Raw genomic sequence first — 59572 nt, 5'->3', positions numbered from 1 at the left:
CAAAATTTATACGCTTTTAATTTTTAGAACTCATTTATTTAAGCTCAATATCGAAATGCCGATTCTCCAGAAAGGGGAATATGACGTTGAGATACCCCTACTTTATCAAGATTTAACACTCCGACGCTAAGATTTGTGTTTGTTCCGTCCACGTTTCAATTATTTGAGGGAGAAATACATAATATGGTTATGCACCACGTACAACCAAAATCGGTCTAGATTGTCGATGGGTACTTAGCGTATGATATCATGATAGTATATATGTATTTGGAGGGGGGCTCAGCGGGCCTCATTATTGGTAAAGTGTTGATGCCCGAGACATTTTTTCTACAAGAGACGGAAGAAATACTGGTGACGAAATATATTGTCATGAATCCGGACCGTAATGTAAAGTAATGGGACACATAAGAAGCGTCGTACATGGCAATTGAAGAGTCCCCTCCATGTTGATTATGGTAATGTACTATAGGGTAGATAATGTCTAAGGTGCCAATAATTTCTTGGAGTAGCTGGTCGTTCTTTTCCATCTGGATCCCAAAGATTTCCCCCCAACTGTTAAATCGTGTGATTACACTGCGCAGTACATCTTTCGCCAAATCTGCCATACGCATTCATCACAATATTTCTTTCCTAATGCGAACCAGCTGCTGTAAAGTGTTTTAATTTCAGATTTATTTCACGTGTGAAATATTGAAGCCATTGTTAACAAAAAAGATTCTAGCTTTCGGGAATTCCCATGAAGAAGTCAATGCGCTTGTTTGTACTATAGTTTGATTATTTACTGAATTGTCTCAGTGACATTTCGTGATCGAAATACTACCGGTGACACCTGAGCGGAGCGAGATGACTAAGCGGCGTAGTCGACAATGGCGGTTACAGTGAGTGTAAACGAATAATACTATGATTGTTTTTTTCAGATAGGCACAGCGTGATGTTTACAATATAACAACAATGTTTGTATTTATATTTTGAGTTTATTGTTATTTTTATTACAGAAGAGATTAACCAACGTCATCAATTTACGTCATGAGATAAACGCGTTACATCCATGGTTCAGCGAATGGACCACGTCACGTTGGGCATAGAGGACGTGCTATCACCATGACGTCTTTGCATAGGCGACACCGATACCGAAATAACTCGGTCTACTGACTTGAAAGTTGGTTCTGCCGTCCGCTACAAAGGACGAAGTGTGAGAATGTAATATATTCGGTGTATTGTCTGGCACGGCTGTGGGTGGGGCAGTAACGACGCTTTCAAAGCGTGTCTATATTTTAAATCGCAATTAACTACTAAATTTTTTTCTCTGTTACTCACAAAAGCTACAATTTTCACAGACAAATGGTTGGTTTTTCAGCAAGCTAACACTATAATTTGCCTTCTTGCAACATGATAAAAGGCACATAACGCTATTAGGACAACTTTTCCATAAGGCGCTCAGTGATTAGTCAACAATACTAGTCGAAATATACACTCGTTGTTGAGATTTCCTATTGCATTGGGTAGAAAATATAAAATTAATTATAAATTCCTTAATATTTTAAAAGTTATATGTTTTCGATCGAATTAGGCTTATTTCCTGCAAAACGAAATTGTTGAAAAAAGGGTGACTAAAGTTGACTTTTGCGTTTCAAGTTATTCAATTTTTTAAAATTTTTTCATTTTTATTTCTTAGCAGCCTTAACGTCATAACAGACTTAACGACGCAAACTTATACTGTACATGACGTCAACATATGTAACGTATTGTGAGTGCGATAGTGCACCATCAACGGCGCGCAGTAAATGTCACTCCTTGATGCGCGCGGTGTGAGGTCACTCCTCCTCAAGGCAGACACCACAGAAATAAATGTGGTTTTTCTTAGTGTGGTAAATTGTTGGAATAATACTAATTGTTTATTTATCTCCGCTTCTGGTATATTTTTTATTACATTCATGATTTAAATGACAGTTATTTTGTGTGGTATATCATTTGAATTTCATTCCTAGACACCCGGCCTAGACACGAAGGCGGCGGCACGAAATGTTGTATAGGGTGGGGGTCTGTTGAATGGTCGCGCCGTGGGAGCTCCCGGGCAAAACATAAAATCTAGACCTCTGAAACGCTGTTTCTTTCATTTTGAAGGCAAATTTTGCTGACACAAAAGTTTTCAGCTTTATGGGGTTGGCTACGTCATCAACGTAATTTCAAGGGGTGCTCGCGGTGTCTGCCGCGGACTCATTTGTTTAATTGGTGATAGATGTGCGCGGCCAAAAAAACAACAACAACAACGGTTACTATTTTGAGAGAGACCTAGCTCGAGCCATTCTATTAGAGCGCGTTCGTTGCATTAGAGAGCGTTCCATCAGAGAGCGGTCTTACCGATCAGGTGACAATGACATATGAATAATTCAGCGTAGACGTGTGATCACCTGGCCATTGCTGGATACACGATATAACAGCAAATACCGTTAGGTTTAGCGACTTCACGAACCGTTACGAAAGGATTTGCTCCTTCGAAGGCCGTTTTTGTAAAAGCGACAGCCTTGATCAACACGTTATTTTCATTTACACAATCTTCCCTGACACCATACGCACTCACACTGTTAGCGGGTGGAGTAAAACGCCCCCATATCATGACATGAACAGACTACTGACGTCTCTGTATTTCATGTATTTTACATGAAAGATATAAAATATATAGAACTCATTTTTTCATATTTTCTAGCTCCCATGTCAAATCAAGTAAATAGAGTGACGTTAGAGGGTGATTTGGATCATACCGTCCTGTAAGAGAATGGAGAGCGACTAATTGTCTCTAATGGAATGACAAGATCGCTTGGCAAATTAAATAATCGGAATGTTCAAAACTGTTCGAATATTGTATTAAACATATTTTATAGCTCCCATGTCAAATCAAGTAAATAGAGTGAGGGTAGTGGGTGGTTTGGGTCACACCGCCCTGTAAAGGAATGAAGAGCAACTTGTCTCAAATGGAATGACAAGATCGCTTGGCCAATTAAATAATTGAAACGTAACTGTTTGAATATATTGTATTAAACATATTTTGTACACAAAATAATTTTTTAACATAATTTTTGGAACTCTTTCCCATTGTACTGGCAATTGAGGTCTGGGGTGAGCACATGTCTAACCAGGCAATTTTGTTTCTGTCAGACAATGCTGCAGTGGTGCATATAATAAACAAGCAATCATGTAAAGATAAGGACATTATGAGTCTTGTTAGAAATATTGTATTATTTTGTCTCGTTGCAACATCAGGTTTAAGGCAAAACACATTGCGGGGAAAAATAATGAATTGGCAGATTCTCTTATTCTCGACTTCAGGTCAAGAAATTTCAACAGCTGGCACCATGGGCAGATCAGTGGCCAACCCCTATTCCAAAAGATACATGGGAGAAGTTCAGTAGTATATGAATTACTGGCGTCAGCATTTGCCCCATCAACACGATGTTTTTACAAACAACCTTGGCAGGCGTTACAAAGTTTATACCTCAAGCAAGCAAGCCGCTCAGTGGGTCCTTGAGTTTTTAACAGACATGCACATGCACGGGTTCTCAGCAAATATAATCACCACAACTGCGTCAGGAATTAGTTATTTTCATAAGATACAGGGGTGTAGGAATATGACAGATTCTTTTGTTGTCAACAAATTATTAACAGCCATGCGTGAACAAACGCCGGATATAGATATGTTTACCAATATCACGCTCCATTATGCATGCCCTTGTTGACTCTTTGTCATGCATTGTTGGATCAAGCTATAACCACCTGTTGTTTAAAGCACTCTTCCTGTTCATGTTCTATGCATTGGGGGGGGGGGCTAACTTTTACTACCAGCGTGCTCTGTAGATAGTAACTTTCACCAAATACAAGCATGGCTATGCTCCTCAGTTCGTTATTATTAGTTGTCAACAGGTCTCATACTGTCCAATTGCAGCAGTCTCAAATGTTGTTGCCGTTAGGAGAGCAAAAACCTGTTCTTTATACCTGATCAACAGTCTATAAAACTTGATTATTTTATGCTTAAATTCAATGCTACTTTTTTTTGTGGCTTAAGCCCCCAAGTTCTGGCTTGTCTGATGTACAAATCATAAGCCTGGGGAGCCTGTATTTAAAGCGGGGTAGTCGTCATTTGCGCATGCGTCAGATGGTCACAGCGTGTCACTGTTTACAAACAAGCGTCTACCATAAGCCTTTGCGTTTTTAGCGTGTGTTTATCGTCGCTTGGGACTCAATTCCAGCGCGTGCGCAGGTGACGACCCTCCCACTTAAAACTGTACACCCGGTAATATGCACTATTTTAGTCTAGCAAGGACAGTAGTTGTTTTCCTATATCATGGTTGGACCAGCATGGGCAGCCCTTACAATTACCCCTGGGTGTTCGGTATCTCCTCATTTTTGCAGAAAATTTGTTCTACATAGTTTTGGTGTTGGACAGACACAAGCTGTGTCTGGTGGCATGATTTGGCTCCACACTCAGTGACGCTAACTTTGTCATTTGTTCAACAAACTTGATTTGCTACTTTTAGTCAAAACTTTAGTATTTATTCAATTAACTGGATATGTTACATTGTATTCAAGATTTGTCGTTTATTCAAGTAATTTGTTCACTTTACCCAAATAGTTAGGGCTTTTGAATAAACCGGTCACAACTGGTGTATCCAAGTTGCGGTAATCCAGGTTTCATTGTGTACATGGGTTCCAGACACCAACAATACATATGCACAATCCGAGCGAGGTTGAATCGTCGATAATGACAAGTTATAGTTTTTTTAGTTTTCGTAATGTTTTATTTTTTAATTGTAACGAGAAAAGTACATCACATTAAAGTGTCACAATAACAAAAGATACAGCCTACAAACGCAATAAACAAATAATATATAATGTACAAGAAAGTTTTTTTCAATATTAATCAAAATAGTGTTGTAGCGTGCCCAATTTCTGAATAAAATTAATTTCACTTAAAATATGTTGTTCTCATTTTCTTCTTTACATTTCTGATAAATTGGGTTAAAGACGGGGTTGCATTTGTATAACGAATTGTATATAGAAAATATTCACCTAACAAAACAAGATGGTTAAGCAGAACACAATGCTCTGGCATTCCAAAGACTACATTCATACAAGTAAATGCATGATCATCACTTTGCGTTATCTTTTTCCACCAATCTAGAAAGGATAGTTAAAATAAATTAGCAGTATTGCATTCCCATAAAAGGTGTGGTATAGTTTCTTTTTGTTTACAATATTTACAGAGATAATCAACTCTAAACTTATTCTGGTAAAGGTAGTTATTTGTAGCAACAATTCGGTGCAAAATTTTAAACTAAAAAACTCTCAATTTTCCTTCTATCGTGGTCGCATATGGAAGTTCCCAAACATATTTCCAGCCTACCTCACCTGGGCTCTCACAATCATTCTCTTCCCATTTCAAGATCGACGTTGGCTTTTCAAAACCTTTTGTTGCCATGGCATTATAACAATCTCGAGTTTTACTGTTTAAAAGTGTTGGGTCAGATGTCATACCCTGAACAGTTGTACCGATATTGTAAGCAGACTTTACCTTCCATTTTGGGGAATTGCATGTTTCACACCATAGTAAGTCAGAAAATCTGTGTTGGTTTTACACTTGTCAATTAATTGGTCATATGACATTAAAACACCATCAGAATTACAAAGGTCTCCTATACACTCTACTCCCCGACTTAACCATTCTCTATAGAATAATGATTTACCTTCTACTAAAATGTCTTTGTTATTCCACACAATTTCTGATTTTACCCATTCTCCATCAACAGGTGGACAGTGACATTATAAATCCCCCCAAAAATGTATAATATCAGAATAAAATGGTGGTCAAAAAAACTTACAAGGGTCATAATTAAATTTACATTTAATTTTGGCCCCCACATTTCTCAAAATAACTCTTTGGAATAATTCCCCAAGGTGCACCAGTTTATATTATACGCATTGCATATGCAAGTTTATTAGCCTTATTTTGTAACTAAGTCGATCATGCGCAACCCACCGTTATTTCTCCCCCTATCACGTATTACTTTTAATGTGGCGCCTCTTTCCATTGCAAAGGAAACTAAACAATGAAGGAACTGAAATAGAGTTCATCACAAGAGGTAAATTGGTAGCCCCAAATATCTTGCTCAAAATTAACCTTGCCAATTAATGACAGGTCACGCGACTTCCAATTTTTAACTCATCGTTTTAGTTTTCTCATGAATATTTAGATTTAAGTTTTTGATGGAATCATGGCCAATAATGGGCAGCCTTGTCTTATACCCCTGGATAGCTTAAATCGTCCTGATACCATTATATACGCGAACGAACAGCTGAACCTTGCATTTTATGATCCATAATTTTATTGAGCTCCTCATTTAAAGCTTAATATAATTGTATTAAACTATCCCCATCCAAAATTTCATCATTTTTTTGCTCCAGCTTGTGCAACTCAATTGACAGTTCAGTTTCCCTGTCTCGCTGTTCCCTCGCCCGTTATTTTGGAAATCCAACCATAGCATCCCGAATTTTATATTTCAGAAATTCACAACGAACCTGATCGTCAAGTAGAGCAGTGTCGCGAAGGATTTTGGAAGTTAATTGTTTCATTTCCTCGATGTAAAGCTTCAAAAATCGGGTCCTTTCTGTGCCCGTTTATCAACAGCAAAAGCCAGAATAATGGCGTCATGATCTGATTTGACGCATGGTCTGATGTCACAAATATTCACCTGTTTTTTTAGTTGACTAGGTACTAAGAAATGATCCAAGCGTGTTGCATAGTTTCCCCTTCTCGTAAATCTAAATTTACTAGGATTGAGTTCTATTTATTTATTTATTTATTTATTTATTTATTTATTTATTATTGTGTTGTCTTCTATAGAGTAGGCTACTAGTGACATTGGTTGCGTATTTCTGAAATTTTAACAATTTAAATGTTTAAAAAAGTTACTTTGACTTTGACAACAAAAATGGTTACCACTTTTTAGACAGATAAGACTGATATGTATAAACCCTGGGTATTGTTGTAAATATTCCGTTACGATACGTGTGCTACACATAAATTTCACATGCTACAAACGACATATACAAAAACATGAACAAAAAAAAATGATCTTGCTATTTCGGCAATCGCTTCGATACTGCAATGCACTGCACTGCAGACAGACGCGCAACCCACTCAAAACACAGTTCAGAACATACTAAACATTATCTTTGCTAAACTTTATTCATTCGCCATATTTTCAAACCAAAATAAAATAATTTTCTATCTGTGTGTGATGTTGCTGATTCAAAAATAAGTTGCAGCAAATTCACATATGTAAAAGATCTTACCGAAATCCATGAAATATTGTTATTATTGTGCGTCTCGTCAGACTCAACTTTGAAAAATTTTTACCATAAAAGAATGACCAGAGATCAAAACTCAACTTGCAAATTCAACCCCAAGAACAATAAACAATTGTTTGCAGACAGTGACACAGATAGGCACCCAAATCTCAAAGTGGCCGTTCCGCCAAATAAAGTTTGAGCCACGCAGTAAGTAACGTTTAAACCCATCAAATAGCTGTCAATATATTTCATTTGAATACATGAATAGGCCACTCAGTTACGATGATTTTCGTAATATTGTCCGCTGCGTCAAAAACAAACCAGAAATGAAAAAAGTTGATCTCAACTGTAGAGGGCCAATTTTAAGATGAAGGGATGACATTAGACATGCATATGATGTATCATTTCAATTAGTATGGCACTAATTTATATAAATTCAATTATATGTCAAGATTGAATTTCCAATCTGAGATTTAACTATTTTTTGTCAGATGTCATCACGGATATTGTCAGTTTCATGTATGTTTTTGTCATAAGACGGCTCGCGTACGGAAGGTATGTTAATATTTCGAAGCAACCCGTTTGCTAATCGAATATTTTCTTTGATTACTGTATGCATATCTGCTGTGTAAGGGTCAAAGTCAAATGTCTCTTCTTTGTGGCGGTGAAAGTTGCCTTCAATGTCCATTTCCAAACATTGAAGTCGTTCAGGTGTCAGTGTCATATTGAGGAAGGACAGCATTCTTTTCACTTCGTAGACCGTGTCATGTTTTAAATCTTCGTAATGAACAACCAATAGCGGTTTCTTTGATGAGATCCACTCGGCCATCATATTGATCCATTTCTTGAAGTGTTCCATAGCAAAGTCTTCCCACTCAACATCTGTAAGATACAGCGGATATTAAGTATTTTTTTTTATAAATAATATGGGCATTGACTGAACATTTGGCTTTCGGCTAGTGGTTACGAGTGATGAAGCTATTTTAGTATGAGGCAATGCTTTTACAATGTCGAATTGAACAAATTGTATAATTGTATAATTCAACGTTAAATTATAATTAAAAGTACTATGGTTGCCAAAATGTTAATCAAAATGAACTTTTCATACTTATCATACAAATTCATATCCAGGTATATCGAATTATTCCATGGAATATTCATAGCCTTATTACAAATCATTACATCATAATCCTGTATTAACCTCGCTAACTAAATTTGTACATTGCGTGTATTTTAAATACTTAATAAATCACACAGTCAAGTACTACATTATTTTAAACCTGTTTAGAGTCTTGCCAATCATCTACATTTTACTGGACGCCCAAACATTGATCATGAAAGATTTTACGACCATTTAAATAATCAATGTTGTTAAAAACCAGACTCTTTTGATGCTGCTTAATACTTTGAGCATCATAATGTATATCTTTGTTCTAATTTTGGCATCAAAATAATTTAAATTCACATTTTCCGGGGACTGTATATAACGGTCACACACAATTTTGTTAAATTTACGTATTCTGAAGATTTGGTGAAAAAAAATTCAGCAGAATTTCTGTGACTGTTAAGCTTCTCGAGTTTTATTCTACATTTTTCAAAAGTTAATTGATAAGTTATTGAAACATTCTCGATATGATGAACTCTAGGTAGAATGCATTTAACGGTGCAGTCTTATCTGGAATAAGATATTCAAATTCAAAGCCGCCAACCAATTTGCGAGTTACTACTTATGAGACTAGTTGTAAAGCAGGTATATCATATTTTTTACGTAACTTTGATATCACATGTTTTACCTTACAGTGCACTTACTGTTTTTAAATTCACGTAGAGGAATTTTCCCAGTGTGTTTCTTTTTGTGATAATGGTATAATGTTATGACCGCGTCATATGGATTTCGTATCAGTAATATTGCAGATTTGTACTCATCACGAAAACGGTGATCTTTTATTACTAGCGTCCGTCCACGTTTATAGTATTCGGTTTCGCCAGTGAAACCTACATATGAACGCAATCGTAAAACATAGTTACGCAAGCTATAATTGAGATCTTTGGAGTGTACTAGTACATTATTACAAAAATTGCGACATACACAATGCTATTATTAAGTATATTATTTAAAGAGGTGTTATTACGTGCATGTTTCGTAAATGTAATAATATGCTACGGACTAATGATCATTGGTATACATCGCGCCCTCTGGCGACTGTGTGTATTTATGTAGTTCGTCATCGTCTCTAGACAAGGTGGTCAACCAGGATGAGTCTATGAAAAAATGCTAAATTGCATAAATACAAAATTGTTACCATAGTAATATGGAACAGTATATATCGAATTAATATTTTCTTAAGTAATTTAAAAAAGCAGTATTCTTATTTACAAGCAACAGAATGGTATTCAAACCAATCACGTACGCTTTGGAAGATTCCATATCAAATTTGCATAAATTAGTGTAGATTGTTTTTTTTTTCTCGATGAATAATTTACTAATAATGTTCTATGAACTAATGATCATTGGTATACATCGCGCCCTCTGGTGACTGTGTGTACATTATTGTGGTAATATATTCATAAATGAAAGTACATGAAATAGTCTTGAACTGCTTAAAGAATATGAAATGTGACTATACCTCCAAGATACAGGTCATTATCATAGGAATAGGCACCAGTGTACACCCCCGATGCAAGTTCCAAGAGATGTCGTGTCCAGGTATTTCCTGATCCCGGGAAACTCGACAGCGCCACCAAAGGTCTTGTTGTGTTTGACCAGTTACCAAATGCAATGGAACAATCAGGCTCTATATACAATGAAAGAATAAACAATGTGATACCATGGTTACGGCACGAGTTGAACTCAAGAATTATAATAAACGAATAACATACCGAAAGTAAATAATCTGGTCTATGAACGACTGACAACCATTGTCAAAACAAACTAACGAAGTATATAGAATCCAACCCCTTATGTATTTGTAACAACTAGAATATTTGTTTATGAAACAGTACTCAGTGTATAAAATCCTTAACGCACAGCATTAATTTATGTAATATATTGAGTAGCCAAATCTAAATTTACATTTGAAAGCGATCTTGATTTCAATTGTTTCCAAATATTCTATAGAATCTGTCAATATCCACGTTTCATTTTTATCACTGTAGTTTTGGGGCTTCTTATGTCGCTGTTTATAATGTTGTTTTAAAGATTGGATGTTTAATTTAGTCTGGACAGTGATTTCTCTATTTCTTGATAGTTTGTATATGTTATGATTGACTTGTCATCTTAACAAAATGTCAGTCAGTCAATTTTTTAATGAGCGGTTATAGTAAAACACATATTTTTAAGACAGCATGGGGCAAATTTTATTTATTTATTTATTTATTGTTAGAAGTTCCGATATAAATACAGACGGGAATCGGAGCGAATCACCACTTGAAGAAATCAACAACGATGCGGAGTTCGATCGCTATTAACACAGTAAGCGCAGTATTAATTTCATGAAAAACTAGGGGTATTTCTGTCTCGTACTTTTTATATTTACGAATACGATTTACGTTGTTCGTAGAATCCGCTTTTGTAATAATGAGAAACGCACGTGAAACTGTATATATGTTTGTTTCAGTGATTCATCGTCACGTGACATTGATTGACAGCAGTTAATTATTCAAGCTAAGCAGTGTGTGTTATAACCGGTTCGTGTTTTTATCTTTTATTCGTCGATATCGCAACTACTATTTATTGTCATAAATACAACATATGATTTTGACATCAAAATGATCATTCAAATTAGTACAACTAAGTAGTATTTTCTTTTCATACGAAAATGGAGAGCTTCGGCCACGGAAGTTTCCTACGTTACAATCACGGCGTAGATATGTCTATTCAGCGTGCATGTAAGTTATTATAATATAAATATGTCGTGATCATTAGAGTTGTTTTGAAATACAATTAATACATTAATACTGTGTTTTTTGTTACGTGTGTTTGTGACGATATAGAACGTTTTTTTTTTTGAATAACGGCGTGCGACAATTATCGGAACGAAAATTTGACTCAATCCGGGGATCGATCACACTCGTACTAGTACGTCCATGATCACACGATCCCGAGAAATTCCCTAGTTCAACTGAGTTACATCATTGTCGTCACAGTGTACGTTCACGGACGTGCCATTTTTCATCACTGTTAGTACGCCCATGGTACGTTTGAACTCACATCATCTTTTACTAGGAGTGGTCTGATGTTCAACTTCATGTTGTTATTCATGCACTCAGTTCCGCAGATTAAAAAAAAATCAATTAGAGATCACTCAACTTAGTTATGACAAGGTGTTGAATGATCAGGAAAATTATTCGATGGTCTGGCATGTTAGAGTCGACTTCTCTAAATTAGAAATCGCAATACACAAGTTATTAGTTAATAAATATAATCGATAAGATAAATATATATATATATATATATATATATATATATATATATATATATATATATATATATATATATATATATATATTATATATATATGTGGCCAAAAAACGTGCGGTTGGCAAATGGTGACCGAAACTTCTGTCAACCATAAAAGTATTATCGCCGGCAGAACAGCGGTCAACAAATTATTAAAACGACAGATTTTTTTTTTGTTTTAGCTTGACACCACAGCGATATAACTAGAGCTGTTAATATTATATCATAATTGAACAAACATGCAAATCAAGCAGAACCTGGCTCGAACAAATTACTCCCAAAAAAGGTCAAATTTAAGACGTCATCATAACAAGGTGTACAACTAACAGACTAACATGTAGAACGCTCGGACCGTCGACAACCAACAGACTGAAAGCAAACCTGTGACATCATCACAGCAGCTGATACTCGAAACACGGGACTAACACTAATCTTCGGATAGTTCACACCCGTTGCGCAATCCCATGCCGCGTTAGACAGTCTAAGACATGGGGATGTCTAGGCTGGGACTGTATTTTGAGCATTGGGTTACCGGCCCAAACGATCTGAATAAAATACATCCGATATCGATCAGAGCCGGACCAAATGACCAATCAGGGTTATGTGTGGAGAGAGGGACAAGAATGATTGTTGTGTTATAATAGTTGTGTGCGAGTGTATACATTTTTATAAAAAAAATGAATGACAAAATATTGAAAGACCACGTATATGGATTCCGTTACTATTTTCCAATACTGTCAGCCTCCCAATGCACTGTAAATGTATTTCAATGAGTGTCTGAGTACATGTAGATCACACTCCCTCCACATTCAGTTCGTAATAACCTTTGTTCTAGATGTTAATCCGTCTGCCCATAACAGCAGTGCGTATTACACAGAACTATGGATAAGAACTGAGGGTAGATGCAGTTATTTAGGTTTTTAGGTGAAAATGGTTCATAAAACTCGAAGCGCATAGACACCTCTCCTGTACAATTATCTAATTGTTTAACAAGAAAACATCGGCGGTGATACCAAGCCATAAAATATTCTGGTATTTGAAGACCAGGATGAATCGTAACTTGATAGACTCGTTCTAGTTCTATATATAAAATGATATCTGAAATCCAAATCTATATACTGATTAATTATAAATCTGCCCAAATCGACATACGTTATTATATAGTGTATTTTAAAGGACAATAATTTTTCACTAAGGACACTTTAAGCACGAAATGTGCACGTGAAATGTTGTACGACGCGATATGAACAACAGAAGTGCTACGTTTTTTTTTCATTTACATTTCCCGAATTGCTTTCAAAACCGGACAAATGTACACCGTCACGAGAGAGAAACATAAATAAACAATTTGTGCTAAAAGTTGAATATCACAAAAGAAAAAAAAAATGAAACAGCATGGGCGCTGCATTAATTCAGGACTGGGGATATCCTGGATTTGTTTAACCCTGAACATGCGGTAATTCAGAAATAAAGCACGACCGTAAAGTACAAATAAATACATGCATCTTAAAATCTGCATTGTATTAGTTACATATAATATGTATATCAAATTCATTTAATAGAGACCCGTACATACGCGTGCCAACTACAAGTGAACTGGTGAGTAAATAAAATACTGATAACGTTTCTGGATAACGTCAAATTAAATGTAATTTATAATGAACGTACTCCGCGCACCAATCTGATTAAAATCCGATGATTTATATGCATGAACAAGTAACGTGAATAGTTTATTTGCCGGCTCCATTTTTTATTGCGATATATTAAATGCGCACATTTCCTTTTTGTTTAAAATGTGCAAGAAGAAGGAATTAACACACCTGTTTTAAAAAACAATGTCCTAGTCATCCCACAAACTTGATTTGGTTAAATCACTAATCTACCTATGTAAGACTCAGGAACTTGGTTCTGTTATCATAGTTCCTCCTTTGGTTTTATTAATGAAAGTTCAGGTAACATTTTAACTCAACATTCAAACCATAGTTAGAGATTAGTATTCTGCCACACAGCCTTTGGTATGGTAATTTTTATCAAAACAACTCATGTACTCCATTTAGACCCCTCTTTCGATATTGAAAATTATAGTATAGGATCGGGTTGAGTTGGCAGAGATGATGCACCATCTCAGCAGCCTTGTTTTATCATGTTAAATTAAAAAATATATATGATAAATGTAACAATATGAAAGAGGGTTAATTTATTTGAAGACTTTGCATCAAATTAAGACATCAGTGCCACGAAGAGCAATAAACCACATCACCTAATTATGTGACTTCTTGGTTAATATCATAAAACATAGCTGGTATATTAGGCCATTAATTTATTTACCAGCATAATATGATAATCTGCTTAAAAAATAATTTACAGAACAAGGTTTATTTAAGTATCAATAAATATATATCTCTCAAACAACATATGTTTGTCAATCACCAATTTACTGAAAATACTCTTATAAAAATAATTCGTCACATTTTTAGAATTTTAATTTTTGTTGTTGCTAAGTCAACAGAAATATGTGGCTATCTACTGTTACCTAATTGTAATGGTACTGTTTATCGAAATAGAACAACTATTCCAAACATGCCTGTTAAGTAACTAGATGATGGATACTAACGATACCTGGTGGATCTTTTCTTTGTGTGACCAAAGATATAACTAAGACATTTTGCATTGAAAACACTGACTAAAAAATAGATGGAATCAATTCTGGTCAGGCATAGACAAGAACAATGAAGTTATCAATAATTATAAAAAACACAGAACTGGTATGAAAAAAAAAATATAGTACAGCATCATGTCTAAGAAAATACTAATTAACATGTTGAATTAATCCATGTGCTGCATTAATCTCATAACATAAATTGTACAATATTAAAGTACACTGTGTTTGCAGCCTCTCAGCTGAGATAGCTGTTACCAATGCACATCAATGAATACAATATAGGTGATTAACAAAACTATTATGTAAATTAGCTGATATATGATATATTGAATATGCGACACGCGAATAGTTTGTTTCTAAAACTGAATCCACAAACAGCACATTCATCTGCCCTGGAAGATAAATGTTCCTGCAGTGTCACGTTCATTCTGAAAAAAATGAACATGATAAGTTGATAGCGTTGTTAGCCCTGGTCGTAAATATGCGTATTGACAGTGACCAATCTGTCAACCGGGAGCAGTAGAAAAAACATCCACATTTCAAGAATTCTTAGTTTAGAAACGATCGACTAAAAGGAATTGTCAAGTAAAGATCGTGATTGGGATAAAACGACTTGAAGTTGATACCAGATCACCGACGCCAACAACATTACTGGCACATGTATTTCATCTGCCACCATACAGAAATGAAATACAATCAAGGCCAAACTTGTTAATGCATGCCACTTACTTGTTATTTTAGACAACGATCCATCATCGAAAATACTGTGTTGTCAATAAGTTGTATTAGGTCCAGATTACGCAAAAGTGGCTGCCGTACGCCGCCATGTTTTGAGTCATGCTCAGGCACGTTTGTAACCCGTGATCTCATTGGCTGGCCCCTGGTGAGATTTTGCACGGGATTTGTATACCCATTGAGTCAAATGTAGTTAGAGGCGACCGGGACACGATTTTCTAAAAACTGATTAACGGCAATAAAAACCAAAAATCGATATATTCAAACTAAAATACGAATAATTATCACATGAAAGGTCATAAAAAAAAAAAAAAAAAAAAAAAATTGGAGCCTCATACCTACATCAGATTTTACACAATAGTACACAATAATCCGTATACAGTTGACATAATGATCAGTTATCTGGCTGTATATGGCGTTTCAGTTTTAGCATAAATCAGCATATATTTCAGCATTTACGTTTCTTTCATAAAGATGAGCTGTTGTAACACGGTAATCTTACTTTGATAGCAATCATTAGGTCTAACATCATAAATGTTTGGATAAGCCTCCTCTTCTTCTTCTAGTATTTAGATTATCAATCGCCATTGCTACGGTAGTAGTGAATATAGTGGTAGCAGTCAGTGTTTATGTTGAAGATCATTTAAGTTCTTGATAACATTCCCTGACACTGGATTCTTAGTAATAGTTTTAGCATTTCCAATCTGTATGCATCTACTTAGTCGTTTAATTGTAGGATCATTGGTTATGGATACCAAACCCGTGGTCAGACTCTACATGGATGAAGACAACCTCAGCACCCAATAATCTGACCTCAGCAAATAAAGCCATTATGGCATTGCGAACATCATCATGCTTCTCGCCATCCTGGTATTTAAGGTTTAAATACTATTGCGTGAAGAACAAAAACGTACTGCGCTGACGACGCATAATTTCTGCTGCGATATTGTGAGACAAGTGATGCAGGCTTCAATCATCGTTCTGTGAGACTTGTGTGAACTGTTCTGCGATCTCCTGCTATCATTGGTGCTCTTTAGTATTAAAAAAGCCCGATAGATAGATAGTTTTGCATATGCATCCGTGATGACCCACAATTGGTAATTTGGCTAAGGTTCTTTAATCTTTCTACAAGTTCGAAGTGCAACTTGTGCGGGATTTGAATGAGTCTAATAAACTCCATGTCCAGTTACAAGCCAACTGTTGTGCAGCTGTTGTCTGCTCCAAGTGGTCAAAGGGATCTGCATAACCTTGAAGAACACGACTGTGTAAGCTCAAATAAATGGTTGCAGCCATAAAACAGTGTTAGGTGGGTCAATCAATGGGAGAGCAGCAATTGTGCGTGGGGTCACTTTAATTGCGCTGTTTGATCAAATCCAACTAAAGAAATTTTAGATATTATTTTTGCGCAGTGCTCTAAGTGTGCGACACCAGTCATGCGAGACACTATCAGAGGTATTATCCCCAATATCGAGACCATTAGCTATTCTTAAGCACAGCGGCCATGCATTCGATCGCCAAGAACAAGCAGTATGTATATACCCAACTCCCTTACATGTGGTCGCAGCTCTACAATATTTTGTTGACGAAATGCCAGTGCGATTTGATAATAAGCTTGATTAAAATCTGTTTCAATAATATATTCCATCCAGCAGTGTAGCGTGTTAGATTATTCACACATGGCATTACTGATGGTTGAGGCTTACTATATTAGGCAACTTCACTAAATGATGAATCTAGGCGACTTCAGCCATCCAGTTTCCATTCATACCAGAAACTACAGGTTGAGACATTTGTAACACTGAACTTTGTTCTGGCTTAGGAAATATCAAGTTCATCAAATTTAACATTGCAGTGGAATTATACTGTGGAAATCTGCTTTTTCTTTGTGGGGGTAAGACTGGGCCCATTATCGAGTGTAAGCTTAATGGGATAACTTGGATAATAAGTATTCAAAATGCTGACTTGAGTAGTAGGCCGATCATTTGGAACTTGTGTATCATATTCCAAATGTCTTTATTACAAATAGCATCTGCCTACCTACAGTCTGTCGATGTGTATAAAGAGTATCTTCCAGCTGTATTGGCAGTAGAATTATATAGAAGTACACACATCTTTAAGTGTCTGTTGCAGTAGTGGTATACAACGAAGCATGATTACAAACCGGTTTCAGATTGGGCGATTGAAAGCACATATGCAACGCATCTTCCTATTTTCAATACTGCATAACTCATCTATAACATTGCTTGTGAAATGTCGGGTTTCAACGGCCAAGAATTTAATGTTACGCTGCATTATGGAAATTTAGACAAATCAATGTTGTATTATGTGGATGTATGAGAACAATGACAACATGCAGTCAGACAGTAATAACAAACACACAAATAGAAGACCGCCTCAGGCGGTCGTGTGATGGCCCATGTATAATTTTATTCTGGGAGAAAACGCCAAGCAAAAAATGACACCAGTTGTATTGTCGATAGGTTTTTGTTCCAAAACAGTTATTTGTTGGTGATTCTTGCATTACCGTAACTGTATTGGTTTAAACGAATAGTATTTCACTGTCGACCAGTAAATAAACCCAGAAATCTGCATTCAATAGATATTGGCGTCCTCGAGTTTTGAACACAGCGTTTCAATAGGTCCTTTTAATGAAAATAAGAGTGTAGCATAATATGTTAGCACACAGAATTAACACCTCCGGTTGAAATGATAACAGATGTGTACCAAGTAAACAACTGGGCGGGAAATTACATTTCCCATGATGCATTGGTGCATCGCTGTTTAATGGTTATCGATTACGTTTATTCATGTCACGTCATCACATCACGGTAACTCATGAAACAAACACTTTAGGAAATGTTTCTAATTTAAAACATTGTTTGTTACTCCATCCATCCATTCATCTTTATTTTTTAGTATATTTTATTATGATACTTCGATACAAGTCGGAGAAAAGACACTGTTGTCTAGTACCTACGCAATAAAGCAACATTAGAATAATAATATTACTTTCCAACTGCTTGTGTATGTAACCCATATAATGGTTATTGACCATATGCTCAGATAGAAGAGCACAATATTAATCTTTGTCAGTTTCCCATATCTGATAGATTAATTTTTGTTTGTGTTGATATTTGTCGGTGAAGATTTATTGGTAATATCATGATGTTTTTGCTGAGAAAGAGAGTAGGGTGAAATACTTCTCATTCTCATCCCTTATGTTATAAATTAACGGTCAACATATTTCAAATTTATTGCATATTTTTGCATTTTCAAAATATTCCAGCAGTTCGTCTATAACTCCCGAAAAACAAAATAGATGGAGCCGTAAACTGTAAGTGAAGCACCTCTACTCGTTACAATCCCGTGAGCACATTATAGATTGGAGGCTCATCAGAAAAAAAACGAGCAAACAATAACAATCGGGCATGTGCAGCGTTAGTATCTTCCTAAATATCGTGGTCTCTGAGAATTAAAAGTAAAAGCGACAAAAAAAAAAACGATCAGCATCACTTACCCCCAGTCGTCTGTGTCATCGAATTTGAAAGAGAAGAATTGCCCGCTTGGTAGTCTGTAGATAGCTTACTAGCCCGTTCAAATGAATCAGTATTTTTAGTTGCATTCACGAGTCGTGTGACAGTATTGTTACTGAAATGTGTGGTGGTGCCATTATACATAAGTTTTGCTGCATTGCGCGTACTTTCGTGGATGTCTTCAGAGAAAACTTTTCTCATCACATACACCCCTTGAATCAAGTCGTCCCTTGAAGTGTACCAGGTCGACAACAAGTACGAACACATTGCTGTGAACATTAACATTACGGATAGAAGTTTCCAATTGAACATGGGTACCATTATGCATGAATTAAAGTACTGTAGATAGGATACGTCTACTCGTATGCCAACATGTATAACATCATCATGACACACGCAGCTGTTAGCTTTATCATAATCTGTTACTAATGTACGGTGGCCCATATATACAATCGGTCCGCTACTTGAAAATAATGGTTCGCTAAAACATGGTGCAGGTTTATGAGGTAACTTGCTGATAACACGCGATAGTGCGATTCTTGTGCATTGTTATGATTTATAATAAAACTAGCACCCTTTTGTTAAATAACGTGAAAAAACCAACCTGCCTACTTGAAATACAAACTATTTACTTTTATTTATTCGTCGTTTTTTTTGGCTAACACAATCTAGTGATGTGCTTTGACATATCAATTACAGCGACTTCCCAGGATAATCATTCTGTCACGTAATTTTCACCGTCTTCACGCTATCTATCATTATCTAATAAAACATACTAAGTAAAATTGATTCAAAGTAAAATTTAATCAGAATATAAATGGCAATATTTTAGCAATTAGAAAATACATTGTGTAAATATTTTTTTTTCCATTTCAGAACGATTACTTTGTTCTACAATTTTGAAAGATAGGTAGAGGAATCAATGAACCGCGTTTTGTGGCGTAACTCCAATCATCATATTTTACAGCAAGGTTTTTGCTATTTCGATATTTGATCATTTTCCCGGTATTATTCTGCATGTGCATCTGATAAGCAAGAACGTTCAATTCTAACACGGGATTAACTCCAGGATACCAGTAAACGTTTTTTTTCTGTTGACTCCATGATGATTCAATTACTAAGCGTCGTTGTTCATACAGCACTCCAATTGTCAAATAGCAGACCAATTGTATATATGGGACACCGTATTTAGAGGTTAATCGCCATTAATACGCAGGTAATATGTAATAACGTGGTGTATTGAGAGAAGCAGTACTTATAAAATATTATTATTTATATCAGCACGACAATCGCAAAACTGACCACTAAAAAGGGAACGAGCGTGGAAACCAGCAGCTAAAAACCACGAGAGCGTCGGAGCCCGTATTCCAGAACGCATAGTCGCTATTTTTTGTGGAATATGCAACTGTTTCATGTAAGGATTACGCTTGGTCTTAAAACTATTTCTTTTGCCAAATCATTGACTTAAATCATTTTTAAAATTAGCGAATTTATGATGGCTGGCGAAGTACGAGTAATTTTGAAAGTGCACCAAACCAGAATATCCACATCTATGGGGAAAGAATCGCTATAGAGTGTTGTTATGAAACGTTCCAATGTGAACAAGACCTCATCCTACAGGCTATGCTTTTAGCGTCGGTTCTTTTGAGAACGCGATTCGAGACATGTCATCGACAATGACCACGAACGTTACGTTACTGAAAAGGTTGCGGGAATCTCTCCATTCGGCAATCTATACTGCCTGGGGTCAAAACAATGCATATATTCTACGAACACCTTGTGTGCGAGATTTTGCTCGAGAAGAAAGAACGATGCATCATAGGCAGTGATATCGATTGCACAGCAGTGATAGTCACATTTACATTTTGTTACGCATGCTGTAATTGGTTTAAACTCTGCCACATGACATTGAATAAAAATGGATATTATTTGGTGTATAAACGCCAAGTAGATATCACATGGTACATAACGTAAGCTGCAGCTTACAGGGCATGGTGAAGGTACCAAGTGAGTATAGGCTAAATTTCTGGACTGAAACTTATTTATTCGTCAAGAAATTAGTAAATGTAAACAGGCTACCCTGTTCTGTGAGAAGCTACTGGACCGATTACTAGCACCTAGTTAATGAATATTCTTAATTGAACTACTGTGTGTTCAACAAGCCAAAGTGTACTGATTGTGGTAAAACTAACGGTGTTACAGCTGCGAAAATAGTGTACCATTGTGAAAAAAATGTGAAGGCAGTTGGACATCCAGTCCCGAGAATGGCACCACGGGAGTACCATCATTGGAGAGTGGAGGAACTTGCCATTATTAGCAGTGACATTAGTGACTCACAATCCGGACAAGAGTCGGTAGTCAATTCAATATCATTTATGAATAATAAGTTTGAAAAAATGGTTAAATGATAATAATGATATTAAGATATTAATGAAGAAAGTGAATAAGAACTTGACAGAAGAAAATTGGCAATTACGAAACCAAGTTAACAACACTGAAATAGACTTGAATAGATTCAATCAGTATTGTCGGGGAATAAACCTAGAATTATGGGCATCACAGAAAACAGCCAAGAAGAAAATACCGACAAGATAGTTCTTGGTATCCTAAAGACGATCAACGAACTAATGGAGATGACATCTACATCATTGGTAAACGCAAGATATTACCCTACAACAGCGCGCAAGACGTCCACGCTCATTATCGTTAGGCTTACTACCAGCAGAAAGAGAAACACAATATGTGAGGGAAGACGGAAACTCAAATGTATATCAACGGTTATGACGCAAACAACCTCATTTTCATTAACAGAAATCTTCATTGCAGTACTCGACTGTTATTGGGGAAAGCCAATAAAGTAAGAAAGAACGCAAATTATAAATGTCCGTGGACAAATAACTGTCAAATATTCATGAGGAAGGAATGTGGCTTTCCACCAATCGTTTTAAATAATGAAATGGACTTGCAGAAAATATGTTAATTGTAAGTACTGTGTTATCGAATATGGTGTATAAGTATAATTAGTATTCATGCAACCAGTCAATGATGATATTATATCCCCTTCTTAATTTAACGAAAAAAATTAGCCATAATTCACACATTACATTTGTTATTTCTCATATTAATATCCACTCGTTAAGCAACACCTTTGACAGCTTTAAGGTACTTTAGGAAACCTGTATGCAAAACATGAGAAATGGCAGATTAATAACCCCAATTTATTTAATAAACCGTCATATTCCTTTGTATGCAATGGTAGATATTTCGAAAGGGGAGGGGAGTCGCTGCGTATATTCAATCATTCCTTTAGTACAATATTTTAAATTATGATGTGAACCACTGTGAAAGTCTTTGGTTTGAGATTTTATCTGGTAAGAAGAATGTGACTGTTGATATTGTGTACCAAAAAACCAGCCTCTGATATTATAGCCTATTGAGTATTGTATGTCGACTTAAAATAGAAAAAGATAATTGGGTGTCAATGGCCGATTTTAATATTGATAGTTCAAAAGAAAATAATATTTCAGATACATTTCTTGCATCTATTCAAAGTCTCTCCTTACACCAACTTATTACTGTACCGACATGAGCTACCCAACCGGCAGTACATTTATTAATCACGTTCATTCTAATATCAGTGCATGTTGTTCCCTTGTCTTACTACTGATATCACTTCCAAAATTAGGAAGATTTTAGGTATCATTAGTCACATAATTTTAAACAAGATCTTTCCAATATATCGTGGGGTGATTTATATGAATCCACTGATGTCAACAATGCTTATTAAATGTTTTACGGTATATTCAATGAAGTGTGTAATAAGCATGTACTTCTAATAACTAAAAAAAGTTAAATGTACTAATACCAACACAGGCAAGCCATGGATTATGTCAGCGAACTATGGTGCAACGGAACTTACGAATTATAAAAGATGTAAGAATGTACTTACTAATGTATTGAGAAAAGCCAAGGAAAACTATTACATCTCCCAGTTTACTAAACACCATTGTGATTCAGGTAAAACGTGGTGATTAATTAATGACCTTGTTGGCAATGTCAACATAAATCACAAAACCTTACCAAGTAAATTAAAGATTGACACAGGGAAAACATTACTTAATTATTGGGATTGATTAATAATTAGTTTGTAAATATTGGCCAGAGCCTTGCATTAAATATAAAATACAATTACCTCAACGGCTTTCAAATAAATGTTGACCCTGACAAAGCGTGTGGCTAAGATGGATTGCAAGCTAGACTACTTGAGGAAGCCTCGCTGATAATTTCAAAAATTAAAAAAAGGCGCCGAAAACCACAGACCAATATCCGGTCTACAACTTGTCAGCAAGGTGCTTGAAAAAATCGTTATTAAGCAATTATTTAGAAAAACATAATATATTTCACGAGTATCAATATGGTTTTCGTACTAATTATAGTACAAAACTCTTCCTAATAAACCTGGTAAAATCTTTACTACACCAAATTGATGATAGCAACATAAGTGTTGATATATTTATTGACTTCACTAAAGCATTTAATACTATCAATCACAATATTCTTTTACAAAAATTGAATCATTATACGAGGCATACGAGGGCTCCCCAATCAGTGGTTTCAAATTTATTTACAAGATAGAACACAGTTTGTATTCTCTGATGGTATTGCTTCTCCAAATTTACCTTTTTCGTGCGGGGTACACATGGCTCAGTCCTCGGCCCGACCCTATTCCTTTTATACAAAAATGACTTCCCCAACTCTTCTGATTAAGATTATTTACCGACGATTCCAATCTCTACCACATTTTTGCTTAAAATGAAGTATTTGACCTTTGTTAATAAACACTTCGACCAAGTTCTGTGTGTTGTGATGCAAACCGTCTAACAATTAATTGTTCAAAGACCAACTATACGATTATTAGTGGTCTACGTGTGTCCCATATAGTAACCGGATCTCTATCGATAAAAAAACAAGGTTGTGAAAGAGACTGAATCAGCTATCTTTATCAGGGTTGCAACTGACAAACATTTAACACGAGGAAATCATATTGAAAAAAATAATATGCTGAGCAGAAATAAGACTGACATTCTTTCAAAAGTAAGTCATCATATTCCAAAGAATACTCTTTGGTTATTATAGTATTCATTAATCCAACCTCATATTACGTATGGCCTGGAAGTTTCGAAAAGTACATATCCATCACAAAATATATATATTCTAACTACCCAACAATATATTGCAAGAATTATAACAGTTTTTGAAGTTACTGCCCATTTTCTCCTCATTTTTAACCAGCTTGAATCCTTGATATTTATAAACTACACAGCTTTCTCCTTTATATATTTTTAGCACGATGTTATTATTGGAAACATGCCACACAACATGTCAACCTACAACCTGCATTATACTCAACACAATAATAATACAAGACAACAAAACAAAAATGATATCTCAATCCCAAAAATGAATACAACAATTGGTACATTTGCAATATCACATTGTATCCGTTGCATTAGGAATGGAAAATAAATCAATTTTCAAAATTTAAATAAAAGAAAAGCTATTATCAGAATATTTGAAATGATTATTTATATATTTTGCATAATATTAGTGTTATTGAAATTTGATATGTCTTTTTTCTTTTCTTTGTTCTACTGTTACTATAATACCTATTTATTTTTTAAAAACCTGTACAAAGAATCTGACTCGATTAGCTTTGTAGCCATTTCAGGTTTATAAATATGTATATGTGAAACAATTATGGGTTAAGAAATAAACTATTATTATTATTATTATTATCATTATTATTATAAATCCATAAACCCATGTAGTTTAGATTTTCAGCGGAAAATAAATGTTTCACTTCTCATCAAATATATGTATTGAATTTGTTTTGTGTTTGTCGGGTATGCATGCTTAATACAGTTGTATGTATATTTGAGAAAATCAATAACACATGACCAGATTCATAGGAGTGATGATACGCCGCGTTTTACGAGTGTTTTGTGATCGATAGTAGTAACTTCCTTAATTCAGACAAATATTTGGGTGTATAGTTTGTAAATGTCATAAAAATGAGTTGTAAGATAGCACAAAAATGCCACGAGTTATATTAGTAATTACATGTTCTACAATTTACGTTGAGCGGGTGATATGAGCCATATGAGTGAGAAAGTCTTCAGGCACAATCCACAAAACAGTTCCATTCATAATCTGCTCTTTTCCATATGAAATGTTGCAATTTTGTATTTTTTTATCTAAAACTAGAAGCACATTTTGCCCATTTGGTCTGAAATTAAGATCTCACTAAAAATTACAAATAATGACATTGTGAACAAATTTAAGTGAGAAAAATTGCACATTGGATAAATCTAGATGAGTGGATTTGTTGTATGGTAAAATAAATTTCATGGCATGAGTAAACAATTATATAATTGACATTGTCACATGCGCTATATTGACAACACTCATTGTAGAATTGGAGACGAGTCATAAAATATAGATGATATGTTTATCCGCTTAGCTATCGAAAATAGACTCCAGGACATGTGCTATACGATTCCTGTTCCGCCCACTTTAAATTCGTATATATCGATCATTAGCTGTTGAAAAAAACACTCAATCATGTATGACATGATGTCAGTACCAAATGACACCTACTTGAATAATTAATAAATTACATGCTCATATTTACAGCCTGGCGGGTGATTCTAACACCACATAATCTGTGTAGGCGTTTGCTGATGTATTTCGTGATGATACATTTTCGGAGTTGCAGCGAATTAATGTAAATTGCTGTAGCTGTGTTGAGACTGTAGCTGTGTTGATTGAAAGATACAACACATTGAAACACGTATCGTACGACTTTCCGCGTTGGCTGGGGTTACTTTGGAGAGAAACGAGAACATGTCGCTTGTGTCTTTGACGGGGCTGCATGAGACAACCTGAAAGTTTTGCGAAAATCATGCAAACTCTCTTGGCGTGATATGTAATAGAGAACCACCGACCCCGAGGAGTTTCTGGCTTAGAATTACCGAGGGCCGCAGGGGGAGGTGGTTCTCTATCTTAAACCAATTCTCGGACAAAAATCAGACTACTAATGTACTGCAAATATCAATGGTTTTCATGATTAAGTGTTTTGCATGAAGTATGTTTATCGGGGAGTTGGAAATGTTTTATTTTTTGGATATTGCGATAGTGTGAATTTCTTCTTATGTAATAGAATCTGCCGAAAATTCAGAGGTAAGTTCTAGAACCTACCACGCTTCGTTTAACGAAAGGCATTATTTCATAACACCAGGTGTTGTGTAATTAATGCAGATATGTTAACAGTTTTTGAATAGCGCCATTCAATACCAACTCTTTTCTGTTTTGGACGTGGCGCAGGCAAGATGTCAGACGAGACTGACACTGAGATATTTATTACACAAAACACTTAATGAAATGGAGTTCCATTCTGGCTCCTCCAATGACATGTATGGTTTCTCCCCCGAAAGCTTTTTGTCTGACTTTAATACTTGGCAATCACCAGAAGATTCTGAAGTGGTTGCAAAGAAAGAGGCTTCAGTGTCAAATATTAGCGGCGATGGAAGCTTCCGAGTAGGCAAAATGTTGGTTGACTCTGATTTATAGAAAATTTATTAGGAAAGCATTTCAAAAAATACAATGAAAAAAATTAAAATGGTCAGTTGAACTGTTCAGTTCTTGGAGGAAAGAAAAAAACACACGAATAGGGGCTGGTCGGGTGGCGAATACGAGTGTCATCGAACGAGAATTGAACATTATGACTTAACTTCTGTTTGACTCGTTTCGTGCAGGGAGTAAAACAAAAAGGATGGGTCTGATTTTTCAGGGGGTACGGTAAATTATGTGCATTAAAATGAAAGTTGACTCTCATGGAAAAAAAAATACCTCGAGTACACAGTGGATGTCAGCAAAACAAACCAGGCTGGTTTGAGGAGCAGAAGGATAATGCCTAAGGTCACCAGAGCTAATGAAAACACAGTCATGCCTAACGGATGTGTTGTTCGAACGATATATTGTACTATGGTGAGTGTTCATTGTTTTTTCATCAATTACAGTTGTGCACAACATATCTAAAAGCACTTCTTTCTCGCCAAATATAAACTGCAAAGACAAATAAAACAAATGACAAGGTTTTAACGGGTTGTCCAAAAATCCCGGAACCGGAACCGAAAAGTGAAATTAAAAGTATTTGGAAGCAACAAAGATGTCACAAGACGAGTAAAATATCGACCTAAGACGTGCGTGAAGTGCGCCCTCAAACGGAAATATCGTAAACATGCGCTTCCTGCCTATTATTTCATCCACATTATTAGAATGAGTGTACACACAACTACAAATTGCGATTATAATGAAATAAATAATATGAATAATATACAAACTAAGTCCATTATTGCAATATCACTTATATTAAAGAACCCGTACGCCCAAATATTTTTAATTTCACGTTCCGGTTCTGGTTCCGGGTTTTTTAGACAACCGTTTTAACGTTCAAGTGTCACTTTTTTAAACATCTCTTGTCGAGCACTAAAAATACCTATTTTATTTTGATTCATTTTATTCCACCCAACAGACCAGACAACTCGTACTATCTCTATCCATTGTCAAAGCCCAGTGAGACGTGTTGGTACAGCTGTCCAGCCGTGGATCACAGCAATTAGAATGGTACTGTTGCTCGGCTTTGCAATAATGCAGGAATAAATCAAACTATTCTATGAGAGCCACAGCCGCAACCCGCCTTTTTGATGCGAAAATCGACGAACAACTATGCCAAAAAACGAGCCATCGAAGTGACACTGTGAGAGCATATAAACGGACATCGGATGTTCAACAGCATGACATGAGTACAAGGTCAAGTGTATTTATTCCCATTGCTTTTTTGCGGAATAATTTTGATACTGGGTGATCGGGGTCACTTTTAAATGAAAGGCATTTATTGTTTACTTGGGATATCTGGATCTTGTAACAAACTGAGTCACTTATTGTCCACCTGGTATCAGTCATTTTCTGCATATAATAAATCGCAAATCTAGTTTTGATGTATAAACATCACATTAGAAAAATTCACTGGTAAATGAATTGTGTAGCATGTGTTACCAATTACTTTTCATAAATCATTCATTTCTTTGTTTGTTTTTGTGCACCTTTTAGGAATTTCGTCAGAAACATCCCCTGCCAAACCTGCACGGATTCGTGTGTCATCTAAACGTAACCAATCGATAAATATAACTATAAATGTTTCGAAATAGAGAACAATGACGTTGTACTTTTTTCAAACATTTTACATTTTAATTAAATTCTAAATGTTCAATGTCTTCAATTCTTTACACTAACAGCTGGTGGTTCTAGAACCACCTCAGCTGACTAATTGCACAATCAGCCTAAATCTAATTTACGCGGTTGCATATGGACGTTTTCGATTTGACTAAGTTCGCCATTTTACGAATAATTAACATAAACGAATGGCGTTGAAATGTTTGAAAATGAACTATTCAGAATCCGGACTAAATTAATTAATGTTTATGCAATAGTGGCGGCGTGTAAACTTTCGCTGATTTGCCGGGAGTCATAAACAGAAGGTCTATAATCGTTGACACGTTTTCAATTTTTGTTATTCCAATGTTAAAAATTGTTTGCGGGCAAGTGAATGGAGACGATGGAATGTCTAAATATTTGTGCGAACCGTGTTTTAGTAAGCTGACAAAACTATCGAAACTGATAATATATTGACTTGCCTGATCGGGTCTTCGTTGCAACAAATACATCATTTCCCTCAGATACACCACTAAGCGCCTTCTTTAGATGGTCAGTAAGCACACAGAGCAAAAAGAGCCAATGCGGGAAGTGCGTAAACTATGCGCAAACCATGCGTGAATTCTTCCTGCCAGTTCAGACACTGATAGGCACGCATTCGTGAACTCGTCGTCAACTCGTCATGAACTAGTCTTGAACAGTGTGGCAGCTTCCCAGTTCGTGCCCCAAAATGGCACGACTTGCCACGACAAAATCGTGGCCAAAAGTGTTAGGGTGGCTCTACAGCGCCGACACAAGTGTTTATTTTATCCAAATGGTTTATCTGTATTTCATGTGAATTTCTGACAGATCCTTACATGTAATTTCTTAATTGAATCTCATAATAAAAAGGCTATGAATTGATAACATTATGATGACACGGCGGGAGGGAATCTTTGATTGACATGTACTCAATACTGGATATTATTTCGTCGCTACGTCATATTTGAGAAGCTGTTATAATTAAAAGTAAAAGCAAAAGAAAACACTCAATATCACTTACCCCTAGTCGTCTGTGTCTTCGAACTTGAAAGAGAAGATTTGTCCTGTGGATAACTAATAACTTCATCCAATGAATTATTTGAACTTGTATTCATGTGTCGTATAACAGTATTATTACTGTGATGTCTGGTCGTACCATTGTACATATGCACCGTTGTATTGTGTACACCCGGGATGTCTTTAGAGAACAATTTTCCAGCCACATAACTACCTAGCACGATAGCGCTTCTTGAGGTGTACCACGTCGACAACAAGTATGAACAAACTGTTGTAAACACTAGTAATACTATTATGGTTAGGCGTTTCCAAATTGGCGTGGATTCCATTATGCGTGCAATAACACAATATAGCTGAAGTACAGTTTTGTGTCTACTAAATATGTCGGTACTATTATAATCATGACAAATACGGCTGTTAACAGAATTAGCATAATCTGTTCCATCAAGTGATATATACATTAGTTTTATTATTTGTGGGCATTTCAATGAAATATTTATAAGGCCGCAAAAAATTAAACTATTTCCAATTTCAAAACCTATTCTAGTCCGTACCCCGTGTTTGTTTGATGTATGCCTGTGGTGTTGCAGATTTGCGTTCGTCAAAAGTCATTGGCATATGAATACATGAATTCACAAATCGGCGTATGAATGAGATTATTTCAGTCATTCCGTGTTTGCTTGTATATTGTCCGGATAATTCACACCAAACGTGGTGATATGCGCAATAAACGACAGCAGTCTGTGCGCGAAGAAAACAAAATCGTGCAATGATACTGATTTCATAGTGCGACATACGAATTTAAGACTAGATAACAATAAATACTCGTATGGTGAAATGATAAAAAGATAATTATGACGATTGAAACAATATTTCAAAATACAACAGTGGCAGTAACTACAATTACACGTCATACCCATTTTTGTTTGGGGGTCAAACATAGATATACACAGCATAAAAATCAATTCAAGAAGTGTGAAATAAGTTTGCAATTTTCTGCCTTGCCGTGACTTGGCCCGGCCTATGTATACTAAACCAGGATCTGGGGATAATAAGAAGACATTGGTTGTCAACATAAGATCGAGGGAGGCCCTTTAATGCTCAAGCATGTGGGGAAAGGTTAAATGTTGGTACAATATCAATAGCAGGATGTTCACATATCACATATTAATGCAGTGTAACATGTGAAACATATACTCAGTACTGGTCAGGATCAGCATATAGTATCATCCAACCTGTTTCAGAATCAGCAATGGTGTTGTGGATTATTGTGATGTGCCTACACTCGTGTTGAAAGATATGATGATGTGCATAATAAGTTGGGATCTTCACTGTTGAATGAGTTGAGTAGCAGAATAGGTTCCTCCTTCATTACCATGCATCTATGCTACTGTCATTGTTTATAAAACAGAGAAAAGATTTGCTGAACTGCTTTGCCAGATTCCCTGCATTTGTGTATTCATTCGTCTAATGTGCTTCCTGCCAATCATGTGTCCAATTCATTTGTTAAAATGATGTTGTCAATGGGGAGGCACACCATTCGATGTGTTACTTAGGATGGCGAACACTGTAGGGTTCATGCTGAATACCGAACTGTACTTAATGAACAGTATCGTGCAATGATACTGATTTCATAGTGCGACATACGAATTTAAGACTAGATAACAATAAATACTCGTATGGTGAAATGATAAAAAGATAATTATGACGATTGAAACAATATTTCAAAATACAACAGTGGCAGTAACTACAATTACACGTCATACCCATTTTTGTTTGGGGGTCAAACATAGATATACACAGCATAAAAATCAATTCAAGAAGTGTGAAATAAGTTTGCAATTTTCTGCCTTGCCGTACATTACAACAGATGAAGTTTAATTATGATATCACGTCTGAATTACAAGTTTTATCTTTGGTGGTATCTACTCACTATAATGAATGTATCTGCCAAGAGCTTATTTAATTTGTATGTCACTATATATGATTATATATATTACCATACAGCAGCTCCACAAATTCAATTACAATTATTCAGTCTGTTATTCACTCATAATATCAACCACCTAGAAGCTACTAAAAAGTACATATTCAAAAAATGGGAAAATCTAACAAAGTGATCAACATCCTACTCTTTGAAAGGAAACTTGGAGACAGTTGCAAGACATATCTGAGCACTATAATGAATCAATAATTGTTTTGAGGACATGAACTCGCAATGCATCCTCTTTTGGCCACGACAGTTGTCTACTATTGCCTTAAAAGTCTCTTAAAAGGCTGCAATCTTTTAATGTGCATTGCTCTATTGTATTGAATTGAGAATTTAATATAACGATAAATAATTGTGTTTACTCAGCTGTTTAATTGGCTCCCTGTGATGTATTTTACTATGCGCCATCTATACTACTTGGTAACTATGCTATATTTAGATTATGCAAATAAATAAAAGTTCATGTCCTAGATGAGAATGTTGACAGTGATCAAAGTGATATATTGGGAACTATTCACGAAATCAAACCAGAGAGCCAGTCAATTTCGATTACTCCATAGATGGAAGTTAAATCTCTACAAATGGAATTGGATACTGGTGCATCTGTGTCATTGAAGTTGAGAAGTCCCACCACCTTGAAGGCATTCACTGGTTACGAATTAAGTTAGAGATGCAGTTTACCTGACAGGTATTTTAATTAGTTAATTAGGAAACCAAGATGACCTCCCTTGTCCACAAAACTATATATTCTCGGAAAGCTTATTGTATGAATTTTAAAATTTTGTTAGTATTTTTTTATGGACACTGTTGTTTGAAATTTGCACAAAAATGTACTTTTTTGGTCAAAAGTGATTTAAAAAAATAGCTTCTAAACCATCCTTCTCTTTCCTGTCAAAATTGGTTTACGGGTACATCTGTTTACTGTGAAGAAAGTGCCGTCTTGAAAACTGTCTACCAGTTGTCAATTTTGCAGGGCAGCAGCTCAAATTTCACTACTTCAAGTTTATGAATAAATTAACACCTAGGCTAGTTGTCTGTACGATTGTTGTAACACTGTTCAACCAAAAACAATGCCCCGACGGCGTTTTGAATATATACAATTTGTCAATCATTTGTGAAAATTTCAAAACAAAAGGTCAAAGCGTCTAGGAGTTATTTTTTTCAAAATTCTGAGAGGTGCACTAAAAAGAAGCTGAGATAATTGCTAATTTGCGTAACAATTTACTCAGTAAGAAGTTTGTTAATGCTTATAATTAAAATGGCTGTAACAGTTCCAAATTTAAATGTATTATCGTTTTGTAAAAAGTTAAATATAGTGCATAATATGGAGATCCCGTCATTTCTTTTTTTCACCATGTTTCTTATTTATTCTTTATTATTTATGTACAGCCTTGCTAAATCTTGCTAAGCATTCAAAAAAGAGAATGTTTGCACCTGTTATCTATATTTTAAAATCGTCTTTTGAGTATGTTCCACTATTCACAATTCTACAAAATCTATAGCCAAGACTGTTTGGATAATAAAAAGCAAAAAAAAAAATCACTCCCAAGTGCCCACAAACCTGCTTCTCTACCTTAAGCAGAGGGAAAACTGAAGACTATAATGGCAAGACATAATGTCTAGAATATTGTACGTAGTATAAAGACAGTATGAGAAATCAAATATTTGGACGAGAATGGCTGTAAAAAATACAACTAAACTGGCATAAACTCAATGAGAATTACATCTTGTACCAAACAAAGTAAGTATGCCACCTCAACTGAAGTAAGTTTAAAACCCGTGCTAGATAAATTTTCTGACATTTTCCAAGACGAACTAGAAATCATGAAAAAGGATAAAAGCAAAATGAGTGGTTATGGAAAATGCCCAGCCTAAATTTTGTAAACTAAGGCAATTATCATATGCAACCATAAAGGAAATTGTCTCTAAGATCAATTCATGAACGGACATTTTCAAAAGTACCAGTCGTGGAAAAGAATGGGACAGCACGTATCTGTGGTGACTACTGTATCTCCTGATTTACAACTTAATCAATACCCATTGCCCAGAATCGAAGATATATTTTCTGAGCTTGCTGGTGGTCAAAAGTTCAGGCAAATTAATTCACATCAAGCATACCATCAAATGGAATTGGATGATTAATCGGAAGAAATTTTTCACTATTAACACGTCGAAGGAACTGTACAGACGCAATCGTCTAGTATTTGGCATTGCCTCAGCACCAGCAATTTGGTAGCGTTCCATCGAACATATTCTACAAGATCGTACAAATCGTACAAAATGCATAATATTTGACATGGTCATTACAGACAAAGCTGACAATTTTGCTAATATTGAAGGTGTGCGATTATAGAAACGACTATAGAAACAATAGTCCACGAGCTTAATCTTAATGTAAATTCTTCCAAGATAACATTGAGTACTGTTCACTCATCATTGTCAAAGATGGACTCCATATGAGAAGGGAAAACCAAATCTCAGTGAACTGAAAAATGTGAGAACGTGTTCATGAGAACAAAAACGTCAATAACTTCCACAAAGTACCACTACGACCAGACCTACCAATTCAAATCACATGTGATGGAAAATGGAAGTGAAAGACCTACCTCCCATGCACCCAAGTTTCTATTAAAATCGGGGCGGAATTGAGAAGGAATCCCTTGCTATACTGTGGGATGTGAAAACGTTCAACACACATTAAACCGGACACAAATTCATTCTATTACCCGATCATCAATTGGCTTGCTTGCCGGTGATTGGAGGAAGTTAGCACTTGTGTCAAAAAATACGACATGAACTCTAAATTAGAAGTCATTTTTCACATCTCATTGAACTGTTTTTAAAGCTGATTCGCCCCTATTGCGCAACTTCCAGGTCGGTAAATATGAGCAAACCAAGCCCTCGAACGTCACGAAGTTGCACCCACAGACCAATCATGACCTCTGAACTAAACCAATCAAATACACGAAACAGTCTTGCATAAACTTTCGTTTTCGATGTTTATTATGTGAATTATCTGACATGCCTACTTTGCATTGCAGTGTTAGTTTAATGTTTTAGAACAGAAATTATCAAAACTACGAAAGGTAGACTGTATCGCAGAGGGGTCAGAGCTTCACCAGAAATAGATGACATAGTAACCCAGGAAATATTGAACAGTGGTGGTGACCCAATAATCGGACGTTTGGGGAATTTTACACTATGGTACCGTGACAACTTTAAAATGTCTGTGCCCTGACGTTCGCAAGATATGGGGACGATTCATTGAAGGAGATCAAAACGTTACAAAAAAGTTTTTATGGAAACGATGAAACGACAACAACCGTCAATTACATATCAATTTATGAAATACAAAATAGACGAATATGGCAAGGTCCTCGGCGTTGGGTCTAAAAGCGTAATTACACAAACAGTGAGAACCAAACTTACTGGAGGTGCATGGACATCCAAAGGTTAACTTCGGTAGCACTGAACAAAATTACTATAGGTAATATTTCTCATTGCACACCATTGACCATTTGAAGATACACTTTTGACGAATATGCAGTAAGAGTCAGCAATGATATAAACCCGCACTTCGGTCATGCTCTTCAAAGAGAGCTTGCAGTCAGAATACAACGCTACACAAAATCGGCGTGCGTAACTGTGCACCTTCTGTCCAACGGTACAACATATACTTACCAGTTTCTCAGAGGCCAACGAAAACATTAAACCGCTAACCGAACTACCAGTGATGGAATATAATGACATCGTTGTAACGGGTAACCACCAAACACATCTAAAAAAGGTGGTCGCCACCTCGGTCAGTGGTTGGAAAACATGGGAACCGGCATGGTGTATACTCCTTATTATTCACCTGAACTGAATCCGGCAGAGTTTGTTTCCGGAAAAATACGCATATATTGTCTTCCCAGCGAACTCATTCGACGCGACTTGCATCTTGCCTTGATGGAAGCACACAGACAAATTACACCAAAGGATGTATTTGGGTACTACCTATGTGTCAGTTCCATGGATTTGTTACTCAAGGCAAATGACAATAGATTATGTATGTAAAAACTCACTGCACATGACAATATTCATTAAAATTGTGGCCTCGAAAGAATTTTAAACTTATTTTAGTTTTGTTTTATCACATTGCGAAACGAAACGAAACGAAACCCTAACCCGCATTTTGTTTTCATTGGCCTAATAATATGAGGAAATTTCACACTGTGAAACACGAAATGAATAGCGCCATCAGTATTCAACAATTGCAAAATGGCTGTCACGTCATGTCAACACAAATGAATCGAGCTGAAAAGTAGGCGGGAAAAGGTTTGGAAACTAAATATTCTCGACAAATTTATTTCTGTGACGTGGCGATGTTTGAAGTTGTTCAACATTTAAGGTTAGGGTTAGGGTTTCGTTTCGTTTCGTGGAAAGACTAAACATGCAGTGACCCATTGTTTATGGTAGACGAGTCAATGTCAATGAACTTCAACATACAACCACAGAATCGTGTTCGTTGCAAAGAGTTTGTTTGCAAATTAAGTCCACCTTATTTTTCATTCTTCATACACCTATTAGATTTTCAGTTACAGCAAGTCCTCCATTTCCTGCCTATAGTCTTGTTCAAATTCTAAGCTATTCGTCTTGGTCTTTTTCCACAGTGACCGAATGTGTCAGTCGACATTTCGCCAACGTTTTTATTACAGTATAGTCATCCATGAATTGTGTAATACCGATACATGTATTTACCATGGATTCAGTGGCTTCTGGCAAAGTAACATTTTCAGAGGTCTATTACTTTTCTCTTGTTTTGCGCTTGAATGTGTTTTTGTTCATTTGCTCACAGATTCATTTGCTCACAAATTCACATATTGATGTAAATCAATCAGTTACCCGGAATTCTTCTTGTAACATCGTTTCTAGTTTTCTACTGTCCGTATTGACTTCCAACTATATTACCTGACCCCCAGTTGTCGGATATATCCGTGTCACTGGCAATAAGTCGTCTTATTTTTGCAGCAAATATTATCCCAATACGCTTTTTCATTTCACTGAACATTCTCGGCCAATAAAATGTCTCTCTAGTGAGGTTAATTGCTCTGTCCTGTTCTATCCACATTGGTCGTGTACTCCCCTCATTGTCTCCTTCTGAAACAATTGTGGCAACACTAAATGGTAATATTCACTTCCATCTACAGCAACACCTAGTCTACACAATACGTCATTTCCAAAACATAATCTGTCCCATTCCCTCAAGGCTATTTGTAATTTTGCACTTACCTGTGAATGCTGTCAGTGCATTAGAGAAGCACCTTTACGTTCCAAAAGCCATATATGCTGAATGTCATAATCAAGTTCTTGCATAGTCTATCCAGGCGCAGCAAGTATCAAGGGATAGCTGTCGCCACATACGCCAGTGAATAGTAGCACAGAGACACAGGGGGAGAATGGCGAGACCACTTCTGGAATTTCAAGAAAAAAGAAAAATAAGAGAAGGAAAGATACAAATAATCCTTCTTGGAGTGGGAATAAATCATCTGGGACTCCTATATCGAGCGCAAGATATTTACATACACCTAACTCACCCACCCGGTAGGTAACTCCCCCACGCCTACATGACAATTAATCAAAACAACGGACCAGGGCTTCAGATTGTCAAATATTCATCAAACAATCATGTTCTAATCATTGTTGATATTGGGCACTTTATTATTTCATGCATATATATATGCTCGTTCATTTAATACATTCTATTTTGAACGTTTCACGATAATAATAAACCTAGTTGATACAAATATTTAAAAACGCCCCTAAAATATAATGATATTACCTAATTTATCCTCGTGAGAACAGTTTAGTTTTGAATACAGTTTCCGATTTTGAACAATTATGGCTATTATGTCAAAACGTTTAGACGAAGGCACTGAGATGGATATTATTCGCCTGTTGAATATCAACGACGAAGGAAGTTGGACTAGCGACGGCAAAGAGATTGTGTGGCATTTCTGTCAGATAATGATTTGGAAAGAAATACTGGCAAAGAGAATGCAAGTGAAAATCAGAGAAAAGCCCCTGCACATGACAGTATTTCTGATGATGCTGATTCATCATACATATTATCGCCATTCCAAACATTCCTAGTGAATTCCTCATCAGGGAGTGAAATTGGTGGTTTTTCGGCTGAAGATGAAGAAATGTCACAACAATTACAGAAGATGAAAGTAGTAGGGTAGATGATGATAGACAATGCTGAAAAAACGCCATTCACATCCCTTCACTGGTAACACACCTGGTTTCCAGCATTGATTTGGGTGAAGGAGCACATCCCATTGATAGTTCCTACATTTTTCCAAGATCTCCCGTGAGAAGATTATAGAAAGGAACCAACAGCTATGCTACCTGATGCATCACTGAGAATGGAGAGGATATATTATGATCTCCTGTGCACTGATTTGTAAAATTGCCACCATGGGCGTTGATTCTAAACCAGAAATAGCAGATCACTTGTCCACCTACCAAGGAATAAGAAATTACTACTATGCCAACATCGTGAGCCACAATAAGTACCACAACCCAGAAAATGACCCAATGAATATAGTCATTGATGAATAACGCTGGATGCTGTCTTCATCCTTGGGATGTTAAAACATGCATCTTTAAATTTCCATAGATGAGTCCATTGTTGGCTACAAGGGCCATTGTGGAGGAGTGCGTACAGTTTTTTATCCAAAGTAAACCCTGTGTCAAAAGATTCAAAATGTGAAATTTTGACCTTGGATTATAGCAAAATTGTATATAACTACATGATTGACATCATGTCAATAACTGGTAGCTATGAGCAGTTTAGTAGGGATGTTTTCAGAACAAGAGACCTGATTCCATTATATCCTGTACACTGACAGTTATTATACCAGTCTATACATGGTGAATATGTGGTTAGCAGCGTGAGGTGAGTTAGAGTAGAAATCCCCAATGCCCTCTATACCAACCCCTAAAAAGGCAATAATGAAGCTGGACAGGTGACAGTTTGTAATCAAGACAAAAGGATAAATTGATTGCTATATCATGAAAGGACTCGAACTAACTGAATATTCTGACAACATACGATGAGGGCTAAAGAACCCAGAACCAAAGACGTAACCTGTGCTCACAAGATATTGACAGGAAAGTAGCATACTCTCCCTCTGCCCAAGAAGCTATTGATGACTACAATCTGCACATGGATAGAGTCAGCCAAACTCAGGTCCTTTTATACAGCCCAGCAACAGTCAAATAAATGATGGAAGTTCATCTTTTTCGACCTTCTGGATACTGCTATATGCAACAGTTGGACCTTTTACAAAGAATCAGTGGATCCAAATAAAATGACAAGGCCTTCCGAATTGAAGTTGGCAAGTCACTGGTTGGTGGGTTTTCATCCTTAAAGCAGCAGACCAGAAATTCTGAACCTGTCATCAGCTCATTTATGAACCACAGTTTAATTTAGTTTGGTGCCCCTGGCACATCCTGCAGATGGTGCATTCAGTTAGTGTCAGCATCCTTTATACTATGTTTCTGTCATATTACCTCAAACCCTGAAAATAGAAGTGTGCATGGAAACATTGGAAGAAACGATCCACACTACCATGTGATAAATGTCATAATGGTGATTGACAGGCCATACATATGCGTGCGATTTACATAACAAAGCATGTTTACAACTGTGGTAGGACAATTGGAATCTACCAGGTGTGCGTGTGATTTACAAAACAAAAGATGTATATGGTCTAGTGAGTTGCCACATTCTGATTGGCTCATGTGGAAACCCAGGTGGTGTATTGATGCTGGAATATTGCGAGACAAGTGATACAAGCTTCAATCATCATTCTATCAGCGGTGCCCTCCAGAATAACAGCGTTCTTCTATAAGCAAGCCCCTGTATTTCAGCGTTGTTGTTTTGCAGAAGTCTTTGACTGTCATCAATTTCCACATCCTGGAACTGTGAGTTATCACCAATGCACATTTCCGTAGACAATCCCCTATTTTAGTAAATAATTCATTATATTTTTCTGTGCTTTGTTTCTTGTAATTATTTTGAGGATTAAAGTATTAAAGCCAAGAGCTTTAACTTGATATTTTGGTGTATATTTATTTCATTTCCAGTACTATTGTTTTGTCTAACCTATTCTAGCAGTGACAGAACCCCCTCTTCAGTGTGAGTTCTGTGCGTGGCCGTCTCAATAGCAATAAGCATGCTTTACACTGTGACAGTTGGGGAGAAAAACAAGAAGAGGTTGCCCTTTATCCACAGTGTTAAGATGTCAGGAGTTTAGCATCAACCTATAAAAACAATGTTTCCTGCCCTACCATCATGTGGCCAAAGGATGCCCAAACAGACCCAAGAAAATACAGACTAATGACGATGATCTTGATAAGTCTGGAAAATGGGAACACGGGAACATGACAGAGGTGATAATATAGCAGCCAGAGACGGGAGAGAAGGTGGCAGAGTAGGAACAAGTAGGAAGAAGAGGAGGAAACAGGAGAGGCTAAAGAACAGACCATGGACTATTTGGGCCCTGGCTGGGGAGTCTTGATAGGGGGCTGGGAAACAAAACAACAAGACATGTACATGTAAGTTGGCCAAGATATATACTATACTTTACATTATACTATTGTAGAGGCCCTGCAGTACTGTGTTTTACTGGTAATTAGATGTCATAATGTAGATAGCCATATCTACCAAGTACTAATCCAAGCAGTGTATGCTGACCCACAATGAACTTGTGTATGTCAGTCAGTCAGCTATATTTAGTTGAGGGCCTGGCAACACTGCCTGGGCATACCTTAGTAGTTTGGAGCGGGAAAATATCATACGTTTGTAGTATCGGCTACTCCTACCTATGGTAATTAGGGCCAGTCAAGCAGCATATTTTAGTAGTGGACAAAAACTAAAAGGCGTTTTACAGCTGACCAAATTGTGTGTTTTAGCAGTGTAGGTACCCAATTGCATAGGGTCAGTCAAGTAGTTGCCAAATACTAAAGATTGCACACAGCTGGCCAAACTGTCATTTATATTAGTACAGGCTTCCCGCAACTTATACTATGGTAATTAGAATCAGCCAAGTATCGTGTTTTCATAATATCAGTTTCTACCAAGCATTAACAATCAATTGACCTTGTCATCCAATGAGTATATTTATGTCGGGCAGGAGGCTGCCAAACTACTTGGACATACATGTATCACTGGCTACATGAGAATACCACTCCGGAGGCCCAAAAGGAAATACCTAGGGAGAAATTGAATTAATAGACCTTCACGATTTGGTGAGACGCCTACAAGAAAGGACCCAAAAGAAATTAATATTCACATCAAAAAGAAGCACGCTTGCAGATGATCGCCAACCACTAAGAAGTCTACAAAATTTACAGTGTTTGCACAACCTGTCGCATGTAGTAACTATACAAGGAAGCAGAAATCAAATCTTGCATAAAAGTGTCAACTAAATACGAAGTGGTCAACACTCAGGATACCAATTTATCGAGACACAACAATGCGAACTGAAACACAATGTTCAAACACAACCCACTAAAATACCTCACAGAATACCTTCAACCAAATGCTACATAAAATCGAAATTGTCAAATTTTGAATACTCAAAAGGCTCAGTTTTTTCCACGAAACGAAACTCTAAACCTAACCTTAAATTTTGAACGACTTCAAACATCGCCACGTCACAGAAATAAATCGAGAATATTTAGTTTCCACCTCTTTTCCGCCTACTCTGCAGCTTGATTCATTTGTGCTGACATGACGTGACAGCTATTTTGGAATTGTTGAACACTGATGGCGCTATTCTGTACGTGTTTCACAGTGTGAAATTTTCTCAGATATTATTAGGCCAATGAAAAAATGCGGGTTAGGGTTTCGTTTCGTGGAAAAGACTAAGCCTACTCAAAACCTTCACGTTGGGTGTCAATTATATTACCTTTCAATCTGAAGACAATGTCCCAGGGATAGCGAAAAAGAAGACTGAAAATAGACAAAATAATCATATTATATGGTATGAATTCATAGGGCAAGACACTCAAAGGCAGGCAAATAATCAATGTATACATAAACAATGTATTAAGGTTCAATTAAGGTTAAGCTATTATACAATGGCAAGTTCGCGTAAGCAATACACGAGTTCATTCATGTGTGACAAATGGCACTAGACACATACGAACACTGCAGCTTTTCCCGGTGTTGCAATAAACTTGAATTCTAGCATAAAACGGATCACAGTCAGCTGGCGCACACCTGATATAAATTAAAATAATTGCGATATTTACTATATGGGGGCCGCCATCTTGGATGACGCATAAAACTAAGAGACAAGTTGTGAAACACGTTTTTCAGGTTCCTACAAATCAGGACAAAAATACCAATCCTTCACAAAAATACCGTCCGTTGGGGTTATATTAAGTCAACCGATAACAAAATTCGGCCGAATTCGTCGTTTTTGTGTGGAAAAATCTCTTGCATATGAACACCTAATTACACGAAGAACCTAGAACACTAAGCCGGGGTATTTGAAACTAAAAATTGACATTCCAGATCAGCAGCCAATCAGCGACGGCTTTACACTTAGATGACAATTTCGGTTTCAAATGTAGGAATCTGAAAAACGCGTTTCACAACTTGTCTCTTATATTTAGTTTAATGCGTCATTCAAGATGGCGGCCCCCCATATAATAAATATCGCACTTATTTTATTATATCAGGTGTGCGCCAGCTGACTGTGAAACAGACGTAGGTTCCGCTGCACATCTTTAACATGAAGTTGTTGTCTTTAATTACAATGATCAGCAATGGCAATAGCTTAAATGACGGTGGTCTTCACACAGCGCATGACGTGATATATGGGTCTCATATAAACAAAGATGGCGACGACTACCGTCATTTAACAATGCGGGAATAGCATGACAAATGTTGACGCTGGTAACACAATTCATTTGCATTTAAGTTGTACACAAAATCAACTATAGCAATCAAGTATGTTCATAACTCACTTTTCTGGCTTACGATTGAGAGTTCGCACTTCCGTGTTTACTTCATGGGCGCCGCCATGTTGTTTCCGAAGAAAACCGGCCCTTGTACGAGTTCAATTCAGATCAGTTCAAGAAGAAATCGGTAAATTGCTATTTCCCAGTGATTACTAAATTGAAATTCGAGTCAAGACGCTCTCGACAATGACACATTCGAAATCGAATAGCTTAGATTCAAAGCTATCGAACACTAATACATCATTTTATTGAGCGGCTCAATCCTCACATGTACTCGGTCGACATTTGTAGACCGAGAGGGAGAGAAAATGACTCCCTAACTTAACTAATAAAATACATCTCGAAATGGTGTATCACGTTTACGAAATAACCAGCTTAAATCACAAAAAAAAACATTAGAACTTCATAATTAATTAATTAAATAACATTTTCAGTAAATCGCAGGACTTTCCATTTAGCCCCCAAAACATCATTTACCAAACTACATAACTCAAAATGAAAGCTGACCCAAACTGGCCGGTGAGGGCATAGTCCCGTTATACTGAACATAAGCACATCTTAGTTATGTTTGTATCACATTCACTACTTTAGTTTGGTAAATGATGTTTTGGGGGCTAAATGGAAAGTCCTGCGATTTACTGAAAATGTTATTTAATTAATTATGAAGTTCTAATGTTTTTTTTGTGATTTAAGCTGGTTATTTCGTAAACGTGATACACCATTTCGAGATGTATTTTATTAGTTAAGTTAGGGAGTCATTTTCTCTCCCTCTCTCCCTCTCGGTCTACAAATGTCGACCGAGTACATGTGAGGATTGAGCCGCTCAATAAAATGATGTATTAGTGTTCGATAGCTTTGAATCTAAGCTATTCATAATAAACATTAACACAATAACTTGTCTATTAATAATCCATGAATTACCAAAATAATTAACAAAATAACATGAACAACGATACGAACCCCGTGAATTATACGTTGACTATCAACGGAGCTAATTTACATATCTTACGTCCAAACTGATTTAAAATTGTATATGTTTTTTTTCTTTTTTCTTCTCGCGATACGAAATGACCGCTTTCTTAGTTTCACTCATGCTTTATAAGACAGTGGCACTATTAAAATCCCTCCTAATACGATGATAATTCTTACTGTCTATCCAGATCGTATTCTTCCAAGTACAAGGTATGTCTGAAGAGCTGAATATTTGATGTAAAACGTAGTAAGTATTGTTGAATCCACATGTTTTGTTGTGACGTATAAGCCGGTTTAGGTCATCTCTCTATATATATTATGGATTGTTAGGAAAATACAAATAGCAATAAAATCGTTATTGAAATATATTTCAAAATTGTACTTGATAAGATGTTAACACCTAAGCATCGATTGATATTACTGATAGTATCTCATAACAGATAATGTTAATTTTGTTTTGTACGAGACAAGATTAACACAAGCGCCAACTACGATGGAAATTATGATCACTTTTGTGCGTATAAAGTTAAACCTTATTGAATATTCATATAGTTTCACACGACCGTTTGGTGTGACCAGCATGACACGTTTATACATTTTTGCTGTGACGCTTTGCTATATTATTTTATATATATTAATGGCAGTTGTTATTCCAAATGAGCGCAGAAAAGGAAATGTTGATCCTCTTCCAATTAAGGTAATTGTAATTGTTAATTTAAAAGGGCAATTAATCCTATAGAGACGTTTGTGTGTGCGTCACTTACTATGAACCAGGTTATATTTTAAAACCGGTCGACTAATGCAAAATAGATATACAAAACATAGTAATTGCGATACTATTTTGAGCCGACTATGCTGTTCTGTTGGAAAAAACGGAAGAACAAAAAATGGTTGCCGCGTTTGACTGCCATGAGACCCATCCCTCGCATCTTTGACACACGGTACAATATGTAAAGTATTCTTGACAAGGTGATCATACAATGTTAAAACCTCAACTGTGACTGTTATAAGATGTCGCATATTAAAATAGTTGGGTCATCTTAATGTGAGTATCAATAAATGTTTGATTGTTTTTCAATACCTAGCACCTCAATTGAGAGGTTATTTTTGTAATCATTTTAGTTGGGGTGTTGTTGTTTTGTTTCTACCCATACGGAGTTGTTTTCAGCAAATGTTACCAAACTGACAGATAGCCAGGATCTTCCACCAACTGTGTGTTATTAGCTTCCAATAACAAAGCCACACCAGCAATATTTTACTTGATTTGCAGTAAACACAGACCTTTTCGAGACATATTTTGACTACTTGTCAATAGTGATAATACGACCACGATCATGACCACAAATAACTTAAAACGAAATAACATTTCTTTTGACACAAATATACAAATGCATAGAACATTCCCATGGGGGAAATAAATGACTGGTGTGAATGTGTGTTTATGATTATTACTTTTTTCCGTATTACATTTAAAATGAATTATGTACGAGCTATGTTGGATGTATTCGTGCATATGTGAAATTATCAATACAACATAAGGCTGTTACCGTGTGCTATTCACGCTCAATAAATGCTTATGTCTCACTGAATAACAATAGACAAATTTGGAACAGACACTTAAACAAACAATGTAATTAGGCAGCTCAGCAAGCTCATTTACGTCAGGCTGAATATGGCTGTATTTACATTCGACAAAATACGTTAAAAACAAAATTAAAACCGGAAATTGTAGTTGTCAAAATACGTTATTAAATTAACAAAACTAACTTGATGTGCTTTAGAGTAGATGCGAGGCGGCTCAAATTAGTGGTGGTACCATTCCGCAACACGAAACTTTCTCTATGACGCCATGACAATAAAATAAGCTAAATGTTGAATTTCGTTGCATACAAACTAGGATGAAGAAATAAACATATAATCTAGCTGCTTACAAAGGCAAAACTGCTGACGTTTCACGCGCCCGGGTATGCTGCCAACACGAACTCAACGGCGAATTTAATTCGCGTCTTCCGCCGGCGAGACATCATCATCATCATAATCTTCATCATTGTCGTGGCCATCCCCCCCTCTCCTTCTCATCCCCATCACCAACACCCATATTATTGCTCCAGCTCAAGAACCTAAGCTTCCGCTTTCTAATACTATACACCATCATCCTTTTATTGTCATGGGATTGGGTGTGTCAGACCTGGTGACCAATGAGATTTAGACTAGATTGTGAGATTTGCCACTTGTACCACGGTTGGGGACTCATCTTTCTAAACAAAATGCTTCGTGGATAAGAAGTCTTTACTATAGCCCTTGAGGCTACTGTAAAGGCATTGTGGTCACCAAGAACCTCGTTGCACTATCTCCTGCTTTTAGCTGTTCTTGATAGATATGAGTTTTCACGACACATCTTTTCATCCCCTTGGCTTCTGATGTTTTCTTCATCTTACTCTAGGATCAAGCACACTCCTCTTTCATCTTGCCTTTTGCTATCTGCACTTATTGCTTGTTGTGCTTTGCAGGAAGGTCTGTCTTTGGTAGTTGAGTGTGTCATACAGATTATGTAGAAATCATACAGATTATGTAGAAATCATACAGATTAAGTAGAAATCATACAGATTATGTAGAAATCATACAGATTATGTAGAAATCTGTATGTATAAGCTGGCAATGTTTCCTAAACAAATCTTTCACATGGTTGTAGTCGAAGTCATACATAAGGTGCTTAAAGAGGTTGGGTTGCTGTGATGGCATTATCAAAGAAGAAGCCTATGCCCTGGATAGTTTCCATCATCAGAAGCAAAGCATTCATTCTGATATAAGGCTCCATCCAAGTACTCAGTTTCGGAACCAGTTATTTTTTTGTTTGTATGTGATGTTAGGTAGCAGGTAATTAATTGCAGCCAGGTTTCAACATACAACCTGAAAGACCTTTTCATCGTCCTTTCTGTAGTCTAAGTCAATGGCAACAAGGCATCAAATCTCGGGGTATGGACCCGACTAGTTCCGGTGAACTATATCTGTAAGCCCCATCAAAAAAGGAAAGTACTCCATACAGAATTCATTATTTATTTATATATATATTTACTACTTGTGCAATTTCTACATTTACAGTGTAAGGCCTGCTTATCGCACCCAGAGAACTCACACTGGACAGGGGGTTCTTTCACTGCTAGTATGGGATAGACAAGACAATAGTTCTGGAAATAAAATACACATACACCAAAATATCAAGTTAAAGCTCCTGGCTTTAATACCTCTCAAAGTAATTACAAGAAATAAAAAATACAGCACTAAAAAATACACTGCATAAGCTCACTAAAAAAAGGGATTGCCTTGGGGAGTTTGCATTGGTGATAACTCACAGTTCCAGGATGTAATAATGGACGACAGTCAATGGCTTCTGCAACACAACAACGAAGAAATACAGGTGTCTTGCTTGCAGGGGACGCTGGTATTCTGGAGGGCACCGCTGAAAGCAGGATATCGCAGAGCAGTTCATACAAGTTTCACAGAATGATGGTTGTAGCCTGTATCACTTGTCACACACTATCGTACCAGCACACATATGATACCAAGTTGAAATGATGAACCCAAACTGTTTTCTGTCTATCCAATCTATAGGCATGATTCAGTGACACCACATGGGTTTCCACATAAGCCAAATGAGAATGTTGCTAGCAGCTGTGTCACGTAGGCAACTCAGTCGATCATAAACATCTTTTGTTATTCAAATAACAGCAAACCTGTTAGATTCCAATTCTCCTTCTAATGTTGTAAACACCCGTTGGTATGTAAATCACAAGCACACCTGTTAGATTCCAACTGTCTTCCAGAGTTGAAACAAGTATGTCAATCAATTTTATGACAGTTATCACACGGCAGTTTCATTCCATGATTCCATGCACACTTCCATTTGCAGAGTTTGAGGTAATATGACAACAACATAAAATAAAGGATGCTGACACTATTGTTTTAAAACATAAATACATTAAATTCATTCATACACCTGAAATTGCTTGCTCGGCCAGCTTTTAATCCTTTTTAAAGCCAGTCTTGGGATTATGAGAAACAGTTGAAACACATTTTACATACTTGAGGCAAGGCTTCGTGCATGAAACGTTTTGACCAATTGGTTTAGACCAATGCACTTTGTACTGCTCTCCAATACTTCCACTACAGCACACAATGTAGCTTAAAGTAAGTCACCACTCTTTTTTTCATTAGTAATGGTATGTCTAAATGTTCCTCCAAGTCACTTAATAATAGATCTCTATATCATCCTCCCACCAGACATTATGGTATAGTATCTGTGTCAACATGATCTATGTGTCTGTGCCATCCTCTACTTACTCTATCAATGTGCCACGGATATTGAATTATTTGGCAAATGCATGGAACCTCTTCTGACCCCAGACCTCAGTATATGATTGCACCTATCAATGAGCCAAATTCTTTGACACTGAAGTGATTTTGAAAATGAATATAGATTTTTTGAACTAATAGTGTTTGCCATATATTGACGTTTGCTGTGCTGTTTATAGTCATTAATATAATGTCTAGTGGAAAATTCCAACGTTCTAATCATGGGAGTTAAATAGAGATTTTAGCTAAAAATTAAGACCATATTGTTGTATTGCACTATAGCTTTAATCGACATGCTGTTGGAGGAAGATATGCAATTTGAATAGTTTCCCTTTTTGTTTTCATACATAACACACCAGCCAAGTGATTGACAGTGCGCCAAGGTAATCAGAAACTGTGTCTCAGCTGTTGATTATCTCTTGTAGTAGGAGGCTGGCTACAAACTGCTCTGAAATTCAGAAGGTGGGATTATTTTAATCTAAGTCATTAGCATCAACAGTTTGGAGAAATTATTTGTTTATTGGGGAAATATGTTAATCGTGCTAATGAATTAAAAACACACTTCTTGACCAATCATATTGCGCCATTGCAGGATTTTATTTACACTAAATGTTCTATCATTGAGTCTTTCTTGTTTTTTCAAGTCAAATTTCTCTACTGTCATAAATTGTTCCATGAGTGTATAATTTATTTCAGTTGCACCAAATAATAGAACTATTATGATGCATAATGTGAGACAATTATTTATTGTTTTGATCATTTTGTTTTTTGGTAATTTGATAGAATTTTAAACAGTAGCAATATACCAATGACTAACTTTTATTTCTCCAGCATGTAATTAAGTTATATTTTCTATTTGCAGAAACTCCAAAACGAAGTAACCACGCATCATTCAAACATCAACAACGTCCAAGCAGATAACAGTTTCCAACATGGAAAAAAGCCCATTCGGCAGGTTCGTTTAGATGAATTCAAGATCAGTTGACCGCCATCTTCTATTTGATTGTGTTAAGTTCTTTATATGAAACCAACTATTGATTCGAATTCCATTGTTTTTATGTAATTTAACAATTAATAGTTGTCAGAATATTTTGGTCATTTTGTTTATTTGTTGTACGTTGCATTACCAGTGATAACCTATCAATCATTGATTTGTCTTTCATTTGTATAACTACTGTAGCTTGATATTAACATATGGGGTGTTTTTCTAATCACAGAAAGTTCAAAACAATGTTACCACGCACCGTCACAGCAATAACGTTCAAAAAGCAAATGGAATTCAACAAAGAAAACAGTCCAATTTGCGCTATTTGTTGCCGTTAGTAGTATATGGACCCGAAGGTCCTAATTCTATCTACAATTCGTATAGATTTGCTATCAATTATGCTTTGCAACAAAACAGAAGTATAGTAAATGTGCCAATTAAGATGCCGGACAGGTTACCAGGATATAGATGGTTCAATGATACATTTGATGCAGAGATGCTGTCCAGAGTAGTTCCTGTAAAAAACCTGGCAGATTTCAAAAGAGACTGTGGAAGCGAACTGCCATTAAAATCACTCGTGCTTCTGCGACACCGGGTGGTCGAAGACAATCTTTACTGGCCAAATAGACGAGATTTCCTTGAAGATCTACTAGGTATCACTCTCCCGAAACAAGAAAATAATCACAGTTTCCCTGTAGCGGTTAAGCAAATTACGGCTTCCGCTGACACCCCTTGTATACTTGTTACATTAATAGATGCTAGCCGGGTCTATTCAACGGTTAAAGATTTTCCTTCAGATTACCCGAAAATCGACAAGCATTTAATACACACGAAAGATATACGACAGTTTGCCAGTAGTCTTGTCAAACAACTATGTAATGGGGAAAAATTTGCTGCATTCCATTGGAGAAATATGGGCGCAGAAAGGTGAGTTATTGTTATATGTTGTATAAACACACATAACTGAAATTGTATTAACGGTTATTTATAGAATACTGATGGAATGCGATCCACGCATTGGTTATACTTTATTAGCACCATGCGTAGCAAATAACAAATAATGAGACACGGATATTGATTATATAATTTTTTTAATTCGACATGTGATTTTAAATACCAGTCTATTATATTATGTAACAACATGTGATTGGCATGTAAAACTTTATCAGGCCGTGTCTGAGATTTATACATGTATATATAATTAAAAATATTTATGTGTCACACGTGTAGATTTTCACATAATTTGCCCAATATTTCACAACATATCATGTTTTAATATAAACCCAGTTGCAATATTAATTAGGTTCAATGTTCGCATCCAACCGACTGAATGAATATCATGAGTTGATTTAGTAAAATTTGAAAATTTGTGCGTGTTACTGCAACTGACAAATTATCACGTGACTAGAATTGTTGACCAATCAGCTTCCAGCAATTGTAGTGAATTATACGACTTGATTCACCTTTGGAGATACAATAAAATCATTGAATTAGCATACAACTGTAAACTGAGAACATACTTCTCAAGATAGAGAGAATCAAGTGAGTATTGGTCACTAAATCTGAGAGAAGAATAACACACTGAAGAGGAGCACTTGTAACTAAGATGTTTAATGCTCAACTGCTAGGCCTGGAACTGAGTCTAAATACTCACGAAATGTTCCATACAATGTATCAATATCATTATGCAAATAACTAAACTAAACGTCATAGCCTCAAATCAAATTGAAACATTTTATCACAATATGCGTTGATATCGTTTATCGAATCTGTATTTTATTGAATACATAAGGTCATTAGGCATTAGGTAACAAAATAAAAAAAATATTGATCATATAATTAATGTTTCTTTCATTCCTGAACAAAACGCCCATAACAAAGGTGAAATGATATCTAAATGGCGCAGTGTTGCCATATATTAAGGATGTCGATAGGTCACCGTGCCCACGTAAAACATCTCCATGAAGTACACTCATTCGATTGCGACACATGCAGCAAATGTTTCAGAACAAAAAGACCAACCATCTTTCAGTCATATTCCATAATGTGACAACGATGCATAGTACACAGTTGTCACTAGTCATTCCGTCTAGTGTAATTTTGGTGTTGATTATTCAACTACCTCTCTTAATATATTCCACCACTGGGTTTCACAATTGTTCTTGCCAATGATGACACAATATAGGTTGTTGAATAATTTGCATAATCTTAAGTTTGAATAGGATAAAGTAATTCGAGCAGTAATAACAGTCTTCGTGGCCAAGTGTATCAGATTAAGCCCATAGAACAGATCCCAGGCCCAGTTCACAGATGGTGGCTTTCTAGACGCGGTACTGTACGCATGATGTTTTTGTCGCACAATGGTAGAGCGATATTTTGATTGGATGCAATATTTAGAATATATTTGACATTTATAGGAATGTGTATTCGTAATATATACAATTTTCATTATGTATCACTATTCTTGAAAGATAATTTGTGTTGTGTGGAAGAAGAAGGGTATAATTTTGCTAAAATTATAACGAAGTTATATTGCGAATTTGGCGAGTTGTTTTTTTTCCAGCATACGGGATGCGGTTATGTAACTCGTTTGTATGGAAAGACAATGTGCTCCGAGTCTCTGGAAATTTCCTGATAAAGAAAGGATTCTCTCTGAAAAAATACTGACAAAGAAAGCTAGACGAACATTTTCTTTTCTCAGAAATTAACTCCATGGTCAGAAAAATTGTTGCATCTGAAAATGTGTTAAATCAGTATATGACTCAATCATACACATTGTGTCCATTGTCGTGATGTTATCCGTAATAGTAGACCGTAAATATAATTTAGCGTCAAATGACTTCTTGAAAAGTTTGCCTGAAATTTTGCAAATGTTATTTAAGTAAGGTTAAATTAGTGTGTTCTGTCACCAATGACTTAGATCATAATGAATAGTTATATAGTGTGGAATAATGTTCTAGGCACTATCTGAAGTAGTATGTATATCTTCATAACTGTTTACTACAACATCCTTTTCACATCAGCATACAGCAGAACGTGAAAGATGATATTCATGGCATGGAATAATTTGTTCGTTATAGCATTCAGATTCTTGCATTCAAAAAGAACCAGGCAGTTGCAAAATGAAGTCTAATAATATTGGGGAGTGTTTATTCTTTGAATCATTATTAGCCAATATTATTGTCTTCTCCAGATGGGGAAGCTATCTCTATGTAACACGGAATATGGATGAATATGTTTCACAACCAGTCAATAATAGAAATCAATTTGTGTAAATCAAAAGTTGTTGTAATTCTAATTGCCTCCATTCAAACTTGAGTGACTGATTGCATCTGTTGCATAAAATGCTTCAACAGTAACATTACATCAATGACAACTGAAATATTACATTCAATTCATTTAAGAGCAACTTGATACTTGGTTAGTTATCATCTGTATCGGAGTAAGACCTAGACAAATGTTCCAGGTAGAAAATAGTGTTGCTGTGTAAAACAACTGTATTAGATTGTTAAAGCAGGTTTAGTATGTTGTTAAAGCAGGTTTCACTAATATCAATGAATGCTTCCATATTGTTCATATTAAATATTTGCAATTCGCTTACATAACCTACTGTATATTGTCAGGGAAGTGTGGCACAGGAATCTTGGTAGATTTTTCGCGGCAATGTAAATGATTATATTTTTAGGGTCAAGCATTTCTGCTGTCCTCTTTAAACAAATATGGTAGAAGTGCATTTACTGGGTAGCTGGGTATAATTGTGAGTGTACACCCAGATTTATATTTAGCTATAATTATGGCTATTTTTTTGTTTGGTGTATAGGTCAACCATATTATCTTTTATGTATTTACTATTTGATCGGTTTGTGTATCATCATGTCCGGCAACTCTTGTTCATGTTGGTCACGAGTTCTGCCACAACGGATATTCACTGGATTCATCTAAGCACAACTGAACGTGTTCTGACCCATCCAATTACAGAATAATCATACTTGCTGACTCTGATGATGAGTTTCCATTCTTGTATCACACCAGATTCTTTCCAATCTTTCAAAGGTTTGATTTACTGAAAACTGACCATACATGCAAAGATAGAGCTGCAAGTTTCATTCTCCCTCATGATAAATACTACAAACTGATATGTGTAGAGCAGTAAGTCCATTTGTGACAGACCGCTCGCCTCGGTTGAAGAAGACCCAGTGTTTATAGGATGCTGTTTTTCTTTGTGTGTGTATATGCGTCATGTGTAAACATCTCGTTTTCTGAAAAGTCAGACAGTCACCAACAGCTTGTTGATACCTACAAAAATCTTAAATGTTACAGTAATCTCGGAAAGGATTATGGAATATAAACACATACGAACCGTTTGAACGCGATCCAGACGTTGCGGACGAGTTCATTTTCATTGAACTTTCATTGTCTTTACGTTTTTCTTTTAAATTAATGCTTCACATTTTATCGCATTCGACGTAAAGGGTCTAAATTTGTCTAGACTGTACCTAGAAAACTTTTATTTATCGGCGGTGCGTTGTATCACTTTTCGTGGAATATTACCACTTGACTTACCAACCTGTTTTCGCAGGTCAGGGAGGTGGGGCGGCTATGGGAAAATTACCAATGAGTGAAATTGACATTTACAATGGTGGACTGGTTAATGTTTGACATTTGCAGACATCAAAAGTGTCGTATTTCTGCTGTGTTGATATTAAGTGTGTAATGGGGAAATGTTAGGTCCATCTCACCATGATTTTGAACTAGTGTTTGTGTTATAGTGTCAGTAGTCTACTCATTAAGTATACACTGCGTGATTTGGTGCCAAATAAAATATACTGTACTATGTACATAAGGGATCAGTCTTAATTTTAAATTTGTTTAAACGGGTGGGTTTCTTATGAAAATGTGTTTTAGGGATGTGTTTATGAGAAATTTCGTCTTCAGTACCATGATTTTCACTGAAACTTGGTGCCATGCATACCCGTTATAATCGATACAAGTGCTCTGCTGTGTTACTGATTTCGTTCGCTGGAACAGATCCAATGTATTCATTGACAAAGCTTGCAAGAATTATATCCTCTGTCAAGCTCTGCACTCTCTGCGTGAAATTATTAAGCTAGCTGCAGCTGTTTTTTTATATAAACAGAAACACTGTGGTATTATTATAAATATCGTCCAGTACTTAGTTGGGAAACAATCATAAATTATTATTTTAAATTCACGTGAAGTGGTCGATTCGCTCAGCTCACGCGTGAACGGTAGTGCAAATTGTTTATTCAATCGCTATAATAATACTCGTATGAAAAATCCTGCTTACAACTGATCACAGTTCATAGAGGGAGCGTGCATTGATTGATCCGTCAGGTCAAGTGCTGAAACAATAGCCAATGTCAATAGTGTAGCCATGGTGTAAAAATGGATCAAGTACTGGCAAACCAAATTCTAGTGCTTGCTATGTGGTTCATTTAGTGTACTCAATAAGTATACACTACGTGATTTGGTACCAAATAAAATATACTGTACTATGTACATAAGGGATCAGTCTTAATTTTAAATTTGTTTCAACGGGTGGGTTTCTTATGAAAATATGTTTTAGGGATGTGTTTATGAGAAAATTCGTCTCCAGTACCATGATTTTCACTGAAACTTGGTGCCATGCATACCCGTTATAATCGATACAAGTGCTCTGCTGTGTTACTGATTTCGTTCGCTGGAAAAGATCCAATGTTTTCATTGACAAAGCTTGCAAGAATTATATCCCCTGTCAAGCAAACCAACTTCTAGCGCTTGCTATTTGGTTCATTTAGTGTACTCTGTTGGATTCCGCAGCCCTCAAACCCCTCTTACATGTAATAACGTCGAAAATCCGTGGAAATTTCACGTTTCTCTCTCGAAAAAGTGTGTTAGCCGTTTTCTCCCTGGACTCCCTCAACAAATGTAGTTGTATGTTGTTTGTATATTGATGATCAATATGAAAATCTGTATTTAAAATCATCGACCATTGTCTGGTTTACCGTATTTTCTCAATTTGCGAGAAAACGGATTCAACGTGTACGTTATATCTTATTCGCCTAGTTTTTCTTTTTGAACTAAATTATATGCGTGCATATGAAAAGAAAAGTATTTGAACTTTAACGCCGGAAAAACAAATATAAATCAGTGTGAATTTCAGAACATTTTCAGTAGTCTGAATTTAAAATGCGAGCGAGCAAGCGGGCGATATTTCCGTGTTACAAAAACGAACGAAAAAAAACAACACTCGTATTTTTTAAATTATATTATATTATATTATATCGCGTAATCATTCCATATTTGGAATTCGCATTTCATTTTCTAATATGGTAAGATGAAAATATCCTGTAAAATACCGAAAATTACGGCACGTTGTAACCTATAATAATATGATATATATAGGATTTGGCTTAATTAATATGATTAGGATTAATGTTGTAAATAGTGATTTCCAGCTATGTATTGTAATATTAACACACTATGCTGAATTATAATAACCTTCTATTATGAAATGTTGCTTTGTTTCATGAGATAGTAAATATGAAAAACAATTATGTCACTTGTCTTGGATATGATCTACAAGTTTAGTACATCATAGACACCTCACATATGGGGGACTTAATTGGTAAATCTGTGAATTGAAAATGTAATCATTTTGATGATGTCATCGGTCAATGCAGACAGAGTTGTAATAAAGAGGTTTGGGTTTGCGATATGCACACGACTCATACTAGCAGAAACCATCGGCAACGTATTCCTCAGTTATGCGACGTTGCATTGGCTGCTGGTGTCTGGGGGAGGGGCACGGCTGTTGTGCAGGGGTTGCTCATCCGCGATGACATCACCATCATTCCAGATACCGTGTGGTAAAAATAATATTATTTATTATAACAATTGTAATAAAACAAACAAAAAAAATTGAAAATCAAAATTAAAGTACAAATACACAAATAATGTTATTAGATATATTATTTTATCATTTTTAGATAATTAGATGCAGAAGAATAGTTAACATTTGTATTTCTCTCTTTGTTGTACGTTACAGCTGTGGTAACATTAATTTAGATTCTATACCATGCAAAGGAAAGAAGTTAATAATGACCAATATTCACTATTTGACTAATTTGGTGTATAAGTACCTACAATCGAAGAATATCAATTGTGTTTATGTGTCATCAAAAAAGACGGGAATGGTAAGAATAAATTGTATAAAATACATCGACAGCTTTCCTCCAAATGAAAATGACCATCACGATCTCTTTGACGGCGAGGACAAAGAGATTTGTCACGCTTAAGTTTCGGCCTTTGAGTCGCTTCGTTGGTCGGTACTTGAAACAGCAAAAGACGTGATAAAGGAACACTACTATGTCGTCCTTACTAGAATCTCGGCCTATTGGGTCTGGGTCAGGGATGTTCGTTTATCAATTTGGCTATTTTGAAAGCAGCTATCTTATATATTTCTCTGAAAGACATCGTATCACGTTGACAAAACAAATGAATTAATGAATGAATGAATGATTAAACAAATTAATGAATGAATGTTGTTATATTGATCCCATTTACAACGACTATGTTTGTTTACAATTTCAGGACATGGCTGCGGAATTAAACAGAACTAGATTAGTAGTTTATAACAGTAATTCTCTTAAAGACGGTTTGCTCTCAGTATCCACTAAAATGAATGTTACTATTAAAGATCCATACAAATTGTCTTTGTTGGAGCAAGAGATAAGTATAAGTAAGTTTTGTTTTCAGTATACAATATTCATTTGTTTTATTCCACACCATCTACATCTTTTTCTTGCTATAGGATAGAGATATAACAATTACATTATCGCACCAATGCACTACGGGGAGTGAGACTTCAATTATGAAAGCATGTATATAACGTGAAATGTGCTCAACTTAAAAGTAACCTATGGTAAATCATTTGTATTACTCCCTAGGGTCAAATTTGTTCATAAAGAATAGGTGGTCCAATTGGTCTCAATTTGTGAAATATGCACGAGATGTTCAGAAGAAAGAAACAGTAGATTTCACAGACATTCCTGGATTGCCAAACGAACTTTTGGAACTATTTCGTATTGTTAGAAAATAGAATCAGAGAAATTAGACTAATGTATTGATTTCAAATGACGTAATTTGAATATAAGATAAAATAAATAAAGTACCTACATGTATTCCTATATAATTGGGAAGGTATTTTTAATCATGAAGTAGTGGTGGTGGTTTAATCAGTCGAGTCTGTAATTTATTTTAAATATTAACGATTTTTTTCATATTCTGAATTGAAACGAGGCAATCATGAAAGGAAATGGATAAATGCATTTCTTCATACGTTTTTCCCCAATATTCGTGTCTGTATGTATGCATGCACTAAATTCATGGCTAATGCTTTAATACATTCATGGTGGAGGTGTTATTACAATTATAGTTTATAGCTGAATAAAAATACTATATAGAAATTCTGACACAGAGAATGTGTGTGAATAAATAATACCAAATATCTCAAGTATGTTTATAAATGCCTATAATAATAATTTGTCTGAACAAAGTCACCACCACAAATGAATTTAACAATTCCTAAAGGTTTATTCGTTTATCCAAATAACTAGTTGTAATTGATGGTGACAACCAATGAACACTCACGTATTAGCAGATATACATATGCTCAGCTAAAACTATTCACACATTTTTTTCAGGTTTTTGTCTAAAAAATGTCAAATGCCATCTTCATCCCTCATTTTGAATGAACGAGTTGCGTTTAGTGCAATAAGGTTTAACTCCTCACTGTCATTACGCAAATAGTTACATAGGCAATTACCGGTGAACAGTAGGAAACGACGTTCAACAATAACTGACAAATTCGGCATGCTATACGCGAACTAAAGAAGCGCATACACTATAAACTAAAATCACTGGCTCATACATTATTACGTTAAAAATATTCGCGTTATTTTGAGTAAAGTAACTTTCAACTTACCCGAGTGCATCGCTATAAATCATGCCCGACATACAACATTTTACTATATTGCGCGATGAATACGGCATAAAAATTAGCATGTATAAGCACGCGAGTTTTGATTAAAGAGCGGTGGTCATCGCACCGCGCTTGTGCGACTTTTGTGTTGATAAACAATCTAATGCGCTCTTCTAGTTTTGACCAAGGCGCAACGTACACTAAATTTCCGCCGGAGACTCCTTCAATACCTTCCAATCACCAAAGGAATTACCTAGCTAGTTAAAGCTTAGTAGCGTCTCAGTTTATACTCTATACTCGCCATCTTTGTTCATATGAGCATGCGTGGCGCGACGACCTCCGCTCTCTATGTAACTTGCAGCATTGTTAGACCGACAAGATAAATAAATTTCGCCTTTACCCGCCTTTAACAATGCACTGTCGTAAGTTATCCTTTCAATACAAATGCAAGTTTGGATATATGAGTTGCATATTGCATTCTTAGAAATACAATGTTTCTATCAGTTAATATATCAATGAAGATTACTAGTTGTGATAACTACTACTATGAAAAAAAATGAAAGTTGCTAATGGGATAAAGTGAGTGTTAGACGTTGACATATCAGATGACATTTATATATTATTTCCGCTAATATTCTTCAACTTAATAAAAATATCCATGGTCTTGTTGATAGTAGTATCATTTCTTCTATGTACGATTGTTTTTTGTTGATTGGATACTTATTTTTGATGATGCAGTGGAATCATTTGGACATAATGCAATGGTACAGTCATCATGGATAGTGTTAGTGCCTACACGGATAACAATATTCTGGATCTCTACTGAACAAGTTTGTATGTACGCATTGATATCTGCTGCCTTACGACCATGGAGAGCTGTGATGAAAGTTATGTCAACAGCAAAGAATGGTAGAAAAATAGAAGTGCAGGAAAGAGTTCCTTTTGCACCCCTACTCTTGACCACAACTCTAACTCTCATCCCAGCTCCGCAATCTCCTTTAACTGACTAAAAGCGTCCCCAAGAAGGTCATATACATATGTATTCGGTAGCGCTGAAGAATAAAGATAGGATTTTGGCGAGGGATAGGAATGGGGTGCAAATAGAAACTCGTTCCGATGTGCAGTGTGGTATAATGAATTGCTGTTTCCAGTTCAGTTTGAATCTGTATGAAGTTATTTTTAGAAATAGTGCTGTTTTATGTTGAGAATTATGTGCAATTGAACAGCTATAAACATTGCATGAAAACAAATTAGATCGAGCAATGGAAAGGGACTGTATTTTGAATATTTGTGTTTTCTCTTGTTTGGGTGTCCATTTCAACACAGCGACCTCACAGTGAATAAATATTTTATATATTGATTTGCATGGTGATTTTGCATAGTATTTGCTACTGCTAAAACAACAACAACAACAACAACAAAAATGCAACACCTGTTTAGCACAGATAGTTTCATTACGGAACACACTGAAACACAATCATTTCATCAAAGTGTAATAAAAGAGTAAACCAGGGTGAAACAGAACAGAAAGAAAATTGCATGAGGGTAAAGTGAAGACTGTATCACAAAACACAGAATAAGCTAAATATTGGGTCGGTGAGGATAATTCGTGTTATGGAACATCAGAACTGACTGACGAGAGCTAGGGCTAAACAAAAAATGGCTGACTGTTGCTGAACAAATCCACTGGGAGGCACTATTCGAGAAAACATATAAAAATAAACTGAACTCCAGAGGGCGCCCTGCTCAATGAATAAATACTTAATATTTTCCCATTAGGTTGTTTGAAATATAAACGATGATTGGGGGAATAGTGATGTAATCTTTGTAAAACATTGACTTCCAATATCTCTCCTTGTGCTTGAATTAAGTGACCTGTGACACGTGAAGTAGCAGCGAATGTTACCCCATCCCTGTGGAGACTATGTGTTGAATACTGCTATGCTGATAGCAGTTTTTTAAACTTGCTGTTAAAGCGGTGGTATCTACGCCTGCGCATGCGTCAGATGGCCATAGCTTGTCATTGTTGACAAAAAAGCGTCTACCCATGAGCATTTGCGTTTTAATATGTGTTTTCATCATCGCTTGGGACTCAATTCCCGCGCGTGCGCAGGCGACGACGCTCCCCCTTTAAATGAGGTGTGTGTTAGTGTTGTCAGTTTGCCTGCCTGGTGGTAGATAAAGGCTGGTGCAGAGAAAGGGGCTTTGACGATACGAATCATGTTG

At 36.1% G+C, this 59572-nt stretch overlaps 2 protein-coding genes across 2 annotated transcripts; one reads left to right on the top strand and one right to left on the bottom strand.

Annotated features, from left to right (window-relative positions):
* Positions 1 to 7221: 7221 nt before the first annotated feature.
* On the bottom strand, positions 7222 to 19046 carry LOC102803870 (sialate:O-sulfotransferase 1-like). Its single transcript, XM_078013745.2, has 4 exons — positions 18718 to 19046; positions 9972 to 10139; positions 9154 to 9339; positions 7222 to 8226 (listed from the first exon to the last, which is right to left on the bottom strand). The coding sequence occupies exons 1-4, from the start codon at positions 19043 to 19045 to the stop codon at positions 7832 to 7834; spliced, it is 1077 nt and encodes a 358-aa protein (XP_077869871.2). The 5' UTR covers position 19046; the 3' UTR covers positions 7222 to 7831.
* Positions 19047 to 36914: 17868 nt separating this feature from the next.
* On the top strand, positions 36915 to 56846 carry LOC146728974 (uncharacterized). The gene is made up of 6 exons (XM_085495718.1): positions 36915 to 37109; positions 48241 to 48333; positions 48596 to 49290; positions 55412 to 55559; positions 55957 to 56104; positions 56313 to 56846. The coding sequence occupies exons 1-6, from the start codon at positions 36915 to 36917 to the stop codon at positions 56462 to 56464; spliced, it is 1431 nt and encodes a 476-aa protein (XP_085351844.1). The 3' UTR covers positions 56465 to 56846.
* The last annotated feature ends 2726 nt before the right edge of the window (positions 56847 to 59572 follow it).

The sequence above is a fragment of the Saccoglossus kowalevskii genome, chromosome 22 (assembly GCF_978046115.1).
Source record: "Saccoglossus kowalevskii chromosome 22, keSacKowa6.1, whole genome shotgun sequence".
NCBI lineage: Eukaryota > Metazoa > Hemichordata > Enteropneusta > Harrimaniidae > Saccoglossus > Saccoglossus kowalevskii.
This window is presented reverse-complemented; position numbering and strand designations above follow the sequence as displayed.

Excerpts from the sequence above, each read along its gene's own strand:
- LOC102803870 (XM_078013745.2), bottom strand. The coding sequence starts at position 19,045 with ATGTTCAATTGGAAACTTCTATCCGTAATGTTAATGTTCACAGCAATG. Across the intron at positions 10,140-18,717 it reads GATGACACAGACGACTGGGG|AGCCTGATTGTTCCATTGCA; the intron begins GTAAGTGATGCT and ends CATTGTATATAG. Across the intron at positions 9,340-9,971 it reads TAATGACCTGTATCTTGGAG|GTTTCACTGGCGAAACCGAA; the intron begins GTATAGTCACAT and ends GTTCATATGTAG.
- LOC146728974 (XM_085495718.1), top strand. The coding sequence starts at position 36,915 with ATGGCTATTATGTCAAAACGTTTAGACGAAGGCACTGAGATGGATATT. Across the intron at positions 37,110-48,240 it reads AAAAGCCCCTGCACATGACA|AAACTCCAAAACGAAGTAAC; the intron begins GTATTTCTGATG and ends TTCTATTTGCAG. Across the intron at positions 48,334-48,595 it reads GAAAAAAGCCCATTCGGCAG|AAAGTTCAAAACAATGTTAC; the intron begins GTTCGTTTAGAT and ends TTCTAATCACAG.